A 71,505-nucleotide genomic window follows, 5' to 3' on the forward strand; every position below is an offset into this window, starting at 1 on the left:
AGTCCCTAGTAAGCCTCTTGTATAACTAGCTTGTTGATTAATAGATGATCATGGTTTCGTGATCATGAACATTGGATGTTATTAATAACAAGGTTATGTCATTATATGAATGATGTAATGGACACACCCAATTAAGCGTAGCATAAGATCACGTCATTAAGTTATTTGCTATAAGCTTTCGATACATAGTTACCTAGTCCTTATGACCATGAGATCATATAAATCACTTATGCTGGAAAGGTACTTTGATTACATCAAACGCCACTGCGTAAATGGGTGGTTATAAAGGTGGGATTAAGTATCCGGAAAGTATGAGTTGAGGCATATGGATCAACAGTGGGATTTGTCCATCCCGATGACGGATAGATATACTCTGGGCCCTCTCGGTGGAATGTCGTCTAATGTCTTGCAAGCATATGAATAAGTTCATAAGAGACCACATACCACGGTACGAGTAAAGAGTACTTGTCAGGAGACGAGGTTGAACAAGGTATAGAGTGATACCGATGATCAAACCTCGGACAAGTAAAATATCGCGTGACAAAGGGAATTGGTATCGTATGTGAATGGTTCATTCGATCACTAAGTCATCGTTGAATATGTGGGAGCCATTATGGATCTCCAGATCCCGCTATTGGTTATTGGTCGGAGAGAAGTCTCAACCATGTCTACATAGTTCACGAACCGTAGGGTGACACACTTAAGGTTTGATGTCGTTTAAGTAGATATGGAATATGGAATGGAGTTCGAAGTTTTGTTCGGAGTCTCGGATGGGATCCAGGACATCACGAGGAGTTCCGGAATGGTCCGGAGAATAAGATTCATATATAGGAAGTCATTTTCTAGGTTTGAAAATGATCCGGTATTTTCTCTGGAAGGTTCTAGAAGGTTCTAGAAGAGTCCGGAAGAAATAAGATGGAAGGTGGAGTCCCTCTGGGACTCCACCCACCTTGGCCGGCCAGCCTAAGGGAGGAAGAGTCCCAAGTGGACTCCCCACCATGGTGGCCGGCCACCCCACCAAGGAAAGGGGGGAGTCCCACTCCCCCTAGGTTTGGTCACATGGAAGGTTTTTTGTTGGGGTCTTATTCGGACACTTTGACCTAAACCTTGGGGCTTCCACCTATATAAAGAGGGGAGGAGAGGGGCTGGCCGGCCACCACAACACCACCATGGCCGCACCCCTCAAGGCTGCCCTAGCCGGCGCCCCCTCTCCCAAACCCTAGCGGTTCCCTCCTACCTCTCTCTCCCACATAGCTTAGGCGAAGCTCTGTCGGAGATCTCCACCACCACCGCCACCACGCCGTTGTGCTGCCGGGATTCCGAGGAGGATCTACTACTTCCGCTGCCTGCTGGAACGGGGAGAAGGATATCATCTTCATCAACACCGAACATGTGATCGAGTACGGAGGTGCTGCCCGATTGTGGCACCGTGAACAAGATCTTCTACGCGCTTTTGCAAGCGGCAAGTGATCGTCTACCGCAGCAACAAGAGCCTACTCTTGTAGGCTTTGGAAATCTTCAAGGGTGAGTCTTGATCATCCCCTCGTTGCTCCCGTTTTCTAGATTGCATCTTGGCTTGGATTGCGTTCTCGCGGTAGGAAATTTTTTGTTTTCTATGCAACGAATCCTTACACTTTTCCCTTCTTCGGATCTGATGGAGGCGTCTTTGACGGCACAGGGATCGGATTTGGGTGTTCCCTGGCTTTTCTTCTACGCTCCGTGGATCTGGTGCGCGATTCATCATCGGGATGTCGATTGGCGTGAGCGTCCTTCTGCGCGGTAGATACACAGTGATCCGGATTGGATTCCAACCTGCGCGAGGTATCCGCCTTGCTTTGTTGCTGCATTGCTGAAGCGACAAGTTTGCGGACGTAGTTGATATCAACCTCTTCGTCCTTCTTTTTCAGGAGCTCCGCGGCTTTTAGCATGTTATCCTTTGGAGTTTCCAGCGGCTGCTGCTCTGCAGGTGTGGCGAAGTTGATCTTGCGGGGCAGGATTGCTTCTCTGACGATCCGATCAGCCTCCGCCTGTGCATAAGTCATCTTTACTTCCCACTCTTTCCTCATGCTCTTGACGTGCTCGAGTGTTTCAGTGATTTCGCGATCCTGTCTTTCGAAGCGGTCCATCAAGTTTGCAGCTTCTGCCCTCTCGTCCATTATTGCGGCGGCGGTATTGGCGAACTTCTTGGCTGTGGCCAGCATTTCCTTTCTCGTGGCCTCTAAAGCCTCCGGATCTGCGGTGTCGCCCGGAGTTATGGGTTTGTTGAGGACAGCAGATTTTGCCACTAAATCCATGCGAGCTTGCGCGACTATCTCTTCAGGGGATAGGACGTCTTCGTATGGTAGTCCCCGATCTAGCGGAGATCCTACATTGGACGGTCCCGGATCGGAGGCGGTGTTTTCATCTTCGGGTTCCTGCTGATCCAGCTGTGCCACGGTTGCGAGAACCTGCATGGGCTGGGCGGACTCAACATCGGGTTGCTCACCGTATCCGTATTCTTTTATCTTCCGACCGAACTCTTCGGTGTCCATGGAATCCCCGGACATTGGGCTTAGGTTGCCGAGGATTGATTCCTCAGGGTTTCCGGCACCCTCTTGCCCCGGAGCGTCGCTTTCTCCGACAGCCTCCTGCTGATCCAGAGCGACAGCGTTTTCCGGCGCCTCATCCTGCGCGGGGCCAACTCCGACTTCTTGAGGGGCGGCTCCGGCGGTATGGGCTATGAAGTGCACGAAGTGACACCTTTGCTTCTCTAACACCTGGGAGACCCAGGCGGATCTGCATTGGTCTTCCACCTTTATCTCCTGCTCGGGGGCGGATTGGGTGGGTTTTGAATTTTTCAGATCTAAGGCGGATTCTTTCTTGGAAAGTACCTGCGACTCGGATCGGATCTTCGCGACTGCGTCCTGCTCAGCGGCGGTCGCGTCAGCGCTACTTACCAGTGGGTTTCCGTCGGAATCGATGGTTTCCCCGATGAAGATGTGTATGCCGCCAACTGGGACGATGGAGAGCTTGACGGGGTCTGTCTTAGCCGGAATCCAGCACTCATCCGGAGGGACGATCGGCAGATTTCCGGCGTAGAGGACGCGCCCCACAGCGATGGTGTCGTCGAAGCTTCCCACGGCGGAACCCTCCCGGTTCCGGCCTCCAGGCGCCGCTGGCCCCACGGTGGGCGCCAACTGTCGTTGCCTATTCGACGGTACCTCGGAGGAGGGATACTCACGAGGGGGAGAAGAAGTAGGGGCCATAGGGGGGAGTGCACTCGGGACGGTGGTACGCGATTTACCCAGCTTCGGAACACCTGCACGACGACAGGGCCTACTGCTGCTTGTATGGAATTATCTGGGCGCTTTCGCGTTGTTACAATGAGTTGTGGTTGTGCCTCTAGGGCTCCCGGGATCCGGCTTATAAAGGCGCACGGATCTAGGGTTTACATGGAGAGTCCTAGCCGGATTACAGATTGCCTAACTACGGTACAATGACTTGCCGTGTACGTCAAGGATCCGCCTCCCATACATGTCGTACTGGATCCGAGTTCCTCATGGGCCTCCATGGATCCGAGTTCATCCGAAGGTCGGTGCGGATCCGGCTAACTGATCCTGGGCCGGACTTCATCCTTCATGATCAACAGCAACTGGGCCGCCCGATGGGCCACATGCCACATCACCGTCTATGGGCCACCCGGGCTTGCCGGATCCAGGCACTGTCGATGGTACACCCATGAAGTATACCCACAACACACGGCGTGGTGAAGGCGCTTCTCCGGTGGGGTAGCGGCGCGGCTCTGGCTTCTGGCCGGCTGGCGCGGCCCTGCGACGGCGCGCCGTGGCCATGGGTGGCGGCGGCGGGCCCAGATCTGGGCCAGCGGGCCTAGGTCTGGGCCTCATCAGGGCTGCCTCGGGTGGGCGGCCTCGATGCGTCTGGTCGGCGAGCAGCAAGGGCGCTGGTTCGTCTCCCCCGATGTCCTGCGGCGGGCATCGTGGTGGGTGCCTCGGTCCGGCGTCCTCGACTCCTCGGGATGTGAGGCGGCGGCGGGCGGCGTCTGCGGCGTGGAGTGATAACCCACAAGTATAGGGGATCGCAGCAGTCTTCGCGGGTAGTAAAACCCAATTTATTGATTCGACACAAGGGGAGACAAAGAATACTTGAAAGCCTTAACAACGGAGTTGTCAATTCAGTTGCACCTGGAAACAGACTTGCTCGCAAGAGTTTATCAGTAGTAACAGTTTTATAGCAGTAGCAGTAGTGAAATAACAGCAGCAGAGTAACAGAGACAGCAGTAGTGATTATAGTAAACAGCAGGGTAAAAATATTGTAGGCACGGGGATGGATAACGGGCGTTGCATGGATGAGAGAAACTCATGTAACAATCAAGCAGGGCATTTGCAGATAATAATAAAACGGTGTCTAAGTACAAAGCAATCAATAGGCATGTGTTCCAATTATAGTCGTACGTGCTCGCAATGAGAAACTTGCACAACATCTTTTGTCCTACCAGCCGGTGGCAGCCGGGCCTCAAGGGAATCTACTGGATATTAAGGTACTCCTTTTAATAGAGTACCGGAGCAAAGCATTAACACTCCATGAACACATGTGATCCTCACATCACTACCATCCCCTCCGGTTGTCCCGATTTGCAGGAATAAAGGTTTCATCCAATCACAAAATTTATTATAGTGTTCTTCTTCCTTTGATTTTAATTTCTTAGCAGGAAAAGGCATTTGCTTTTGCACCCAAGGTTCCCTTTCATTACCATGTTTCTTAGCAATAAAATCTTCTTTAGTATACTTCTTATTTTTAGCATACTTTTCAGGTTCTTCTTCAACCTCTTCTTTATCAGAAGCATCATTCTTATCATTATCTTTATCATGTTCATTACCACTTTCAGTTTCAGCATCAGAAATAGAAATACTATTAGGATCATTAACAGGCTCAGAGGATTCCACAACAGTTTTATGTTTCTTTTTCTTTTTCTTAGATGGAGCACTAGTTTCAGTTCGTTGAGAATCTTGTTCAATTCTTTTGGGATGCCCTTCAGGATATAGAGGATCCTGGGTAGAGACACCACCTCTAGTTGTTACTTCATAAGCATGTTTCTCTTTAGAATTATTTTTTAATAAGTCATTTTGCACTTTAGTAAGTTGATCAATTTGAGTTTGAACCATTTGAAAATGTTTAACAAGCATCTTAACATCATTGGAGGTTCTCTCTACAATACCATGCAATTCACCAATAGCTCGAGAATTTTCCATTAAGTGATTCTCTACTCTCATATTAAAATTTTCTTGCTTAACAATATAATTATCAAACTCATCTAAGCATTGCGCAGGAGGTTTTGAATACGGAATATCTTCCCTAGTAAAGCGCTGAAGGGAGTTTACCTCAATCATGGACGAAGGGGGAATTATCTCACATATATCTTCTATGGGGGTAGATTCTTCACATCTTCAGATTTAATACCTTTCTCCTTGAGAGACTTCTTGGCTTCCCTCATATCTTCATCATTCAATTTAATTAAACCCCTCTTCTTCAATATTGGCGTTGGAATTGGTTCAGGCGTAGTCCAATCATCATGATTCCGGCCTATTTTAGCCAATAATTCTTCAGCTTCGTCTGGAGTTCTTTTCCTGAAAACACAACCAGCACAACTATGCAAATATGCCCTAGACTCAATGGTTAGTCCACTATAAAATATATCAAGTAGATCATTCTTTTCTAAATCATGTCCAGGTCGAGCTCTGATAAGAGAACAAAATCTTGCCCAAGCCTCAGGCAATTTCTCTTCATCTCCCTGGTCGAATCTATAAATTTTCTGTAAAGCGACATGTTGAGCACTAGCAGGAAAGTATTTTCGAAAGAAAACATCACGCAAATCAGTTGGACTTTTAATAGAACCAGGAGGCAAATTATTATACCAAGTTTTAGCATCATCCTTTAATGAGAAAGGAAAAAATTTAGCGACAAAATAAGTACGCATCTTGACATCATCAGAAAACAAGCTACTCATAGAAGAAAGTTCAATCATGTGTTCTACAGCACTTTCTTTTTCAGTACCACAAAAGGGTGCTTTCTCTACAATAGCTATATGAGATAGATCAAGAGAAAAATCATAATCTTTATCCTTAATGCATATAGGAGATGTGGCAAATTTAGGATCAGGAGATAACTTATGTCTAACAGTATATTGTGTGAGAAACTTTTTAATTTTACTTGCATCAGCAGTAGCATTGCATCTATTAATAAGATCATCATTAAGCTCCACATAATCTTCATCAGGATCATCACTAGAATAATCAAGTTCAAGTGAATTAACAGGTGTAGTAGCATCAGGAGTTTCAGAATTTTCAATTTGTCTAGACCTAGCAATTGTAGCATCTAGAAAGGATCCCAATGAACCACTATCATCAAGCACAGCAGAAACATTATCAATATTATGAGAGTTTTTAGATTCAGCAGAAGTACCAGCAAGTGAAGCATGTGGCGGTGAAACAAGTTTATCAATCACAGATGGTGAATCAAGAGCAGCAGAGGTACTCAGAGTTGTACCTTTTCTTGTAGTGGATGGTAATATGGCGACTTTAGGATCGCGAGTTTTACCCATGATGGAGAATTTGCAGCGAACAATATCAATCCAAGTGAACTTCCAAATAAAGCTATGCTCCCCGGCAACGGCGCCAGAAAACAGTCTTGATAACCCACAAGTATAGGGGATCGCAGCAGTCTTCGCGGGTAGTAAAACCCAATTTATTGATTCGACACAAGGGAGACAAAGAATACTTGAAAGTCTTAACAACGGAGTTGTCAATTCAGTTGCACCTGGAAACAGACTTGCTCGCAAGAGTTTATCAGTAGTAACAATTTTATAGCAGTAGCAGTAGTGAAATAACAGCAGCAGAGTAACAGAGACAGCAGTAGTGATTATAGTAAACAGCAGGGTTAAAATACTGTAGGCACGGGGACGGATAACGGGCGTTGCATGGATGAGAGAAACTCATGTAACAATCAAGCAGGGCATTTGCAGATAATAATAAAACGGTGTCTAAGTACAAAGCAATCAATAGGCATGTGTTCCAATTATAGTCGTACGTGCTCGCAATGAGAAACTTGCACAACATCTTTTGTCCTACCAGCCGGTGGCAGCCGGGCCTCAAGGGAATCTACTGGATATTAAGGTACTCCTTTTAATAGAGTACCGGAGCAAAGCATTAACACTCCGTGAACACATGTGATCCTCACATCACTACCATCCCCTCCGGTTGTCCCGATTTCTGTCACTTCGGGGCCATTGGTTCCGGACAGCGACATGTGTATACAACTTGCAGGTAAGACCATAAACAATGAATATCATGATGAAATAATAACATGTTCAGATCTGAGATCATGGCACTCGGGCCCTAGTGACAAGCATTAAGCATAACAAGTTGCAACAATATCATCAAAGTACCAATTACGGACACTAGGCACTATGCCCTAACAATCTTATACTATTACATGACCAATCTCATCCAATCCCTACCATCCCCTTCAGCCTACAGCGGGGGAATTACTCACACATGGATGGGGGAAACATGGCTGGTCGATGGAGAGGCGTCGGTGGTGATGATGGCGATGATCTCCTCCAATTCCCCGTCCCGGCGGAGTGCCAGAACGGAGACTTCTGGCTCCCGAGACGGAGTTTCGCGATGTGGCGGCGTTCTGGAGGGTTTCTGGCGACTTCGACTTCCTCCCGTGCGTTTTTAGGTCGAAGGCAATAAGTAGTCCAAAAGAGGGCGTCGGAGGCCGGCCGAGGGGGCCACACGCTAGGGCCGCGCGCCCCCCTCCTGGGCCGCGCCGCCCTAGGGTGTGGGGCCCTCGGGCCTCCACCTGACTTGCCCTTCTGGCTCCGTAAGTATTCTGGGAAAATAGGGCCTTCTGTATAAATTCCGAGGATTTTCCTGAAAGTTGGATTTCTGCACAAAAACGAGACACCAGAACAGTTCTGCTGAAAACAGCGTTAGTCCGTGTTAGTTGCATCCAAAATACACAAATTAGAGGCAAAACAATAGCAAAAGTGTTCGGGAAAGTAGATACGTTTTTGGACGTATCAACTCCCCCAAGCTTAGCTTATTGCTTGTCCTCAAGCAATTCAGTTAACAACTGAGCGATAAAAGAACTTTCACGAACACATTTGTTCATATGATGTAAATATTCTCATGCTATGGCTAACACTTAGGCAGTTCTTAATAAGATACATGCAAATAAGATCATCTAATAGCTATGTCAATCATGGAAAGGTACCAACAATTAATAATAAGCATCATGAATCATGTATATAAGCAGGATTGCAATGTTCATAAAAGAGTATGATAGAGTGGTATCTCGCTTGCCCATATTTGATCAGCAAAACATAAATGCTCAGGCACCTCTGAAGTTCATAGAAAGACTAGAAATAGTGATTGTCAAAGATAAAAGCATCAAAGTTATACCACAATTAATCATATTTTGGGACAAGCATATTATACTAAGAATGACAGTTGTGCTCTCAAGAAAGTGCTCAAAGAAAGGATGGAGACTCAATGTAAAAGTAAAAGATTGACCCTTCGCAGAGGGAAGCAGGGATTAACATGTGCTAGAGCTTTTCATTTGTAAAACAGGAGTAAAATTATTTTGAGAGGTGTTTGTTGTTGTCAACGAATGATAATGGGTACTCTAGCTACCTCGTCAACCAGACTTTCAAGAGCGGCTCCCATGAAGGACGTTATCTCTACCAGCAAGGTAGATCATCCCTCTTCTCTTTTGTTTACACACGTATTTTAGTTTTATTATGGGTGACACTCCCCCCAACCTTTGCTTACACAAGCCATGGCTAACCGAATCCTCGGGTGCCTTCCATCAATCACATACCATGGAGGAGTGTCTATTTGCAATTTAAGTTGCTTACTGATAAATCAGGGCAAAACATGTGAAGAGAGTTATTAATGAAAGTTGATTAATTGGGGCTGGGAACCCCCTTGCCAGCTCTTTTTGCAAAATTATTGGATAAGCGGATGTGCCACTAGTCCATATGAAAGTCCGTTAAGAGTAAATGACAAGATTGAAAGATAAACACCACATATTTCCTCATGAGCTATAAAACATTAACACAAATTGAGGAGCATTTTGAAGGTTTAAAGGTAGCACATGAAAATTTACTTGGAATGGTTTGAATTGCCATGCATAGGTATTTATGGTGGACACTTTGGAACAACTTGGTTTTCATGTGTTTGGAGGCACGAGCAGCGTTCCCGCTCAGTACAAGTGAAGGCTAGCAATAGACTAGGGAGCGACAAATCAAGAGAGCAGTAACTGTCATAATCATGCTTGCGGCAAAATAGATTAACTAAGGCATAAAAGTGATACAAGAACTCTGAGGCAATGTAAATCATTGAGGCCTAATTGACTCTTGTTCAGTCATATGCATGCGTGAGCATGTGCCAAGTTAATTCAAACAAATTATTCAGAGGAGGATACCACAATATCATACCTATTTATGAATAAAACAATGCAAGCAAACATTCATGACATGCTACTCATATTAATAGATTGGAGCTAAACATGAGAGATCATGAACTACTAGACTTTCTTAAATGACATATACCTCACATGAACCAACAAAGCATGCTCACATGGATGAGTATATGTACAAAAATGAAAACAAATAGAGTTCATACCAGCCTCTCACCACAATCAGATTGTCGTAGATCGTCATTATTGCTTTTTCACTTGTGTAGCTTGAATAATATGGAATGAAAACCACGCTCCAGCCACCGAAGACCATTGAACTCATAAAGAACTTTACAAAACCAAAGAAGAACAGCAAATATTTTTGGTGTTTTCGAATTTGGAAGCAAGAACAAAAGGAAACAAGCAAACAAAGCAAAATCTTTTTGGGTTTTCTTATAGCAAACTAGCAATAGCAAATAAAGTAAGGTAAAATCAAGAAACTAAAATAAACAAGTGGTGAAGAGAAACAACAGAAATATTTTTGGTCTTTTGGTGTTTTAGGAAAGAAACAAAGTGCGAATAAGAAAATGAAAACTAAAAGAAACACAGAAAAGCAGGATGGCAGAAATCTGCCAAAACTTGACAGCAGTACAGAAATCGATTTTTACAAAAATCTTCCGTTGCTCAGCTCGAAAAGTGTTCAACTAATGAAAGTTAAATAACAACCTGGGGCACATGCACAAAAATTGGCAGCTCAAAATAACGTTCTGTCTGTGCGCACGAATTTTTCTAGTAACAGTCCAGAATCTGTTTTCAGGCAGCACTTCCCCAAATATCATCTTCCTCTCATTAGAAAACCACTCAAAGAAACTAAACAAGTATATACAAGTATCCAGCAACCATAATATGCAAAGAATGAGTGATGCCGGTATACCTCCCCCCAAGCTTAGGCTTTTGGCCTAAGTGGAGATCAATCCCATGGTGCCCATGAACATTTTTGGGTGTTAAAATTATTATTACAGGGCGGAAAAAGATTTTCAAACCTCTAAACAACTAAAGCATCTTGCAAAATAAGTAGTGCTACAGCAAGTAAAACAAGTGGTTGAAGAAAGAGATGTTGTTTAGTTCCTCTATGCATATAAAATGAATTTGTTAACAAGGTTGATCAAGTCTTGCCACCAAATAAATTTTACATAGCATAGGAAGAAATAAACCCCAAATCAATCATGTTACCTTGTATTGTATTGATATGGATCCAATCACAAGAGTTTGATATTCTTCTTTAGGCTCATATATAGGACAATCAATAGTTCCCACTTTGATAGTTCTCACATTAGAAATTGTATTAACTCCACATACTTTCTCAATCCTCTTGGGAAAATAAACGGTATGCTCCTTGTCATCAACATTGAAAGTAACTTTTCCTTTATTGCAATCAATAACAGCCCCTGCGGTGTTAAGAAAAGGTCTCCCAAGAATAATATACATATTATCATCTTCAGGCATTTCCAACACAACAAAATCAGTTAATATCAAGCAGTTATTAGTAACTTGAACAGGAACATCCTCACATATACCAACAGGGATAGCAGTAGATTTATCAGCCATTTGCAAAGATATATCAGTAGGTATCAACTTATCTAAGTAAAGTCTCTTATAAAGAGAAAAAGGCATAACACTAACACCGGCTCCCAAGTCACATAGAGCAGTTTTAACATAATTATTCTTAATAGAACAAGGAATAGTCAGTATACCTGGGTCGCCCAACTTCTTTGGAACCTTACCATTAAAAGAGTAATTAGCAAGCATAGTGGAAATCTCCTCATTAGGAGTTTTCCTTTTGTTAGACACAATATCTTTCATATACTTTGAATAAGGAGGCAATTTAATAGCATCAGTCAAAGGTATTTGCAGGAATAAAGGTTTTATCCAATCACAAAATTTATTATAGTGTTCTTCTTCCTTTGATTTTAATTTCTTAGCAGGAAAAGGCATTTGCTTTTGCACCCAAGGTTCCCTTTCATTACCATGTTTCTTAGCAATAAAATCTTCTTTAGTATACTTCTTATTTTTAGCATACTTTTTAGGTTCTTCTTCAACCTCTTCTTTATCAGAAGCATCATTCTTATCATTATCTTTATCATGTTCATTACCACTTTCAGTTTCAGCATCAGAAATAGAAATACTATTAGGATCATTAACAGGCTCAGAGGATTCCACAACAGTTTTATGTTTCTTTTTCTTTTTCTTAGATGGAGCACTAGTTTCAGTTCGTTGAGAATCTTGTTCAATTCTTTTGGGATGCCCTTCAGGATATAGAGGATCCTGGGTAGAGACACCACCTCTAGTTGTTACTTCATAAGCATGTTTCTCTTTAGAATTATTTTTTAATAAGTCATTTTGCACTTTAGTAAGTTGATCAATTTGAGTTTGAACCATTTGAAAATGTTTAACAAGCATCTTAACATCATTGGAGGTTCTCTCTACAATACCATGCAATTCACCAATAGCTCGAGAATTTTCCATTAAGTGATTCTCTACTCTCATATTAAAATTTTCTTGCTTAACAATATAATTATCAAACTCATCTAAGCATTGCGCAGGAGGTTTTGAATACGGAATATCTTCCCTAGTAAAGCGCTGAAGGGAGTTTACCTCAATCATGGACGAAGGGGGAATTATCTCACATATATCTTCTATGGGGGGTAGATTCTTCACATCTTCAGATTTAATACCTTTCTCCTTGAGAGACTTCTTGGCTTCCCTCATATCTTCATCATTCAATTTAATTAAACCCCTCTTCTTCAATATTGGCGTTGGAATTGGTTCAGGCGTAGTCCAATCATCATGATTCCGACCAATTTTAGCCAATAATTCTTCAGCTTCGTCTGGAGTTCTTTTCCTGAAAACACAACCAGCACAACTATGCAAATATGCCCTAGACTCAATGGTTAGTCCACTATAAAATATATCAAGTAGATCATTCTTTTCTAAATCATGTCCAGGTCGAGCTCTGATAAGAGAACAAAATCTTGCCCAAGCCTCAGGCAATTTCTCTTCATCTCCCTGGTCGAATCTATAAATTTTCTGTAAAGCGACATGTTGAGCACTAGCAGGAAAGTATTTTCGAAAGAAAACATCACGCAAATCAGTTGGACTTTTAATAGAACCAGGAGGCAAATTATTATACCAAGTTTTAGCATCATCCTTTAATGAGAAAGGAAAAATTTTAGCGACAAAATAAGTACGCATCTTGACATCATCAGAAAACAAGCTACTCATAGAAGAAAGTTCAATCATGTGTTCTACAACACTTTCTTTTTCAGTACCACAAAAGGGTGCTTTCTCTACAATAGCTATATGAGATAGATCAAGAGAAAAATCATAATCTTTATCCTTAATGCATATAGGAGATGTGGCAAATTTAGGATCAGGAGATAACTTATGTCTAACAGTATATTGTGTGAGAAACTTTTTAATTTTACTTGCATCAGCAGTAGCATTGCATCTATTAATAAGATCATCATTAAGCTCCACATAATCTTCATCAGGATCATCACTAGAATAATCAAGTTCAAGTGAATTAACAGGTGTAGTAGCATCAGGAGTTTCAGCATTTTCAATTTGTCTAGACCTAGCAATTGTAGCATCTAGAAAGGATCCCAATGAACCACTATCATCAAGCACAGCAGAAACATTATCAATATTATGAGAGTTTTCAGATTCAGCAGAAGTACCAGCAAGTGAAGCATGTGGCGGTGAAACAAGTTTATCAATCACAGATGGTGAATCTAGAGCAGCAGAGGTACTCAGAGTTGTACCTTTTCTTGTAGTGGATGGTAATATGGCGACTTTAGGATCGCGAGTTTTACCCATGATGGAGAATTTGCAGCGAACAATATCAATCCAAGTGAACTTCCAAATAAAGCTATGCTCCCCGCAACGGCGCCTTAAAAACAGTCTTGATAACCCACAAGTATAGGGGATCGCAGCAGTCTTCGCGGGTAGTAAAACCCAATTTATTGATTCGACACAAGGGGAGACAAAGAATACTTGAAAGTCTTAACAACGGAGTTGTCAATTCAGTTGCACCTGGAAACAGACTTGCTCGCAAGAGTTTATCAGTAGTAACAGTTTTATAGCAGTAGCAGTAGTGAAATAACAGCAGCAGAGTAACAGAGACAGCAGTAGTGATTATAGTAAAAAGCAGGGTTAAAATACTGTAGGCACGGGGATGGATAACGGGCGTTGCATGGATGAGAGAAACTCATGTAACAATCAAGCAGGGCATTTGCAGATAATAATAAAACGGTGTCTAAGTACAAAGCAATCAATAGGCATGTGTTCCAATTATAGTCGTACGTGCTCGCAATGAGAAACTTGCACAACATCTTTTGTCCTACCAGCCGGTGGCAGCCGGGCCTCAAGGGAATCTACTGGATATTAAGGTACTCCTTTTAATAGAGTACCGGAGCAAAGCATTAACACTCCGTGAACACATGTGATCCTCACATCACTACCATCCCCTCCGGTTGTCCCGATTGTCACTTCGGGGCCATTGGTTCCGGGACAATGACATGTGTATACAACTTGCAGGTAAGACCATAAACAATGAATATCATGATGAAATAATAACATGTTCAGATCTGAGATCATGGCACTCGGGCCCTAGTGACAAGCATTAAGCATAACAAGTTGCAACAATATCATCAAAGTACCAATTACGGACACTAGGCACTATGCCCTAACAATCTTATACTATTACATGACCAATCTCATCCAATCCCTACCATCCCCTTCAGCCTACAGCGGGGGAATTACTCACACATGGATGGGGGAAACATGGCTGGTCGATGGAGAGGCGTCGGTGGTGATGATGGCGATGATCTCCTCCAATTCCCCGTCCCGGCGGAGTGCCAGAACGGAGACTTCTGGCTCCCGAGACGGAGTTTCGCGATGTGGCGGCGTTCTGGAGGGTTTCTGGCGACTTCGACTTCCTCCCGTGCGTTTTTAGGTCGAAGGCAATAAGTAGTCCAAAAGAGGGCGTCGGAGGCTGGCCGAGGGGGCCACACGCTAGGGCCGCGCGCCCCCCTCCTAGGCCGCGCCGCCCTAGGGTGTGGGGCCCTCGGGCCTCCACCTGACTTGCCCTTCTGGCTCCGTAAGTATTCTGGGAAAATAGGGCCTTCTGTATAAATTCCGAGGATTTTCCTGAAAGTTGGATTTCTGCACAAAAACGAGACACCAGAACAGTTCTGCTGAAAACAGCGTTAGTCCGTGTTAGTTGCATCCAAAATACACAAATTAGAGGCAAAACAATAGCAAAAGTGTTCGGGAAAGTAGATACGTTTTGGACGTATCATGGAGCTACGGTTCACGTCGGTTCTTAGGTAGTATCTGCTGTCTTGGGCTCCTGCTCACCTTTCCCCCACCTCCCGGACGAAAGTCCAAAATCTTGTTGATTGGGCAGCGGCAGCGCAACAATGCCGTGACCTTCTTGGAGACGCTGCCTGGGGAGGTTTCGGTAGGTTGGCGGAGCTGAAGGTTGCAGCTTTGGGCAATGTCGGTCCTTGAGCAGCTGCGGTGATCTCTAGCCCGTATGCGTGCGTCGACGGCAGTCTGCCCCGTCCTCTGCAGGTGCTCCCGGCGGATTTCTCGTCGTTGGTGGATGTCCAAGTGCTCGGCAGTGCGGCCGGTATGGTGTGATCCTTGTCAAGGTAGTCTTCTCCAGGGTGGCGTCGGGTCCGGAGCCCAACACCTCTGCGGCTCTCGGGTGAGCCTCTCTCATGTCCGATGGTTCGACGCCTTCGAACCAGGCGAGTGGGCAGGGGCCCTCTTCGGCATGAGAACAGGTTGGTGCTTCTGGTGCTCGAAGTCCTGGCTGTTCTCCTCGGAATCAAGACTACAATTCTGCTCCGGGCAGTGCCTCGCCGTGCCGTCCGGTTGCCTTGGTGTCGAACAGCGGCGGTCTGCACTCCTGCAAGCTTGTCCCCGCTCGTAGTGCAGTGTTGTAATTCGTTCTGTATGTACTCGTGTATCTTTCCTGCCGTGGTGTGCGTGTGTGGTGTGGTGTCCTGTTGTAACTCCTGGCCGGTTGATGGCTTTGTTAATTCAAAGCTGGGCTTTCGAGCCTTATGTTTAAAAAAGAAACATACGTAACAACAGATACGAAAGAACATCACACTTCTCAGCTCACTGCACACCCTAGCTGAGATAATGTCTCATTGAGAGAAAAGGTCACACCCATGCTGAAACACTGTTTCACTTAAGGTTCAGAACTATAATATCATATCAGAACACAAAGCCACATAAATCTTCTTCCACTATTAGCCAATGTGGAATATAGAAAGTTCTTCTCTAGTGAGCAGAGCACTAGAGGTTCTCATGCATCAGAATACCATAGATTTTAGATTCCGACAAACGAGATTTAAGTTTGAGAATAGGTTTAGGGTTTCGTGGTGTGTCTCCACCACGTGATCAGCTTTATTTATATAGACATCAACAGGTTACAATACATGTATAAATACACCTATACAGACCATATTTAACACTCCCCCTCAATCTGAACTTTTACATACAAGATTCAGATTAGATCTAAAACGGTCTAACATCTGTTGAGTAGCTGGTTTAGTAAATACATCAGCTAGCTGATCACTTGAAGATATAAACTTGACCTGAAGAGCCCCAGCTGCAACACGCTCGCGCACAAAGTGAAAGTCGATCTCTATGTGCTTCGTTCGAGCATGGAAAACTGGGTTAGCGGTCAGATATGTTGCCCCTAAGTTATCACACCATAGTATGGGTGTGCGCTGCTGAGTTACTCCGAGTTCTTTAAGCAAAGACTCAAGCCAACTCGCTTCAGCAGCTCCATTTGCCAACGCCTTGTATTCAGCCTCGGTGCTAGATCTTGAGACTGTAGGCTGTTTCTTCGAACTCCAGGATATCAAGTTCGGTCCTACAAAGATGGCAAAGCCACCCGTAGATCGTCTGTCATCAACACACCCGGCCCAATCTGCATCAGTAAATATGCTAATACCAGTGGAGCGGGACTTCCGGAAGCACAAGCCAGTATCAAGTGTACCCTTCACATATCGTAAGATGCGTTTAACCGCCTCCCAATGAACCTCAGTCGGCTGAGACAGGTACTGACATACCTTATTAACAGCAAAGGAGATATCTGGCCTTGTGAGAGTCAAATACTGAAGCCCGCCAACAACACTGCGATACCGAAATGCATCATCAGTATGTAGCAGTGTACCACCATGACGGGAAAGCTTCTCTGAAGGAACAAGAGGCGTGGAAGTGGGCTTGCAATTCTCCATGTTGACACGATGTAGAAGGTCCAGTGCATACTTGCGTTGTGTCACAGTCATGCCCCCAGAATTGAAGGACGCTTCTAGGCCAAGAAAGTAATCCAAGGGGCCCAGATCCTTGATGGGAAAGCTGTCCGAGAGAGACTGGACCAGACGATCAACAACTCCAGGTGTAGAGCCGGCAATGACAATATCGTCAACGTAAACCAGCATATAAATCTGAACACCATCCCGGGAGAAGATAAATAAGGACGTATCAGCCTTCGAGGATGTGAATCCGAGCTGAAACAATCAAGCACTGAGACGAGCATACCATGCACGGGGAGACTGTTTCAAGCCATAGATGGAACGCTGCAGCTTGCACACATGTTGAGGGTACTGAGCATCTTCAAACCCAGGCGGCTACTGCATATAGACCTCCTCGGTCAGGAATCCATGGAGGAAAGCATTGCTCACATCAATTTGACGGAGAGTCCAGCCGCGGGACACAGCGAGGGAGAGAACCAGGCGCACCGTAGCAGACTTCACAACTGGACTGAAAGTATCGCCATAATCAATGCCATGCTGTTGTGAGAACCCGCGAGCGACTAGGCGAGCTTTATGCTTGTCAATAGAACCATCAGGGCGGTGCTTGGTCTTGAAGATCCACTTGCAGCTAACCAGATTGACACCAGAGGGCCTGGGCACAAGACGCCATGTATTATTCTGGCGAAGGGCGACAAATTCATCGGTCATGGCAGCATGCCAGGTAGGCTCCCAGAGAGCATCGCGATACGAGACGGGAGCGGCGAAGAAGGCACGCCGACGAGGATCATACCGCACGGTCCCATCAGTGAATTGCTTCGCACGGCGAGAGTCGGTGCGAAGACGTGTCGTCATGGGATGGCCGGTGACAGGGGCAGCATCTGACGTAGCAGCATCGGACGAAGGCCCCGCCGATGGTGACGCAGCCGGAGCGGAGCCAGTGGAGGGCGACGCGGCCGGGACGAAGCCGGCGGAGGGCGACGCGGGCTGGGCCGAACAAGGCCCAGCAGGGGCAGGCGACGAAGGCGCGGAAGGCGCGTCCGACGGAGCTGCATGGGAGACCTCGGGAGTCTCCCCATGCCCATGCATGTCGATCGGGTGAGCGGGCGACGGTGACGAGGCTGGCACGAGGACCTGCACAGGAAACACAGCATCTGGAACAGCATGGTCAGTAGACAAATAGGACAGGTCATAATTTCTCACATGAGCACTCATAGCCGGTTCGGTGGAAGGAAAAGTGATGATGGACTCGGCTAGGGTGGAGGGATCAATGGTGACACCTGGTGTCGCATAAGGGAACACAGACTCGTCAAATACGACGTCACGAGAAATGTAAATGCGCCCGGTGGACCTATCCAGGCACTTGTACCCCTTATGCATAGGACTATATCCCAGAAAGACACACATTTTGGAATGGAAGGAGAGCTTGTGAGAATTGTATTTGCGAAGACTAGGCCAACAAGCACATCCAAAGATGCGTAAGAAGGAATAGTCGGGGTTTATTTTGAGGAGACGCTGCACAGGAGTGTCGTTGTTAAGCACAGAGGTAGGCATTCGATTGATAAGATAACACGCCATTAAGAAGGCTTCATCCCAGTACCGTAGAGGGACGGAGGCGTGAGCGAGCAGGGCAAGGCCCGTCTCGACGAGGTGGCGGTGCTTACGTTCCACAACACCATTTTGTTGGGACGTGTGAGGGCAGGACACACGGTGGGAGATGCCCGTGCGCTGAAAATACCGGTGGAGCTTGTGATACTCGCCCCCCCAGTCGGACTGAACTGCCTTGATTTTGGTGCTCAAAAGGCGTTCGACGTGTGCCTGGAAGGTGTAGAAGACCTGCTCAACATCAGACTTGTGTTTGAGAAGATAAATCCAGCAAAAACGAGAGTAGTCATCAATAAATAACTAACATAGTACTTAAAACCTCCGGAGGAGGCAATAGCAGGACCCCAAACATCAGAGTGGATCAATTCAAGAGGCATAGTGGAAACACGATGAGATGCAGTATAAGATAATTGGTGACTCTTTGCATGCTAGCAAGCATCACAAACCAACACAATATTGTCTGACGACGAACAAGATAAATTATTATTCCTAACAAGAGTTTGCACTATTTTATTTGTAGGATGACCTAAACGCTGATGCCATTGCGCGGATGTGGTCTTGGTACTGGAGAGGGCATGACGAAACAATGATGACGAGTCTCGACTAAACGGAACTGGGTAGAGACCGCCCTTGCTTCTACCGAGAAGAAGAAGTTTCATCGTGGCCTTGTCCTTGACACAGAAAAAATCACGGTGAAATTCCACAAAGACATAATTATCGGAAACGAGACGATATACAGAAAGGAGATCTTTGTGGATATTTGGAACATGCAGGATATTTTTCAAGCGGAGGGAGGAACCGGCTAAAGTTGAATGACCAATGTGAGAAATTGACAAACAAACACCATTGGCTACTTGCACGTGATCCTTCCCGCCGTATCGTTCGGCCATGTGGAGGCGCTCGAGATGACTGGTCAGGTGATCCGTCGCCCCCGTGTCCATGTGCCAGTGGGAGTCATTGGAGCTGGTGGACGCCGAGTTGCCGGAGCGCTGGCGTGGGGGCACAAACTCAGGGTTGAAGCGGTTGCGGCAGTCGCTCGCCTCATGCCCCCAGTAGTTGCACAGCTGGCACTGTGGCCGCTGCTTCTTGCGGCTGTTTCGGCCGTTGCCGCCGCCGTTGTACTGACGGCGATCGCCGCCACCGTCGTTGGAGCGGTTGTTGGTGCCGCTCCCACCGTAGTTGCCGCCGCCCCCGTAGTTGTTGTTGCCGCCGTTGTTCTGGCGACGATCACCACCAGCGCCTTGGCCGGTGCCGGGGCGCCCAGAGTTGTTGTCATAGGGGCGGTGCTGCGACGGCTGGCCGGCGGTGGGGAAGGAGCCAGGCCGGGATACTGCATTTGCAGAGGAAGACCAGTCATCGGTCTGGGTCTGACCCGCACACAGGGACTCAAAACTGAGCACGTGCGAGTAGAAATCCGTGAGGGAGTCAGCGCGGTTGTCGCGGATCATGGAGGCCGCAAGGGGGTTGAATTCGGAGCCCAACCCTGTGATCATGTAGTCAATGATCTCATCGTCCTTGAGTGGTGATCCGGCGGCGGCCATGGTGTCTGCCAGAACCTTGACCTTGTTCATGTACTCGCCGGCGGTCATGTCGTTCTTCGCAGAGATTGGATCTGCCGACGGATGTGCCGAATATTGGCACGATTCTGGGCACCGAACATGGCGTGGACTGCTTCCCACACCGCGGCGGCCGTAGTCCTGCTGATCATCTGGCAGGCGATGTCGTCGTCCATGGACGAGAGGAGTAGCCCTAGGACCCGCTGGTCCTGTGTCCACCATGTGGCGTAGGCGGGGTTTGCCACGGTGACTGCAGCATCACCAGTGCCTTCGACGATGGTCTTCGCCGGCGCATGAAGTCCCGCCCCGGAGAGATTTGGGAGCGAGAGAGTGCGCCACAGCATGAAGTTGCTCCGATTGAGACGCACCGCCGGTGGTGGAACGGAAGTGGTGACGGTGGCGGTGGTGGTGGCACTGGGCGGTGCGAGGAGAGGGCCGAGAGCCTTGGAGGTTTGAGCGGAGGAACTCATGGCGGCGGCGGCGGCGGCGGCGGGAGCGAGAGGGCCGAGATCGGCTCGGCTCTGATACCAAGTTTGAGAATAGGTTTAGGGTTTCGTGGTGTGTCTCCACCACGTGATCAGCTTTATTTATATAGACATCAACAGGTTACAATACATGTATAAATACACCTATACAGACCGTATTTAACAATTTATGGGCACAAGAGCTAGAGATTGAAATAATCCCAACGTAGTGGAAGTAGACTTGACAAACTTGTTAGAAACCCGTTGCCGGATCTAAACCATCTTCCAACTTCCTCTCATTCTTTACTTTTTTAGTTTTCTTCCATTTTGCTGGCAAATCTTTAAGACATGCAAAACTGTAAAATAACCGCTATTTTATGGGTTTGTGTGAAAAAGTGTCCATTTTACATACCTTAAAACTAGGTCGGCGTGTATTTTTTAAGGCGGGCCTTAAAACGAGCCTCCTATCTCTCATATCTAAAGTTCAACAGACAAATTTTCTGGCATCCAATAAACAACCTTGGATGGAGGGAAATTTCAAGATGCAGCTCTGCCGGATCGGTCCAACTCCAGTCACGTTCCTAAGTGCCGCCTGATACCGACCAAACTCCGGTAGATTTTTGGGTTCCCTCATCCTGCCTCGCTCAATCCCCCTATGTCTCAAGCCTCCTCAATCCCGTCATATTCGCTCGACCGAGTTGCCACTGCTCCACCGCGCCAAGCACTAGGAGTCCGTTGGCCTAGCCCCGTTCCGCCCAACGGCGATATCCTCACCTACATGCTCGACTTCACCGTAGACACACCAAAGCCATCCGAGACCAGGAGGCCCTCGTGCCATACATCCTTGCCCCGACCAGTTCACAACTTCTCTGCGTCCGCTGCTCGAACCACCTACTGGCCATCATGGTCGCATGCTGGAGATAGGCGAATGGCTGTGGTGGTGAGGGTACGGGCGGGGCAGAAGATGCACCTCAACACGGGGATGGGAAGAAACAAGATATGGAAAAACAAAGATGGTGGGCTCCTCATGTAAACAAGTGTTCCAGGTTACGGGTTACCGTATCTATTGGGGGCGGGGGGAGGGGGGGCACCGTGCATACCGTAAAAACGGTTCAAAGTTCACCGTATACGTATTATGGTACCGAAATGTACGGGATCAACTAGAGATACTCTAACAGTGGCTCTATGTGAAGCTTAACATCCCCTTTCCCTCACATGCAAAGTTTATCATGAGTCATAACCTTAATGGGTGGTGATCTTCTACGCATGTGTATGTTATCTAAAAGCTTCATACAGTCATCTCCTCGGACCCGCATGAGAGGATATGCCAACATGTCAACATAATGTTCGTAATCCATTTTCTAAATAGAAGACTTGCATATATGCGTAAGTCCTTGTCAGTATCTTTATTCGAAGAACTCGCAGGAAATCTGCGCTTCTATATATTAAGATAATGTCCTTGTCTGTATCATTTTATGGTACTTAGTGTCTAGCCCGTGCAATTGCTTGCACTGGTAATCGGGCTAGTTTTGCATTGCGTAGAAATCTTGTATAGATCTTCACTTGAGAGATTGGAGCGGCCGCGATAGCAACTTCCACTAATGATAAAACAGCAGCGGATGGTACACTCGTTCTTCTAATCATTCATTTCGATCTTGTGTGATTCATGTGCTTCATTGTGTTGGACGGCTAGCTGGGCCCATAACTAATTTACAAAGAGTACCAATATCCAGCTGCGTGTCTATCGTTTGAGAAGAACGCACACTAACAGATTGTCAAACTACTTTTATGTACATCTAAAAAAACTACTTTTATGTACATGTAAAAAAACTACTTTTATGTAGAAATAAATATTTACTAGTTCGTAAGATAGACCAGTGAGAGTGAATTGACTAAGAGAAAGGCTGAAGAACAAGTACGCAGAAATTGCAACAGCAGTAACTTTTTTTCTTCACAAAAAAAAAAAAACAGAGCTGCTGGGCTCTAGCTTTTTCAAAACCTGTACTAATAATGTGATAGTGAAAATTAATCAATTCGGTTCTATGGTGTAGTGGTTAGCACTCCAGACTTTGAATCTGGCGACCTGGGTTCGAATCCCGGTAGGACCTTATTAATTTTTGTTGCACTGCGCCACGATTTTATTTTCTTAATCCACTGTGCCACAGTATGAATCTTGTGTTGCTAACTGCTAGTAAAACGCATAGTTCAACGTGAAAACTCAATTGTAGGAAAAAAAAAGAGTAGTGCAATTCTACATTGACATGCAAAAAACCTCCCCGCATAGCAAAAATATAAACAAAATTTGTCGCAGCTATCAAAGAGGCATCCGCTAGGTACCTCTAGATCTGGAATAGTTTAAGGCGTGACTCGTGAGTTAAACTTTGATGTATCTTTGTACTAAATTCGAGATCACCTTAATATGATATGATGATAATAAGATCAATAAAAGCTTTTGTTCTTGTACAGAAGATTAGAGACATGTCTGTATGGCCCTGACATGGCCGATCTTTATTTCAATTTTCAAAGATATATGACAGTGTTTCCTTGGTTGTGAATCTAGTCTGGAGTTTGTCTAAAGTCTGAACACTGGGCTATGGACCTGTCCGAATTCATTAATCAGGTATTTGTGCACGTAACTGAATAAACTCTGTTTCTAATAGAAGCACGATGTCTGGAGAAGAAAAAAATTTGTTCGGAGAACTCAAATTCAGTGCATCTCAAATATATATTGTGTAATACTATGATTGCCAGAAAGTCTAAGATGCACATGTGCGCATATACTACTTGCAAGTGTTTCTCGAAAAATCATGGTAGACAATTTGACATGTGTTTAGTTTTTACTATACTTTAGAGTAGTCACACTTTTTTATCCGTATGGTCCACCTGCCCCACCTGCCATTGAGTGAATTTCTTGCCAACTTTTGTCGCACTTTGTAGCTTTTAAATTCTCAGCTTTGGCTAGCACTTGCCAAACTTACCCTTCGCAATGTTTAGCGGGGAACCAAACATCCCCTAAAATGTTAAGTGAAGATTAAACAATGCTAATTCAGATATATCACGTAAGCTTTGACAAGAAAATGTTGTATCGCTAGTGAGTGGTATCATTTTGGCTGATGGTTCTTTCACCTTTACTTCTTTGTCTCCTGTAGCTAGATGGTCTATTGTCTATTGTTTGTATGGTTATGTCCGAACTCTAAAGCATCGCTCTCGCCTCTCAACCCTAGCCGCTGCCTAGGTTCCTCCGTGCGCAACCACCATGGCCCCCCTTGTCCCCTCCTTCCGACGACCACGTCGATGGTTAGAGGAGTGGAGACATGTCCTTTTCTTTGCTTTCTTTTTGTATATCATGTATTTCTTTAGTTTGTGTCCCCCTAGCGACATCGGTGAGGTGGAGTTGGTGATGGTGCGCTGGAATATGGTCTCTCCGGCATCTCCCCACCTCGTGGACATCCGATTTGGTGTCAACGAAGGGCCTATGAGGGTTAGCTTGCCAGATCGGTTGGTTATCTTCGTATCTTAGCACTTGGTGTGTCTATCAAGGGAATATGTTGGATGGTTTCTGGAGTGGCAACTTCAACCCTCTGATTTGGTGGTGAAGGATGGAAATCCAGTGATGTGTGGGTGAGTCTTCAACCGATGTTAGATTGACAACTACTAGATCTCGTTGTCCGCGGCGAGTGGGTATTGTGGTCTTCAAAGCCTTGTATGGTGATGACGTTTTTGCAGGTGTCCCTATCCCTCACGGTGCAATTTCCAATCTCCGGAACACAAAGAACAAGGAAAGGAAGAAGGCGGGCTAATATATCTTTCTATGTACTTTATTTGTTACTAGCCATTTATACGAGATTCTCATAAGAGAGAATAACATTATAATTTCTCGGGAAGAAAAATAGAGGAAGAGTTCGGCTAGTTCCTCACGAGAAACAACCGCACCAAAGCGGTTCTAGGTCTCTCTCTCTCTTGTGTGCGTGCGTGTGTGTGTGTTGTAGTCCAAGGTTTTCAGGGTTCCTCTGTCGGCGTCATGGTGGGGCAGATGATGATGGTGCTTTTAGGAATAACTAGTACAAATGCCCGTGCTTTGCCACGGGTGCGGTGCATAAATATATCAGCTGCCATTTTATTTTACAAATGTAATCAGTTTTCACCTTATTTTATTACAAATGTAATCAGTTTTCACCTCACACCTCTTTATCCCAACTTTGTAACATCATGACATATTCCTTCTCTACCCAAAATCAAGTTTTAAGAATGCTTTAGTGCTTGCGTGGATAATTTTAGCAAATGAATCAACATGTGTAGTTCATTTTCTGTTATTTATACTCTATTGCTTGCCAGTTGTTAAATGATATATCATCTTTATTGAAAAATGATGAATAACACAGAAATTGGTACATGGATCAATAAATTGATGCAAAAAAATGAAGTCACCAATTCATAATTATAAATATGATAAGGCACATTTATCAAGAGAAATGATACACATTTTTCCTTATAACTTGCTTAGCCTCCTGGAAGGGGCCCGATGTCTTTAGGTGAGCTTAAAAACTAACTCATAAGGGCCCGATGTCTTTAGGTGAGCTTAAAAACTAACTCATAAAACGAAAAAGAGAAGAACCGCGCTGCAGTGCGACCGCCGTAATGTAGTCTTGCAGCGTGAATGCATCCAAGCCACGACATCTTTCTCGTACTCTACCCATCTCTTCTACAGCCCATGGCCTTGCATTTTACTCCTCCACCGAAGCCACCTCACCGCCCATTTATCTCTCTTGAGTTTTCCACTTGCGTCGATCGATCTTCGTAGCTCCGCTGTCATCTCCCGCGACATCAGGTCCGGATCCCACTGCACAACGATAATGTGTCCCTCAAAGGTCATCAAGGTGTCATCGTCAAGACAAAAACCTATGGAAAGCAGGGAATTTGAAGTGTGTATCCTAGTAAGTGGAATCATATCATGCAGTTGCTATTATCAAGGGGCACATTTGACGATTTGAAAAAGATTCCCAGGTAAGCGTTGCATAGTTTACAAATTTAACAATATAATATGTAGATATATTGCATAGTTCTTGTTCTAGTGATTTTCCTGAATAACAGGGCCGCACAATTTGTTGAACAATAAAAATGCATGAATTAATATATGCCTTTACGTCCTATGGAGGTTGCATGATGATCAGTGTGAATAAGAAGAATGCCAAAATTAATCTACCCTTGTTCATCCATATTGATGATACAGAAATAAAGCATTTATGCATGATGAAAGATGATTAATGAACTAACAGTTAAAAGGTTCCCATATTATGTAGTATGTACATATAACATTTTTTCTTTGAAAGTGTTGAAAATTTCAAACTGAAGGTTCATCTTCAAGACAATATAAACGACTACAGTCGGGTAGCTATTAAAAATATTAACTAATATTAACAATCAGTAGGAAAGAATGTATGAATGGAACGGAAACTGGATATACTCCATGGTAAGTGTGAATGGCAATATCAACACGAGTAAATCTCAGGTTATCCCACTGAAGCACAGCATTTCCTTCATCATGCATGAAACCTCCTTTTAGCTTGATACCGTAGCTTTGCTAGTCCATGCTCATGAGAACATTGAAGGATGATTGTGACATGGGACAGGGTATGAAGTCTTCAAAATGCAAAACCTACCATTAGGCATTTCACCATCCATCAGAAGCAATGAGGCATGTGGAATAGTTGAGATGAGTTGTCTGCAGTACTCTTCCATATCATCTTCAGACATCACAAAAGAGGCTTGCTACAGTGGGTGTCTTCTTAGGTGTTCATAGAATTCTGCATCAGTAATGTATTATCTTCATGTGAATAGCAATCAATCCAACCGATTACTAATGATCACATGCATAACTTTCTCTAAACAGCAGGGAACAAAAATATTGGCATTAAGTAACCTATATAAGGAGAACATGACGAAATAGATCTAACTGTATGAGATTGATTGGATTAGAAGACGAGAGGCAGTACCTAACCTAATGACAGGATGAGTTCTCAAGAGCAGGATGTGAAGCAGCATGGTCAATGTTCAATTGGATACCTGACCGGCAAGAAATGACATCAGGTGAATTACAGAATCAAGCTAGAACTAATTGCCCTCTTTCTGACTACCGGTTACAGAGAGGTTTATTACTAACTAAGATTGTGAACTTGAGAAGTGTCTGCATTTTTATAACAATTCGGAGAGACAAACGAACAATGATGATCTTTCGTTCTTTGTACTTCAACCGAACTGGAAACAATAACAAACCAAAAAGGGAAGCAGCATGAGAACAAGCAAAGCAAGGAACATCAATGAACAAAAGAAGAGCCCACCTGCACGATACCTGGACTGAGATCTAGTGCCCTGACTCTCACAGGTCACGCTGTGCCCCGAGCCTCTCAATCCACCGTTCATTCTCATCCAATGGCCAGCAGAGAAAACAGCCCAAGACAGCAGCTAGTCAACCTTCCTCCCACACACGGGCAGAATCGAGCGAGCGGGAGCAAGGGGAATCACGGCCAAGCGGAGCTCTGCCGCTGCCACTCTGGCCGCCTCCCCGCGCAGGCACTCCGACGGGAGCCTCCGCGCAAACGCGACGGGCGTCTTTGACTGTTTCCTCCGCGTGGCCGCGGCGGGCAAGCACTGCCGGCACTCTGACCGTCTACTCCACGGCGGCCGCGACGGGCCTCTCCGCTCCGTTCCAGCGGCTCTCTCCGCTCCGCTCCAGCGGCCACCACATCCACCTCCTCCTCGTCTATTCACAGCCAGCCATAAGGTGTATCATTTCCTATCTCACATAGCTAGCCAGATCTGTGTACATGAGTTTGATATAAAAAAAATTGGAGTGTAAAGGCAACTAAATCATGCTCTGCATAAGCACAACAAAGGATTTGTTGCACCCATAAAACTACAATGCATAAACTTGCAATATTGGAAGATACAACTATAGAATAATTCCGTCGAACAAAAAGAAAGATCTTCCAACTTGCACTATGGTTCAAACCACATGGGAAAAATACAGAAGTTAACTCAAACTGGTAGTAGGGAAAGAAAATTAACACCATTAAGTTCAAACCTTGAAATACCCATAAAGTAAGATTTGGGCCCAATCTTCCACTTACAATGCTAAGCCGTGTCTTTTAGAAAGTAAAATACTGGATCATTAGCACGGACAGTTACTACTACTAAATTTTGAACTACACAATAACAATGTTTGATCATGATTACTATAGATGTGCAACTGCAAAGTTTCTAATAACTCAATACCAGGGAGATGTGTTAGTTTCTTCGCTGAATTCTGTAGTTGTCATGGAGCATTGCAACAGCCTGCAAGCCTACATGGTCCATCAATGAAGTGATGTCAACTCAAGATGAAAATATAGTAGATGGCATTAGCCATAACTAAATTAGTCATATAAGAGTGTTATTGCTTCCTGGACTGAGATCCAGTGCCCTGACGCTCACAGGTCACGCTGTGCCCCGAGCCTCTCAATCCACCGTTCATTCTCATCCAATGGCCAGCAGAGAAAACAGCCCAAGACAGCAGCTAGTCAACCTTCCTCCCACACACGGGCAGAATCGAGCGAGCGGGAGCAAGGGGAATCACGGCCAAGTGGAGCTCTGCCGCTGCCACTCCGGCCACCTCCCCGCGCAGGCACTCCGACGGGAGCCTCCACGCAAACGCGATGGGCGTCTTCGACTGTTTCCTCCGCATGGCCGCGACGGGCAAGCACCGCCGGCACTCTGACCGTCTACTCCATGGCGGCCGCGACGGGCATCTCCGCTCCGTTCCGGCGGCTCTCTCCGCTACGCTCCGGCGGCCACCACATCCGCCTCCTCCTCGTCTATTCACAGCCAGCCATAAGGTGTATCATTTCCTATCCCACATAGCTAGCCAGATCTGTGTACATGAGTTTGATATAAAAAAAAGTGGTGTAAAGGCAACTAAATCATGCTCTGCATAAGCACAACAAAGGAATTGTTGCACCCATAAAACTACATTGCATAAACTTGCAATATTGGAAGATACAACTATAGAATAATTCCGTCGAACAAAAAGAAAGATCTTCCAACTTGCACTATGGTTCAAACCACATGGGAAAAATACAGAAGTTAACTCAAACTGGTAGTAGGGAAAGAAAATTAACACCATTAAGTTCAAACCTTGAAATACCCGTAGAGTAAGATTTGGGCCCAATCTTCCACTTACAATGCTAAGCCGTGTCTGTCAGAAAGTAAAATACTGGATCTAGCACAGACAGTTACTACTACTAAATTTTGAACTACACAATAACAATGTTTGGTCATGATTACTATAGATGTGCAACTGCAAAGTTTCTAATAACTCAATACCAGGGAGATGTGTTAGTTTCTTCGCTGAATTCTGTAGTTGTCATGGAGCATTGCAACAGCCTGCAAGCCTACATGGTCCATCAATGAAGTGATGTCAACTCAAGATGAAAATATAGTAGATGGCATTAACCATAACTAAATTAGTCATATAACAGTGTTATTGATAAAGCATACATATAACAGTGGACATTTGCAATGAAGCATTGTGATATACCTTGCATTCATCTGTTCCCGCAAATGTGACATATACCACGGTAGATTAGTTTTAACCCTCTAAAGCAACTGAAATGATGAAGCATTGCTGTATACATCGCCTTTACCTATTCTCGCAACTGTGGCATATAATCAAGGTATAATCATTCCATCTGCTTAAAAAACCATGCCTTCTTAAAACTCTAAATTAAATCATGATTGGTTTCTAGTTGGATATCTGCATTTGCTTAAACGTGAGTCGGTAGCAGTCATAAATAGTAGGTGATACCCAAATGAAAAGTAACAATAATGATTCATATGCACTGATAAGTAACAATATTCGAAAATTCAGACCAGCTCCTTAACCTCCCTACCTAGCTCCGACTTGTGTCAACGCAGTTGTCCCTCGAATCATTGCGTCTCTCATTCTTCCATGTTTCATCAGTCCATGTCATGATCAAAAACTCTCTTAGACATTTTGACAAGCACGTCCAAGCACAAAACAAGAAATGAAACTGGATTATCTTTGTTTTGTTCAGTAACTTTTTCATACAGTTTCATGGCCTGAGCGGAGCTGGAGGAAGTCCTGGAAGTACCTGAGCCTGATCTTCATCTTGGAAAGCGGGTAGGTACCGGCAGCGTGGACGGCATCGATCTGATCGATGCACAGCTCGATACGCTCCTTGATCTGTCTGGATGGATCCTGCACACAGGTACACATGGAGGCGAGCCGCACAAGCAAGGGGTGGGCGATCCGAGCAGAGTTAGACAACAAGAGGAGAGTCTAGTGGCATGGCAGGAGTCGTTGCTGACACCTGACGGAGAGAAAAGTCAGTACGACGCTTCACTGGAGGCAGCCTATCCGGACCCAGGTGCCCACGCTGAGATCGAGTGGTACTTCACTGTGGCTTCTTGAGCCTGGGATGAGGTCGATGGTGAGGCGAGTTCGCATGGCCAAGCGAGGAGGACCCCGGCTACCTCCGAGTCCCGCGCGTGGAGGAGGATCAGATCAAGAGGGTGCTTCATTAGCCGCTTGAGGAGAATGCCTAGATGAGTCAGGTGTGCCCTCGACGGGCTGCGCAGCCTGCGCTTCGATGATGATGGCGACGTTGGACGGCCGTGCGAGGGGATGATGATGGCGAGCTCGGACGGTCGGCCATGGAACACGCCAGCGACCTCCGGGTCCTGCGCCATGTTGGGGCTTCCCTGGTCGCGCGTGGAGGAAGAAGGAGATCGGCAGGGCGGCTAGGGTTTTTTTTTTTTGAGATGAGGGCGGCTAGGGTTGATAGCGAAGGATCGCCAGGGGGAGAGATGAGCGAGGGGGTGCGACGAATCATTCTGATGGGCCTGGCTGAAGCGGCCCAAGCTGAAGCGGAACGTGAGTAGGACGGGACGACGAAAAATCTAGACGTATTGCGAGCTGGGCAGAATAGGGAACACATTCATCCTTTTTAAGTATGTAGATAATGGTCTCCCAACCCATGCCCCTTCTCGCCGGATGTGTTGCTGACGTCGATGAGAGGCTTGTGTGTAGAATTGCAGAATAGTTGTTGTATTGATGATGACAATTTGTGATTACATTGAACCCCTTGGGTTGTTTATATAGTAGAGAAGATTTGGAGAATATAAATAGATCGAGATTACGATCTTAAACTATGAAATATAGCTTACCGCGATATAATAATCTAACACCCCTCGCAGTCAGATCGATAGTGACACATCTAACTGGAGAAGAAGCCGAAGAAGTGGTGTAGCCCTTGATGTCGATGTCGATGAATCCGTTGTTGTCGTGGTCGATAGTGTCGTAGTCGCCTTGGAGAACGTAGTTGAGGTAGATGGTGTTTTTGTCGACGTCGTCGTTGAGCCTGGGAAGACGCTCGGATGGAGGAAGACGTTGTTGTGGTAAAAGTAGTAGGCGACACGCCGCTGAGCTTGCCGAACTCGGGAGCGCGTCGGGGATGAAGGCATGCGGCGGTGTTGCCAGTACCGGCCATGCGAAGACAGGGACCACCATAAGTCATGCGCGCCAGGGTTGGATGGAGTAGTAGAGAAGGCCTCCGTGAACGGTCGGTGCGTAATGAACCATAAATATATCAACATAAAATTGGTACGCATATAAAAAGAGGAAACAAATGTATAGCTGCACACTATTATCACTGCAACTACACGCACACACATCATTCGACGTCGCCGGAGAATAAGAGCAACATCAGTTGGTCCACAATTTGGCGTTAAAGAAGCCCCTAGCCATGAGACATTTACGAGCCGCGTTAAAGAAGTCCCGACGGACATCATGTCGATCGATCTCCCGGGGGCGGCACAAGCGGTGGGTGGCTAAACCCTAGATTGAAGCCCCTAACCACTCTGATACCATGTAGAATTGTGGAATATTTGTTATATTGATGATACTAATTGGTGATTGCATTGAGCCTCTTGGGTTGATTATATAGTAGAGAAGACTTGGAGAATGCGTGCCTCTACTCCCCCTTCCCTCCGATCGTCGTCCTAGCATCGCAAGGGGGGGGTCTCGGTTCTTGTTTTTGTGTGTGTGTTGTAGTACTAGGTTTTCGGGGTTCCTCTGCCGGCGTCATGGTGGAGCAGATGATGATGGTGCTTTTAGGAATAATGGTCTCCCAGCCCATGCCCCTGCTCGCCGGATGTGTTGCTGACGTCGATGAGAGGCTTGTGTGTAGAATTGCAGAATAGTTGTTGTATTGATGATGACAATTTGTGATTACATTGAGCCCCTTAGGTTGTTTATATAGTACAGAAGATTTGGAGACTAAGTAACCTAATATAGATAGATCTACATTACAATATTAAACTACCAAATATAACCTAACACGTATTATACTCTAACATTGTGGAGTCCAAGCTGTTGGAGTAGCTTCGATTTGGCGTTGCGTTGTGGCACGATGGCAGGGATGTGATGCTTTTGGAATACAGAGTTCTTGACTGATGTGTATTTGTGGAAGACGGTGGGGGTCCGGCCGCTTAAAGGGCGGGGTGTTGTTGGACCTAGATCCATCGTTGAAGAGGGTTGGAGGGCTCATCCGGCTGATGTTGTTTATCGGGCTAGGTCCAGTCTTACGAGGCTTGTGGATACTGCGGCTCGTAAACATCTCATGGCTAGGGAAAATCCATAGTTGAACCGGCGGGCATGTGCACCCGCCGGAAAGCTGGCTCCCATTGGTCCAGGTGTGCGGTGGGCCCCACACAGCAATTGAGGATTTTTTGGAGACAAAGGGATACGGGTACAATACATAGGAGTGGTCCACACTAATGAGAGAGAGGAGCACGGTGACCTCCGGCGCGTCTCCGGTGAGCAACTGCCCCACTCCCCGATTTTTTTCCGCGCCGCGCCCAGCTCATGCGCACCGCGGGGCCTCGCCCCAATCATGCTACTGCTGCTCGTCGCGGCGCCCTCCGCCGCCAACCTCCACCACGCGGAGGCGAGCACCATGGCGAGGCAAGCTTGAGGCGGGGCCGGTGTCGGGGACATGGGCAGCGTCGAGGTGGCGTCGGGGACGGGCCGACGTCGAGGTGGCGTCCGGGCGAGCTCGGGATGGAGCCAGCGTCGGGGACAGGGGCGGCGTCGAGGTGGCGTCGGGGACGGGGCGACGTCGAGCTGGCGTACGGCGAGCTCCGGCGAGCTCGGATGCGGCCGGCGTCGGGGACAGTGGCGGCGTCGAGGTCCGAGCGAGCTCGGGACGGGGCCGGCGTCGAGGTGGCATCGGGGACGGGCGATGTCGAGGACGGGCGGCGTCGAGGTCCGGCGAGCTCGGGACGGGGCCGGCGTCTGGGGACAGGGCGACGTCGAGGTGGTGTCGGGGACGGGCGGCGTCGAGGTCCGGGCGAGCGGGCGCTTGCCGTCGAGCTACGGCATGCGGACGAGGAGTAGTTGGCCGTGGCGCTCTGCTCGCGTACGAACTGCTCCCGACCTGCTCGCGCATGCGGACGACGAGCAGGAGGTCTGCCGCGGCCGCGCCGACCTGCTGGCGCACGCTGCGCGCCACCGCGACGCTCCTTGTCGCCGCGGACGAGGGCATGGGCAACCCTCCGTCTCCAACGCCGCCGCCTTCCGAGCTGGACGAGGCGTGAATCGATTTGTGGGGATGGGGATTGATGGGGCGGGGAGAGGATAGAGAGGCCCCACACAGGTATGCACGGTCGTTTTGTACCTGTATATGGAAAACACCCATACAGCAGTGGACCCCACGCAAAAATCTGGACCAATCAGAACCTGACTTCACCCAGGATCACATACCGCCCGGTTCTGAAAGTTCACTCTCGGCTAGGGGCTTCTTGCTCGCTAAATTATGGACCAAGATGCCGCTCTTATTCTCCGGCGACGGCGAATGATGTGTGTGTAGTTGCAAGGACAATAGTTTGCAGCAGTACATTTGTTTCCTCCTTTTTTATGCTCACCAATTCTATATTGCTATGTTTATGAATATAACTATTGTACTCCCTAAGTTCTTTAATATGAGATGTTTTAGTTTTCTATTGATTTATCTATTTTGGTGTGTATCTAGTCTACTTTAAATTTGTAGATTCACTCATCATGGCGGCGTGTATCTAGTTCATTTTAAAATATCTAAAACCTCGTCTTATAATTATGAACAGAGGATATGTCTAATATACCCTTGGGCGTCTCTTATAAAAGCTTTATCTGTATGGTTGATTGCCCTACTTTTTTTTTCAACAAAAAAGGAAAAAAAAAAACATAATCCTTTTGTGTTGGCACGGCTGTAGGCTTCGCAGTACAAATAAACATAGGAAAAATTTGCCACAGAACACCGTTATTTTTTAGCGTTTGCTGAAACACACCGCTCGATTGGGTCTTTGCTAGGTACCATTACAATTATGTGGCACCTTTGCTAGAACACACCATCTGGCTAAAAAGGGAAAGCTTTGCACTTTGTCTTCAAAACCAGTCATCACAAGAAAAGGTGCAAAACTTTCCGTTTTGAGGCTGGTGGTGTGTTCTGGCAAATGTGTCACAAAATTGTAATGGTATCTGGCAAAGACATAATTGAGTGGTGTGTTTGAGCAAATGGCAGAAAATAACTGTCTCTTGTAGCAAATTTTCCCGATAAAACATACTGGTGGTCGGTCGTCAAGACTGAACCTTTCGGCCATTCACTGTCACAGGGCGCCGCCTCTCGCTCTCCGGCGTCCGGCGACCATGAGCGTCGGCAGCGGCAGCCTGAGCGGGCCGGACTCCCGCGTGGAGACCATCTCCCGCCTCGCCCAGTGGCGCATCGACACCTTCGGCCCCTGCTCCTACCGCCGCTCCGACCCTTTCAAGCTCGGCATCTGGAACTGGTACGCCCATGCTCCTCACCACTCCCACTAATTCCCCACCCTCTACGGCCCCAATCCCAAGATGTGAAATTTGATCGGAAGTTCGCGTGATTTGACGAGACTGGCCGCCGGCTCATGTCATGTGATGAATCCCCTGCCCAAACCAGGTACCTGTCGGTGGAGAAGAGCAGGTCGGTGTACGTGCGGCTCTTCCCGGAGCCCGGCCGGCTGGCCAAGGAGCAGCCGCCGCACGCCCGCTTCCTGCTCCGCGTCTCCTGGGCCGGCCCGCCGCGTCGCTCCACCGTCTCCCCAGGTTTGGCCTGACTGCTCTGCTATGCTATGCATATCCATCCATTTGGTAAAGATTGAAGCCTTGGTGGCTGCACTTGCTACTAGCTGTTTGTGTGGTTGCATAACGAATAAGAAAGACCACCAATCATTAGGCTATGATATACAGTAAGTAAATTATAAGCGCTTGCGCTGAGTTCATGCACAAACTAGACCATATGATCTGGTAATTTTGGTTCCAAGTGTGGACTATCATGCTATGTTGTAACCTTTGTTTAGTCATTCCATTCCTATATTTTTCTTTGAAGTGATGTCATCCAATTACTTTGGCGATATAAGACATCGGAGTGGCTAGTATCTGGTCCTGAATTTTTCTACAGCGGAAATATAATTATGTATATCATTAAACGATTTCAACTTCCTCTACCCCTAAGTACCAACTGATGGAAACTGAGAAAATTCAGCTTGCAGTGGAATTAGAAATTTTGGTGGGTTTATGAGTTTCATTCATTTCTTCTAATTTCCTAGGGGAGGTGATCTTTTTTCTGCTGTACTTTTACATCGACAATAAAATGTATGTCATTACATGATTTCAAGCGTCTCTACTCGCAATTAGCAACCGATGGATATGATCCAACTCCCTATTTGAGGGTACTCAGAGTATTAGTCATTTCCATTTCCTTCTCCACTTGCTTTGGAGTTTGGGCACACCATTGCCCTTCTTTTCCGGAGGCTGGAAGGTTTTTGGGTCCACATCGACTGCTACCAAATATCGAGAGTCGCATATTAAGAAGTTTGCTAAAATGAAAAATACTTGTGCATAAGTTAACAAGAAAATTAAAATTGGTGATGGTTCATAGAAATACCCTTCCCCAGACCCCACAATGTGTGGGAGCTTTCAGCACTGGGTACGCCCCTTTTTAATGGTTCATACTTTCACTGTCCAACAAGCCACTGTCCTGACTTTATTCGCCTATAATAGGGGATAGATGGTTCAAGTGGATGTCATCACTTCTTTCTCCCACTATCGGGGATACATTGTCCTCTAGAGCAGATGTGGAACCCTTAGTAAGATCCATGACTGTACTAATAATAGTTGGTATGTCATCTGTATCGTAAGATTGAATCAGTATGTCAATCTCACTATCCAGAACGTCGCGACAGTGGGATAGGCATATATTTGCTTAATCTTATGATATAGTTGACCAACTAGCTCTGATTAATGTAGTGATGGATCTTGGTAAGGTCTCCACATCTGCTCCAAAAGACCATGTATCCCCTATTGTGGGAGAAGAAAGTGATAATGTCATTTGTTGGACTCCAAATTTTGTCTAGTGGACCATCTATTCCCTATCGTAGAGGAAGGAAGTCATGACGATGACTTTCTGGACACTGAATGTATGCAACCCTACCCAAATTAATATTTGAGAAGTCATGTACCGTGTATTTTCATTTTAGCAGTTTTTCTATTATGATACGATGACTGTTATTATGCCCTTGTATCTTTGAACAGTCCACGAGAAAGAAATGGATGTATATCCAAAGAACCTCTTCCCTCTCGGAAAAAACAATAGTGTCCAATAACTGAAAACGTCCAGGGCTCTTTAAGCACACTCATATGTTGAGTTGGATCATATCCATCAGTAGTTTTTTATTAGGGGTAGAGAAGTTTGAAACTTTATAATGGCATACATGATTTGTTTTTTGTATGTTAGAAAGTACAAAGGAAAAGACCATGCCCCTGAAAACTAGAAGATGCGTCTATCAAACGAAGCGAATGAAGCAGATACAACTACTGCAGCTACTAAGCCCACTAAAATTTCTAATCCCACTAGAATGGGAAGTTATATCTTCTCAATCGCAGCCAGTTGCTAATCATACAATAAGATACATGAGAGTGAATTTGCTACCCATAGGGGTAGCTACGCATGCGGAGCTTGCCGTGCGATTTGCTTTGAGATTCCATCCTCGGTACCCCGCGCGTTGACCGTGTCTCAGTAGCTGTTTGATTAACTTTGTTTACGTGTGCGGTTAGTGGGGGTCTCGTTTTGCTGATTAATGGCCCAACCTTTTCTCGGTCGCATGACACCATGAGTGCCTGCTCTGTATAGCGGGACCCACCTAGTACTGTTGATCGTCTTCAAGCTCTACATGACATTTACTAGTACTTTCATCCGGGGAAGATAAATCACCCGATGCTCAAATTTGCAAGCAGTTTGTCGATAGGCCGCAGTAGCTTCGAGGCAAAATCTATCTCTACCAGAAAGCTTGGGAAATGGGAAACAACCACCATAGAGAAAGCCATGTCGAGCTCACCATGGCAGCTAAAAATAAGAAATGGAAGAAGACCCTAATCCATACAAGTTTGATCTGGAAACGAAAGATCCATACAAGTATAAGATAAATTAATGCACGTTTGTACAGTTTCTTCACAAATCCAATCATAATTAATACAGGGTACAAAACAGATCTGGGAAAGAATCTTTGCAGAAAATAAGTAACTTTTTTTAAGGCAACCCACGGTAATTTCTGATCCAAGAAGAAAATCGTGTGAGGTAGAGGCACAAGAAAGGAAAAAAGAAACCGATTTATGAACTTGGAAAGGAACAAGGGGCAAAATGACCATCCAAGATTCGTTGTGGAGCTCGCCTGAGCAGGCTCAGACCGCGCAACGCCTGAGCAGCCAGATTCGACGGCGCCGCTGCAGGACGCCGTGGCCTCGGCTTGCGTGCACGGGATGCGGGCCGGCGTTGTCGCCATGGTGACTCTTGAGGGACGGGGAGAGAAAGGTTGGGCTCTGCTGTCTGGACTAGAGATTCGTTTGTGCGTTGCTACAGGATCAGTTTGTTAAGCACAAGATTACCCTAATAACGTTTAGATGCATGCGTGATACAGACTGAGTCGGCATAATCTGGTTTGACCGAGAGGGGCACGTGGTGTGCAACCGAGGGGTGCGTAGGTACCCATATGTGTACCAGGTTTCATCCGTAAGATACATTATTGGTATTATTGTCTCCCACAAAAGTTCCGGACCAGATGCCACACCCCCAAAAAATTTAAATCGTTCAGGTTAATACATAAGTATAATTGGATGACATCGTTTTAAAAAAATGAATTGGATGACAAGACAACAAACAGAGGCTACTGCGAAAAATGGGAAGAAGAAAAGTGAAAAAGTTGTTGTGAAAAATAATAGTGTTGAAGAGCAAGGGAAAAAGAAACTCTGAACTAATGAAATCAAAATGTAATCTCCTGAATATCCAGGATTAATTTTCCTTGTTTGGGCCATTGCGGCTGTTTACTCTCAGACGGCCCATTGCCACTGGGATAACTGTGATGGAGAGAAGTACCATTTTTGCTAATTGGGCTCAGTTACACAAATGAAGGTTTAAATATGATAGCATAACCCCTGGCGGTACCCATAGGCCATATCCAGGAGCAAGCACTGCAGTGCTTATTCGCTTAGCCATATGCCCATCACATAACATGCCTATCCCCGTAGAGCAATCCACAAATCCATCATGTGTGTGTATTGGGCAGACAGCACACTAGCTATGGGATGAAGAATCTGGCTATGGAGGTGAGAGAGAGGTTCTCCTAGAAGATGATATTGCTCCTTCTCCTTGACCAATCGAGTGTATGGAACTATGGACCGTGTGGAGTCTATTCCTTTTCACCCGCTGTACTACTGGGCACTGAGAGGCGAGAGGTACGCTTTTCAACCCATTTACAAATAGTAAGTGATGCTTTTGGACATAGATACAATCTTTGAGGTGTCATTTCGACCACTAGTTTGTCGTATTGTCAGGGCAATGGGACTAGGCGTCATCTGTGGAAGCGTTTCCATGGCCATCAGACTGGGCACCGCCGTGCTAATTCTTCAGGTCTGCTGCCGCGTTGTAGCGATGGAGCTCGTGCATCCGTATGAATCAACCTTAATTTTTCATGGCCATGGTAATTAGTACATCATGGGTTCATGGTGGCTGTTAGTTTCACCTTGGCGGTTGGCTTTTCCATGCCGAATGGACTGGGCGGCGCTAGCACCAGCATCCTTGTGGCCACTAAGTTATACGTCACCAATGCCCGTGCAATGGAATCCATTGGAGTAGTTACCACCACCTTGGTGGTTGGCTCCACCTTGGAGATTGACTTCATTATTGCACCTGAACAGGGCGCCACCAGCGTCATTGTCCTCATTAACACCGCAACCAGGCTGCGCGTCGCCAGCATCATTGTCATTGTAGCAACCGGATTGGGTGGCGCACCGATTTTTTCATGTGTTCATATATAAGGTGGCAACTGGCGGTTATCGTGTGGCATATGAGTATTTTAAGGCCTGTAGTGTCATGAAGGGATTTGGGCCTTGGTGTGGGTGTGAGGCCTGTGAGGCCAACTAGGCCTCGTGGTTTGGTCACATTTGGGAAACGGGAAAATCCTGAGAAAAGCCAAACACACGACACACACTTGATTGACTGACGGTTCTCTCATTTGTTTTGTGGCGCAGCACACCATTGCGTCCTGTCGTTCCTCTGAACTCTTGCTGATGTGAATAAGCAGTAAGCCATTATAGCGAATGTGTTTTGCAATTGTAAGGGAATTGAAATGGCTGAAATATTGAGCAGCTGCAAACAGTGGCAGAGCTTCGTTGGGGCTGACCTGGGCCGCCCAACAATTCTGTAAAAACTGCATTACATTATGCTGGCCCGCCCGACAATTCTTCTCAAGCTCCGCCCTGCAAAGATGATAATTTGTGCATTTAGATTGTCTACTTTATGCAATATAATCTGAACGCTCATGACATAGTATTTACTTGGAGAAAATTTCGATTGTTCATAGTTTGTATCTCTAGGGCTTTCTATGCATGTCTACCTGTCTTGTTCCCTAGTCATATTGCTACTGTAATGGCTACACTGACTTTTTCTGTATTATTGTACTTTTACGCAGCGCAAACTTAATTCGTTGTATCCCTTGTGATAGTTTTCGAGCAGCTTCTCCGAACCAGCGATGATTTTGTGTGGCAAGTGGAGGTGATGTCCCATGGGCGTTTTACAATTGATGTTGAGTTCTTGGACCTGAGGATAGGCACGAACAATGCAAGTATCATCTTTCCTTTATTCCGTTTATCAGCTCCATATGGTTCCTGCTTAACATTTTATAGGATTTTATCTGCAGTAATTTACCAACTTCCATCAGTAGCCTGTTGCTTCTTCCTAATATAATTCAGTAGTTGTGTGCTTATTAATGTGATCTAGTTAATGTGCTGACAGGCTACTGAATCATCTTCGTCGGTCTGGCCAAATGAAGGCGTGGTGCAGAAGGTCGCTAGCAAGAGCACCCTGGGATGCCTCTCCCGCATGCTGACAGAGTCCATCCACGCCGACGTCACCATAAACACGACAGACGGCGTCCTGAAGGCGCACAAGTCGGTGCTGGCGGCGTGCTCCCCCGTGTTCGAGAGCATGTTCGTGCATGACCTCAAGGAGAAGGAGTCGTCGACGATCGACATCAGCGACATGTGCATGGACTCCTGCTCTGCCCTGTTGGGCTTCGTGTATGGCACGATCCGGCAGGAGCAGTTCTGGAAGCACCGGCTGTCGCTGCTGGCGGCAGCGAACAAGTACGGCATCGGCGACCTCAAGGCATGCTGCGAGGAGAGCCTGCTTGAGGACATCAGCTCGGGCAACGTGCTGGAGCGGCTCCACGTGGCGTGGCTGTACCAGCTGGAGAAGCTGAAGAAGGGGTGTCTGACGTATCTGTTCGTGTTCGGGAAGATCTACGACGTGCGGGACGAGATCAATGGGTTCTTCCACCATGCGGACCGTGAGCTGACCCTGGAGATGTTCCAGGAGGTGCTCAGTGTGTGGAAGCCCATTTGAGGGGCCTGAGGTTGAGGCTTCTGTTTTGGTGGTTATGCTTTGCTGCCCCCAACTGAAGCTGTTTAGCTGCCTCTGTAAGTAATGTAATGTATAATGCTGCTGTACAAGAAGCTGTTGACCAGCCTGTTGTGGTCTGCGCTGGTTTTGTAAATAGGTGTAAAAGTTTGCGAGGAACTTCAGCAACAGTACTACTTTGCTTGTCCAGCATGAAGTCCTGAATCCTGAAAATATGTCTTTGTATTGTAGATGTGATTGTGGAGTCGATTTGGCATGCCGTGACTCGGCTGTTCAGGAATTGGTCTAGGCACATGCATTTATGGGGTTTGCTGTCTGATAGGCTAGAGATAGTTGACTTGGCAAGGTGAGCAATAGGCTTGGTTATGCTTTGCTGCCCCCAACTAGACTGGACAACCTCAATTGTAGCATGCTGACAAATTTTTTGTTCTGGAACAAAGGAGTCGGTCGTTCTAGTTCTAGATATACTAGATGGCCTGTCGCATCCGGCGTAAAGGCAAAAACGAGACAGTATTATAAATATAAGTTTTATTCATGGTGTTATGTATGATTGAAATTTATTGGTCTTAAACCGTATGTTCATGATAGGTTGTATTGTTTTGTCTGAAATTTAATTTGGCTCCTGGGTGCATATGCTTCCCTTTTTCATCTAATACTAATATTGTCGTAAGTATGGATTTCGTATGTACATTCCACGGAAATTTAGTCAAGGTCCAATAACACCGTCCTCAACAACATTGCAGAAGAGAACCAACTTGTAACTGGATGGACCCGAGGTGCTCAGCATGTGGAAGCCCATCTGAGGTTCTGAGTTGGAGGCTTCTGTTTGGTGGTTATGCTTTGCTGCCCCAGCTAAAGCTTCTTTCTATGTAATGTAATGAAATGTAGGTACTTTGCTTGCTCATGCAGCATGAAGTCTTGAATCCTGAAATATATTGGAAATGTTCCAGGATCGTGGAAGCCCATATTAGGTTCTCAGGCCCTGTTTGTTTGGGCTAGAGCTTGTGCTTCTAGTGCTTTTGGGTCCTTATAAGCACAAGTCCAAATAAACACCTAACTTTTGGGTCCAAGCTTGTAGAAGCGCTTATCCATTTTGTACTACAAGCCCAAAAGCACCTTTGGAGGAACTTCCCACAGCTTCCCGCAGCTGGTAATCCTCCCGCTAACTCATGCCACTCCGTATCTTCATATTTACGGCTAGAATGCCACCCGGTATATATACAAACCCTTTCACAAAATTTCCCCCAAATCTCACCCGTTTTCCCCATTCCCCGACCTGTCCCGAGATGCAGACCAGGGAGAGGCGGCTAGGGTTCTTCCAGGCCGCCGGCCTCTCCGGCGCGACGCCGGCCGGTGCTCGCCGCGCGTCCGCCTCCGTCCACGTTCGCCTCCGCCGGCCTCAGCGCTTCCGCCCCCGCCGCACTTCTCCTCCGTCCCCGCCGCACTTCGGCCGCTCGCCGCGCATCCCCGCCGCACTTCGGCCGCTCGCCGCGCATCCGCCTCCTCCACATCTTTGCCCGCCCTCAACTCCCGGAGGCCCGCTGCTGCACTTCTCCTCCCGGTCGCCGCTCGCCCCAACTCGATTTAGGGGCTAAATCTTTGTTGTTATGTGTGTATATGTGTAGATAATTAATTATTGTGATATATTACTGTGATTTAGGACTGAATCTTGATTCAATTGACATAGTGTACATACGATACAATGTTGAAACTCGTTATAATATGGAACCAAATATTATCTGTATCTCTGTCTGGTTTAATTGATTATAATCATTTATTAACCTTTCACAAAATTATTTTTACCTAAAAAGTGGTAAACCTATAATTTGAGCTAGCACACAAATCATAGTCAGCTTATTAGATCAAATTAGTACTTATATATCATCTTCAGCATACAGGGGTATTTCAGACAATCACCAGCAGCTACATGTCCACCAGCTGACCTAAAAGCAGGTTGCCAAACAACAATTTTACATTTCACCAGCTGTCCAGCTCCAGCCACTTCTCAGATCCTACCAGCTCCAGCTGCTTCTCGTTCAGCTGCAGCCCAAACAAACAGGCACTCAGTTGGAGGCTTCTGTTTTGTGGTTATGCTTTGCTGTCCCATCTGAAGCTCATTTCTATGCAATGAAATGTAATTTACAAGAACCTGGTCTGGGTTTGGTTGTGTAAATAGGGTGTAACAGTTTAAGGAACTTGAGTAACAGTACTTTGCTTGCTCAGCATGAAGTCCTGAAGTATATCTTTGTATTTTAGATATGATTGTGGAGCCGATAGTGACTTGGCTGTTCAGGAACTGGTCTACGCCATAGTATAAAAAACAGTCGGTTCAGGTTTTTTCCGGTTGATGATTTGATCGAAAAAACCCTGAACCAAAGGTTCCACGTTTTTTTTTTCGAGGTAGAAGGTTTCACGTTTTTTAAGAGGCAACAGTCCAAACAGCAAAAACCAAGAAAAAAAGATGTCACAAGGGAAATCAACCTCACGACCTCCACCTAGATGGAAATAACACCAGATCGCCACGAACGCCACTTGGACTCACCATGTTTCGTGATTATATATATTGAAATATACCCCATATCTACCTGTTATGGTCATTTTGTTCCGAACTTTGCTTAAATATTGTTGAATGTAGATGGGCTGTAGTCCAGTTAGGCAGCCCATGTAGTTTACAATTCCGAAAATCTCAAGGCCCATCACGTTGGCAGCTTGGGACAGCCTTGGGGGATAAAGTTTAGTCCTACATTGCTAGTTGGGAGAGAGTTGGAGTGGTATATAAGGGCTGCTGTTCTAGTCATTCCAAGTGAGTGAGAATAGAAAGAGCCCTCGCGCACTCCTCCTCCTCCGCCCGCCACGCCTCGGCACGTCACGTCCCGTCGCGCACGTCGCGTTTCGTGACTCGAGTTCGTGTTCGAGACACACTCAAGGAAGCCTAAATTTTTGCTTAGTGCACCAACTAAGTTGGGTACGTGTCGGCCTGCATGTGCATGCTCGCCGCGTGTCCCTGGCTTCCTACGCGTGACAACGCGGTCGGGTCGGCTCTCCTCCCAGGCTATACAAGGAGACAGATCAGATCTAGAGAAGATAGCTCTCAGAACTCTCTAGTTTGTCTCTATCACGAAGTTCCTTTTGCAGCGCCACTCTCTAGTCTTCCCCATTCCGGCGACTGCTTGCACAGCCGTCCGGGAGAGCATGCCTCCGAAACCCCGTCCGTTGAGATCATGCACCGGGAGACGGGCGATAAGGTTTTTGGGGAGCGTCTCGGCGTGACTGCTCGCTGTTGTTCGTCTTCTTCATCGCCGATTCGATTGCTTCATCGACGACTTCGACTACACCATGGGCGACATCAACAATACCCATGGTGGTGGTGCTGCTGGTGCGACCTTCCCGGTCGCGATGTACGTGTTTTTCCTCTCCTACCTTGCACTGCTACTTGTTCCATGTTCAGATCTGATGCATGTGCTTAGTCTGATGTGTGTGGTTAAGTATGCTTGTGCATCTGTCATGTTGTTTTCGGTAATTAATCTCACGCAGAAATTGCCTAATAATCCAACAATCCAAAAACCTTATATGCTTAGGCAATTTTCACCGTCTGGTTTTGCTGCTGCGCTCAAACCGAGCCCGTTTACGGGTTCTCGTTTCAAGAGATGGCAGAATAAGACCCTCTTGTGGCTCACTTCTATGGGCGTGCACCGAGTTGCGGAAGGTACTCCCAGAGGTCCGCTTACTCCTGAAGAGGATAAAGCGTTCGGGGATGCCACCGTAATCTTTGTGGGTGCCGTCCTAAGTGTGCTTGGAGACAAGTTGGTTGATGCTTATCTGCACATCCGAAATGGGAAGAAACTGTGGGATGCACTGGACGCTAAGTTTGGTGTTTCCGATGCCGGAGGTGAACTGTATGCTATGGAGAAGTTCAATGACTACAGAATGGTTGAGAACCAATCTGTAGTAGAACAGGCTCATGAGATACAGATCATGGCAAAGGAACTTGAGCTCCTCAAGTGTGTGCTACCAGACAAGTTTGTCGCGGGATGCATTGTCGCTAAGCTTCCCCCTTCATGGAGGAATGATGACCCACAAGTATAGGGGATCGCAACAGTCTTCGAGGGAAGTAAAACCCAATTTATTGATTCGACACAAGGGGAGACAAAGAACACTTGAAAGCCTTAACAGCGGAGTTGTCAATTCAGCTGCACCTGGAAACAGACTTGCTCGCAAGGGTTTATCAAGATAATACGGTTTTATAGCAAGAGTGATAGTGAAATAACAGCAGCAGAGTAACAAAGACAGCAGTAGTGATTTTAGTAAACAGCAGGATTAAAATACTGTAGGCACGGGGACGGATGAACGGGCGTTGCATGGATGAGAGAAACTCATGTAACAATCATAGCAGGGCATTTGCAGATAATAATAAAACGGTGTCCAAGTACAAAGCAGTCAATAGGCATGTGTTCCATATATAGTCGTGCGTGCTCGCAATGAGAAACTTGCACAACATCTTTTGTCCTACCAGCCGGTGGCAGCCGGGCCTCAAGGAAAACTACTGGATATTAAGGTACTCCTTTTAATAGAGTACCGGAGCAAAGCATTAACACTCCGTGAACACATGTGATCCTCACATCGCTACCATTCCCTCCGGTTGTCCCGATTTCTGTCACTTCGGGGCCATCGATTCCGGACAGCGACATGTGTATACAACTTGCAGGTAAGACCATAAACAATGAATATCATGATGAAACAATAACATGTTCATATCTGAGATCATGGCACTCGGGCCCTAGTGACAAGCATTAAGCATAACAAGTTGCAACAATATCATCAAAGTACCAATTACGGACACTAGGCACTATGCCCTAACAATCTTATGCTATTACATGACCAATCTCATCCAATCCCTACCATCCCCTTCGGCCTACAGCGGGGGAATTACTCACACATGGATGGGGGAAACATGGCTGGTTGATGTAGAGGCGTTGGCGGTGATGATGGCGATGATCTCCTCCAATTCCCCGTCCCGGCGGAGTGCCAGAACGGAGACTTCTGGCTCCCGCGACGGAGTTTCGCGATGTGGCGGCGTTTTGGAGGGTTTCTGGCGACTTCGACTTCTCTTCGTGCGTTTTTAGGTCGAGGCCGATAAATAGTCCGAAGGAGGGCGTCGGAGGCTGGCCGAGGGGGCCACACCACATGGCCGCGCGGGCCCCCCCTGGGCCGCGCCGCCCTATGGTGTGGGGCCCTCGGGCCTCCACCTGAGTTGTCCTTCTGGCTCCGTCAGTATTCTTGGAAAATAGGGCCTTCTGCATAAATTCCGAGGATTTTCCCGAAAGTTGGATTTCTGCACAAAAACGAGACACTGCAACAGTTCTGCGAAAACAGCGTTAGTCCGTGTTAGTTGCATCCAAAATACACAAATTAGAGGCAAAACAATAGCAAAAGTGTTCGGGAAAGTAGATACGTTTTGGACGTATCAACTCCCCCCAAGCTTAGCTTATTGCTTGTCCTCAAGCAATTCAGTTAACAACTGAGCGATAAAAGAACTTTCACGAACATATTTGCTCATATGATGTATATATTCTCATGCTATGGCTAATACTTAAGTAGTTCATAGTGAGATACATGCAAATAAGATCATATAACAGCTATGTCAATCATGAAGAGGTACCAACAATTAATAATAAGCATCATGAATCATGTATGTAAGCAGGATTGCAATGTTCATAAGAGAGTACGATAAAGTAGTATCTCGCTTGCCTGTATTTGATTGGCAAAACATAAATGCCCGGGCACCTCTAGAGTTCATAGAAAGACTAGAAGTAGTGATTGTCAAAGATAAAAGCATCAAAGTTATACCACAATCAATCATATTTTGAGACAAGCATATTATACTAAGAATGACAGTTGTGCTCTCAAGATAGTGCTCAAAGAAATAATGGAGACACAACATAAAAGTAAAAGATTGACCCTTCGCAGAGGGAAGCAGGGATTAACATGCGCTAGAGCTTTTCATTTTTGAAATCAGGAGTAAAATTATTTCGAGAGGTGTTTGTTGTTGTCAACGAATGGTAATGGGTACACTAACTACCTCGCCAACCGGACTCCCAAGAGCGGCTCCCATGAATTATTGCATATTTATATGGCACTCCTTCCAACCTTTCTTACACAAACCATGGCTAACCGAATCCTCGGGTGCCTGCCAACAATCTCATACCATGAAGGAGTGCCTTTTTATTTTAGTTTTATTATGATGATGACACTCCCCCCAACCTTTGCTTACACAAGCCATGGCTAACCGAATCCTTCGGGTGCCGTCCAACAATCACAAACCATGGAGGAGTGTCTATTTAAGTTAATTAATTCGGGACTGGGAATCCCATTGCCAGCTCTTTTTGCAAAATTATTGGATAAGCGGATGTGCCACTAGTCCATATGAGAGTCCGTCAGAAGTAAATGACAAGGTTGAAAGCTAAACACCACATACTTCCTCATGAGCTATGAAACATAAACACAAATTGAGAAGCATTTTGAAGGTTTTAAAGGTAGCGCATGAGAATTTACTTGGAATGGTTTGAAATGCCATGCATAGGTATTTATGGTGGACACTCTGGGATAACTTGGTTTTCATGTGTTTGGAAGCACGAGCAGTGTTCCTGCTCAGTACAAGTGAAGGCTAGCAATAGACTAGGGAGCGACAAATCAAGAGAGCAGTAACTGTCATAATCATGCTTGCGGCAAAATAATTTAATGGAGGCATAAAAGTGATACAAGAACTCTAAAGCAATATAAATCATCGAGGCTTAATTGACTTTGGTTCAGTCATATGCATGCATGAGCATGTGCCAAGTCGATATAAATGAATTATTCAGAGGAGGATACCACAATGCCATACTTACTTATGAATAAAACAATGCAAGCAAACATCCATGACATGCTACTCATATTAATAAATTGGAGCTAAACATGAGAGATCATGAACTACTAGACTTTCTCAAATAACATATACCTCACATGAACCAACTAAGCATGCTCACATGGATGAGTATATGTACAAAAATGAAAACAAATAGAGTTCATACCAGCCTCTCACCACAATCCAATTGTCGTAGATCGTCATTATTGCCTTTTCACTTGTGCAACTTGGATAATATGAAATGAAAACCACGCTCCAGCCACCGAAGACCATTGAACTCATAAAGAACTTTACAAACCAAAGAAGAACAGCAAATATTTTTGGTGTTTTCGAATTTGAGAACAAGAACAAGAGGAAACAAACAAACAAAGCAAAATCTTTTTGGGTTTTCTTATAGCAAACTAGCAATAGCAAATAAAGCGAAACAAATGCAAGAAACCAAAGCAAACAAATTATGAAGAGAAACAACAGAAATATTTTTGGTCTTTTTGTGTTTTGGAAAAGAAACAAAGCGAGAACAAGAAATAGCAAACTAAAAGAAACACAGAAAAGCGAGATGGCAGAAATCTGCCAAAACCTGACAGCAGTACAGAAATCGATTTTTACAAAAATCTTACGTTGCTCAGCTCGAAAAATGTTCAACTAATGAAAGTTAGATAACAACCTGGGGAACCTGCACAAAAATTGGCAGCTCAAAATAACGTTCTGGCTGTGCGCACGAATTTTTCTAGTAACAGTCCAGAATCTGTTTTCAGGCAGCACTTTCCCAAATATCATCTTCCTCTCATTAGAAAACCACTCAAACGAACAAAACAAATATGTACAAGTATCCAGCAACCATAATATGCAAAGAATGAGTGATGCCGGTATACCTCCCCCCAAGCTTAGGCTTTTGGCCTAAGTGGAGTTCAACCCCAACGAGGGTCGCTGTTTCTCGCCGGTGGATAATTCATGGAGTAGTCATAGTAAAGTTCCTGTGCAGAAGAAAAGCGTGGAGGCTCCACATGTCCAACATGTTGATGCGAGGAACTTGCTGCATCGGATGATGATTCGAGGTGCTCCTTGACCTCCGTGTCGTCTCTTGCATGTTGGCCTCCTCTCTCTATGTGTGCATCCAGTGCACCTTCTGTGACCGACCAATCTTCCCTGAAATCAAGGTTAGACAGAACAGGCGCAGGCAATCTTACTAGTTTCTCAGTTTTCTTAGTTATTCTCCAGACTTTCTTATAAAATGTCATCTTGTAAAACAGGTTACCCAAGTTGGAGGAATTAGAAACAAATTCATGTTTAATCATAGAGGCTATGTCAAGTTTTTCTATGGAGAATGGAATATCAAAATGATGAGGTTCTACATTATGAAAAGCTAGTAAACAAGAGGCGATGAGACCTCCACAAATTCCACCTTTCTCACGGTTAGTAGCAAGTCTATAAGCTATCAATGCCCCCAAATTATAAGTCCTACTACCTTGAAGTGCCGCAGCTAGAAAAGCTAAATCCGGGATAGAAAGTTTACCACCGATCTTTCTAGCAAGAACGCATTTAGTAATGAAATAGGCAAAGTAGCGGATAGCCGGGAGCTGAATGCTAGTGATTTTACCACTATCCTCTGAGAAACTCCTTCCATAGCAAATCATCTTGAAGAGGCTTAAGAGTTCTTGCGGCGATCCCCTTATCTTCTCGCATGATCCCCATTGCGGTACTCTAATTGCTGCACAAAAATCACTGAATGGCAAGTTGACAGCTTTATTGTAAATTTTATACTGAACCGTGGGGTTAGATCGCGACCAATTGAACTTAAAGTCCTGCACAAAAGACATAGTTAATTTTGCATATTGTCTTGGCTCTCCTTCAACAAAATCACTCAGCCCTGCACGAGAGATTAGAGTTTGAACATCTTGTAAAATCCCCGCACTTCTCATAAAGTCCACGCATGGGTAGTAAGAGGGGTATACTCCCTCTTCACGATTTACTCTCATAACTTGTTGGACCTCCAATTCTTGTTGGTTCAATTGATATCTATTCCACTCCATTTTCTGAAATTTTCAACAAACAATATAAAAATTTGATTTGGTGACATATAATCAAGGGGAACTACTATAGGAACTTGCTAGAGTACCAATCATGCATCAAAACTAGTTTATACAACTTAGAACAAGCATGCAAGCTCACTAAACATGTTACCTACAGCAGCAAAATATTCAAGATATACTCAACCAAACAAAATTCTACTTGGATAGGCGGAGGAGTCACATACCGAAGAGCAAATGTGCCAAATTTCAGACAGAAATCTGGGCTGAGCAAAGAGATCGAGAAATCTGGAGCTCTTGAGCAAAAACACGAGTGAGAGAAAGCTGGTTCGAGTTTTTTCGGGAGAGAGAAGATGCTGTGAGAAAGAGATGAGATAGTGGGGCAAGGAGGGGCCCACACCACAGGGTGGCGCGCCCCCCTCCTTGGCCGCGCCGGCCTGTGGTGTGGCACCCTGTGGTGCCCCACAGGTCATCCTCTGGTGCTCCCAGGTGCCTCGTCGAAAAATAGGACCAACGGTATAATTTTTGTGAATTTTTGAAAACTTTAAAAAATGCACATTTCTGGGTATTAAGTTTATTATTACTGGCCAGGAAAATTTTTGGAATCTCCAATTAACTAAGGAACTTTGCAAATTAAAAGTGCTACAGCAACTAGAGCAAGTGGAGGAAGAAAGAGATGTTGTTTACCTCCTCTATGCATATAAAAAGTATTTGTTAACAAGGTTGATCAAGTCTTGCCACCAAATAAATTTTACATAGCATAAGAAGAAATAAACCTCAAATCAATCATGTTACCTTGAATTGTATTGATATGGATCCAATCATGAGAGTTTGATATTCTTCTTTAGGCTCATATATAGGACAATCAATAGTTCCCACTTTGATAGTTCTCACATTAAAAATAGTATTGACTCCACATACTTTATCAATCTTCTTGGGGAAATAGACGGTATGCTCCTTATCATCAACATTAAAAGTAACCTTCCCTTTATTGCAGTCAATAACAGCCCCTGCGGTGTTAAGAAAATGTCTCCCAAGAATAATAGACATATTGTCATCTTCAGGCATTTCCAACACAACAAAATCAGTTAATATCAAGCAGTTAGTAGTAACTTGAACAGGAACATTCTCACATATACCAACAGGAATAGCAGTAGATTTATCAGCCATTTGCAAAGATATATCAGTAGGTATCAACTTGTCTAAGTAAAGTCTCTTATAAAGAGAAAAAGGCATAACACTAACACCGGCTCCCAAGTCACATAGAGCAGTTTTAACATAATTATTCTTAATAGAACAAGGAATAGTAGGTATACCTGGGTCGCCCAACTTCTTTGGAACTTTGCCATTGAAAGAGTAATTAGCAAGCATAGTGGAAATTTCCTCATTGGGGATTTTCCTTTTGTTAGTAACAATATCTTTCATATACTTTGAATAAGGAGGCAATTTAATAGCATCAGTCAAAGGGATTTGCAAGAATAAAGGTTTCATCCAATCACAAAATTTATTATAGTGTTCTTCTTCCTTTGATTTCAGTTTCTTAGCAGGAAAAGGCATTTGCTTTTGAACCCAAGGTTCTCTTTCATTACCATGTTTCTCAGCAATAAAATCTTCTTTAGTGTACTTTTTATTTTTAGCATGCTTTTCATGTTCATCTTCTACCTCTTCTTTATCAGAAGCATCATTCTTACCATTATCTTTATCATGTTCATTACCACTTTCAGTTTCAGCATCAAAAATAGAAATACTATTAGGATCATTAGCAGGTTCAGAGGATTCTACAACATTTTTATGTTTCTTCTTCTTTTTCTTCTTAGAAGGAGCACTAGGTTCAATGCATTGAGAATCTTGTTCAATTCTTTTGGGATGCCCTTCAGGATATAGAGGATCCTGGGTACAAACACCACCTCTAGTTGTTACTTCATAAGCATGTTTCTCTTTAGAATTATTCCCTAACAAGTCATTTTGAACTTTAGTGAGTTGATCAATTTGAGTTTGAACCATATGAAAATGTTTAACAAGCATTTTAACATCATTGGAGGTTCTCTCTACAATATCATGCAATTCACTAATAGCTCGAGAATTTTCCATTAAATGATTCTCTACTCTCATATTAAAATTTTCTTGCTTAACAATATAATTATCAAACTCATCCAAGCATTGTGCAGGAGGTTTCGAATACGGAATATCTTCCCTAGTAAAGCGTTGAAGGGAGTTTACCTCAATCATGGATGAAGGGGGAATTATCTCACATATATCTTCTATGGGAGGAAGATTCTTCACATCTTCGGATTTAATACCTTTCTCCTTGAGAGACTTCTTGGCTTCCCTCATATCTTCATCATTTAATTTAATCAAACCCCTCTTCTTTAATATTGGCGTTGGAGTTGGTTCAGGCGTAGTCCAATCATCATGATTCCGGCCTATTTTAGCCAATAATTCTTCAAATACGTCGTCTGGAGTTCTTTTCTGAAAACACAACCAAAGCACAACTATCCAGGTATGCCCTAGACTCAATGGTTAGTCCACTATAAAATATATCAAGTAAATCATGCTTTTCCAAATCATGATCAGGCCGAGCTCTAATAAGAGAGCAAAATCTCGCCCAAGCCTCAGGCAATTTCTCTCCATCCTCCTGGTTAAAATTATAAATTCTCTGCAAAGCAATATGTTGAGCACTAGCAGGAAAGTATTTACAGAAGAAAATATCAAGCAATTCTTTTGGACTTTTAATAGAATTAGGTGGCAAACTATTATACCAAGTTTTAGCGTCATCCTTTAATGAGAATGGAAAGATTTTAGCAACAAAGTAAGTACGCATCTTGACATCATCAGAAAACAAGCTACTTAGAGTAGATAACTCAATCATGTGTTCAACAGCACTTTCTTTTTCAGTACCACAAAAGGGTGTTTTCTCAACAATAGCTATATGAGATAGATCAAGAGAAAAATCATAATCTTTATCCTTAATGTTTATAGGAGATGAGGCAAACTTAGGATCAGGAGACAGTTTATATCTAACAGCATGTTCTGCAAGCAACTTTTTAATTTTTCTTGCATCAGTAGTAGCATTGCATTTTTCAATAAAATCATCATTAAGCTCCACATAATCTTCATCAGGATCATCACTAAAATAATCAAGTTCAGGTGAATTAACAGGTGTAGTAGCATTAGGAGTTTCAGTATTTTCAATTTGTCTAGACCTAGCAATCGTAGCATCTAGAAAGGATCCCAATGAACCACTATCATCAAGCACAGCAGAAATATTATCAATATTATGAGAGTTTTCAGATTCAGCATAAGTACCCGCATGTGAAGCATGTGGCGGTGAAACAAGTTTATCAATCACAGATGGTGAATCAAGAGCAGCAGAGGTACTCAGAGTTGTACCTTTTCTTGTAGTGGATGGTAATATGGCGACCTTAGTATCGCGAGGTTTACCCATGATGGAGAATTTGCAGCGAACAATATCAATCCAAGTGAACTTCCAAATAAAGCTATGTTCCCCGGCAACGGCGCCAGAAAATAGTCTTGATGACCCACAAGTATAGGGGATCGCAACAGTCTTCGAGGGAAGTAAAACCCAATTTATTGATTCGACACAAGGGGAGACAAAGAACACTTGAAAGCCTTAACAGCGGAGTTGTCAATTCAGCTGCACCTGGAAACAGACTTGCTCGCAAGGGTTTATCGAGTAACAGCTTTATAGCAAAGCGATAGTGAAATAACAAAGCACGAGAGTAACAAAGACAGTAGTGATTTTAGTAAACGAGGATTAAAATACTGTAGGCACGGGGACGGATGAACGGGTGTTGCATGGATGAGAGAAACTCATGTAACAATCATAGCAGGGCATTTGCAGATAATAATAAAACGGTGTCCAAGTACAAAGCAATCAATAGGCATGTGTTCCATATATAGTCGTGCGTGCTCGCAATGAGAAACTTGCACAACATCTTTTGTCCTACCAGCCGGTGGCAGCCGGGCCTCAAGGGAAACTACTGGATATTAAGGTACTCCTTTTAATAGAGTACCGGAGCAAAGCATTAACACTCCGTGAACACATGTGATCCTCACATCGCTACCATTCCCTCCGGTTGTCCCGATTTCTGTCACTTCGGGGCCATCGGTTCCGGACAGCGACATGTGTATACAACTTGCAGGTAAGACCATAAACAATGAATATCATGATGAAACAATAACATGTTCAGATCTGAGATCATGGCACTCGGGCCCTAGTGACAAGCATTAAGCATAACAAGTTGCAACAATATCATCAAAGTACCAATTACGGACACTAGGCACTATGCCCTAACAATCTTATGCTATTACATGACCAATCTCATCCAATCCCTACCATCCCCTTCGGCCTACATCGGGGGAATTACTCACACATGGATGGGGGAAACATGGCTGGTTGATGTAGAGGCGTTGGCGGTGATGATGGCGATGATCTCCTCCAATTCCCCGTCCCGGCGGAGTGCCAGAACGGAGACTTCTAGCTCCCGCGACGGAGTTTCGCGATGTGGCGGTGTTCTGGAGGGTTTCTGGCGACTTCGACTTCTCTCCGTGCGTTTTTAGGTCGAGGCCGATAAATAGTCCGAAGGAGGGCGTCGGAGGCTGGCCGAGGGGGCCACACCACATGGCCGCGCGGGCCCCCCCTGGGCCGCGCCGCCCTATGGTGTGGGGCCCTCGGGCCTCCACCTGAGTTGTCCTTCTGGCTCCGTCAGTATTCTTGGAAAATAGGGCCTTCTGCATAAATTCCGAGGATTTTCCCGAAAGTTGGATTTCTGCACAAAAACGAGACACCAGAACAGTTCTGCTGAAAACAGCGTTAGTCCGTGTTAGTTGCATCCAAAATACACAAATTAGAGGCAAAACAATAGCAAAAGTGTTCGGGAAAGTAGATACGTTTTGGACGTATCAAGGAACTTTGCCACTTCTCTGAAACATCAGAGGCATGAGTTCTATGTTGAGAATATCATGGGCTCTCTAGATGTTGAGGAGAAGGCGAGGGCAAAAGACAAACACACTGGAGGAACCGAAGGACGTTCTGCTGCCAATATGGTGCAGAAAAATGCCCACAAGTCCAAGGGAAAGAACAAGGGAGTCTCCCAGACAACCAACTTCAAGAAGAAGGAGAAAACGGAGAAGAAAGATCCTTGCTGGGTGTGGCGAGACAGGCCATTGGGCTAATCATTGTCCACAACGCAAAGAAATGTTAGGCTGGACAGAACTCAAATTCTGTCAGCATGGTCATTGGCAACACAGAGGAAGGAACTACAGGGTATGGTAATATATTACCTACTGTTCTTTCGGTGTTTCAGCCCACGGAATGGTGGGTTGATACAGGTGCTAATGTTCATGTGTGTGCTGACATCTCCATGTTTACCTCTTATCAGGCCCGAGGTTCCTCGGTAATGATGGGGAATGGGTTACATGCTACTGTTCGTGGTGTTGGCACGGTAGATCTGAAGTTTACTTCGGAAAAGATCGTGCAACTGAAGAACGTGCTGCATGTCCATTCTATCAAGAAGAATCTCGTTAGTGGCTCCCGTCTTATGAAAGATGGGTTTAAGTTGGTGTTTGAGTCCAATAAAGTTGTACTGTCTAAGTATGAAACTTTTGTTGAAAAGGGCTATGAATGTGAGGGAATGTTTCGCTTCTCTCTGGAAGACTTATGTGATAATGTTGTGAACCATGTAAGCACTAGTGTTAATGAAACTAATGTTTGGCATTTACGACTTTGTCATGTTAATTTCGGTTGTATGATGCGGCTTGCTGATATGAGTTTAATTCCGAAATTCACCTTAGTCAAAGGCTCTAAGTGTCATGATTGTATGCAAGCAAAGCAACCCCGCAAGCCTCATAAGCCTGCGAAGGAAAGAAACTTGGCACCACTAGAGCTCATACATTCAGATCTATGTGAGATGAATGGTGAGTTGACAAGAGGTGGAAAGAAATATTTCATGACTTTGATTGATGATTCCACTAGGTACTGTTATGTATATCTCCTGAAAACCAAAGATGAGGCTCTTGATTTCTTTAAAATCTATAAGGCTGAAGTTGAGAACCAACTTGAAAGAAAGATAAAAAGGGTTCGGTCCGATCGTGGTGGAGAGTACTTTTTTAATGCGTTCAATTTATTCTATGCGGAACATGGTATAATCCATAAGAGGACGCCTCCCAATTCCCCACAATCCAATGCGATTGCGGAAAGGAAAAAACCGTACTCTAACAGATTTGGTTAACGCCATGTTAGATGTTTCGGGTTTATCCAAGGAATGATGGGGGAGGCTATATTGACTTCGTGTCATGTCCTAAACCGTGTTCCAACCAAGAATAAAGAGATTACCCCTTATGAGGAATGGGAAAAGAAAAGGCCATCACTCTCCTACTTACGAACTTGGGGTTGTTTGGCTAAAGTGAATTTTCCAATCACCAAGAAGCGAAAGCTTGGACCAAAAACCGTGGACTGTGTCTTTCTTGGCTATGCTTCCCATAGCATTGCTTATAGATTTCTTGTGGTGAAATCTGGAGTGGATGACATGAATGATGGCACCATCTTTGAATCAAGAGATTCTACATTCTTTGAGGATATATTTCCTATGAGAGATATGCATGGCATGTCTAGTTGGGAATCTGATCCAACACATGAAACTCCTATGGAGTCTGATGAGGAATCTGATGATGAGAGTTCAGATTCTGATGAAGATGACAATGAAGCTCCCACAAGGAGTAAGAGACAAAGGACTGCAAAGTCTTTTGGTAATGATTTCATTGTGTATCTTGTGGATGATACTCCCACTAGCATTTCAGAAGCTCTCACACTGAAAGAAAGCGGTTCAAAGCGAGATGGATTCCATCTTGGCTAATAGAACGTGGGAGTTAACTGAGCGTCCTTATGGGTGCAAACCCGTAGGATGTAAATGGGTATTTAAGAAGAAGCTTCGAGCTGATGGTACTATTGAGAAGTACAAAGCTCGGCTGTATCCAAAGGCTATACCCAAAAGAAAGGCAAAGATTTCTTTGATACCTACTCACTCGTGGCGAGATTGACCACCATTCGAGTACTACTGTCATTGGCTGCCTCACACGGTCTTCTCGTTCATCAAATGGACGTTAAGACGGCTTTCCTAAATGGAGAGTTGGACGAGGAAATTTACATGGAACAGCCTGATGGTTTCGTACTATAAGGTCAAGAAAGAAAGGTGTGTAAATTAAAGAAATCTTTGTATGGTCTCAAACAAGCTCCCAAACAATGGCATGAGAAGTTTCAAAGAACTTTGACATCTGTGGGCTTTGTTGTCAATGAAGCTGACAAATGTGTGTACTACCGCCATGGTGGGGGTGAGGGAGTTGTCCTATGCTTGTATGTGGATGACATACTAATTTTTGGGACAAGTCTCAAAGTGATTGAGGAGGTAAAAATCTTCTTATCTCAGTGTTTCGAGATGAAAGATCTTGGAGAAGCTGATGTTATATTGAACATCAAGTTATTGAGAGATGGGAATAATGGGATTACACTTGTGCAATCTCATTATGTTGAGAAGGTGTTGAGAAGATTTGGTTATGCTGATTGCAAATCTTCTCTCACACCTTATGATCCTAGTGTCTTGCTTCGAAAGAATGAAAAGGCAACTAAAGATCAATTGAGATACTCTCAAATCATTGGTTCACTCATGTATTTAGCTTGCGCTACGAGGCCTGATATCTCGTTTGCTGTATGCAAACTTAGCCGGTTTGTGGCCAACCCGGGAGATGATCATTGGCGTGCTCTTGAGAGAGTGATGCGCTATCTAAAGGGAACCATGAGTTATGGAATTCATTATATCAGTTATCCAAGAGTACTTGAAGGGTATGGTGATTCCAATTGGATTTCAGATGCTAAGATAAAGGCCACAAGTGGATATGTTTTCACTCTTGGTGGTGGCGCTGTTTCCTGGAAGTCTTGCAAGCAGACCATCTTAACGAGGTCAACTATGGAAGCAGAACTCACAGCATTAGATACAGCTACTGTCGAAGCGGAATGGCTTCGTGAGCTCTTGATGGACTTGCCTATGGTTGAAAAACCAATACCGGCCATCCTCATGAACTGTGATAATCAAACTGTGATTATCAAAGTGAAAAGTTCTAAGGATAGTATGAAAAGTTCCAAACATATCAAGAGGAGATTGAAGTCTGTCAGAAAAATGAAGAACTCCGGAGTGATAGCATTGGATTATATCCAAAGTGCTAAAAATCTGGCAGATCCTTTCACAAAAGGACTATCAAGAAACATGAGAGACCTTGCATCCAGGGAGATGGGTTTGAGACCCACTTGAGTTGCCGAGGGGGTAACCCAACCTATGTGATCGGTAATTCCGTGAACTAGGACCTGGGAAAACAAACCGGAGTAACTGACTTGAGAGAAAATTTAATACTCCCACTCTGCTGCAGATGCAATTCTCTCATAGCTACTGTAAGGCAGGTTGACAATGTCTTAATGTGTTCTGAGCGGCTCTTGATGAGCGAAGACGCTGTCCTACAGGGCGATCTTTGAAGAACACACATATACGAGTGACACTACTGGTCATAGTGTGGGAGATTTGGGTGAATATCTAGTAAGCTCATGAAGGGCCGAGGAGTATGACTTATAAGCTCCACCCGAGGGGAAAGCTATGGTAGCCTAGTACTGTGCCGGCATTGAGCGAAACTTGCTGCACAAAGACTGACAATTCAAGGCATAGTCCATAGTTCAGTTGTAGTCAAGCGTAGCACCTTGCCTAGGTGGAAGTTCAACTTAACAGTCTCCACTGAAGTGCAGGTATATTAAACAGTGAATGAAACTAATGTGTCATCTGATGTGCATATGGGATCTGGTGGGGGATTGTTGAATGTAGATGGGCTGCAGCCCAGTTAGGCAGCCCATGTAGTCTACAATTCCTGAAATCTCAAGGCCCATCACGTTGGCAGCTTGGGATAGCCTTGGGGGACAAAGTTTAGTCCCACATTGCTAGTTGGGAGAGAGTTGGAGTGGTATATAGGGGCTGATGTTCTAGTCATTCCAAGTGAGTGAGAATAGAAAGAGCCCTCGCGCACTCCTCCTCCTCCGCCCGCCCCGCCTCGGCTCGGTACGTCACGCACGTCACGTTTCGTGACTCGAGTTCGTGTTCGAGTTCGAGACACACTCAATGAAGGCTAAATTTTTGCTTCGTGCACCAACTGAGTTGGGTACGTGTCGGCCTCCATGTGCATGCTCGCCGCGTGTCCCTGGCTTCCTACGCGTGGCAACGCGGTCGGGTCGGCTCTCCTCACAGGCTATACAAGGAGACAGATCAGATCTAGAGAAGATAGCTCTCAGAACTCTCTAGTCCGTCTCTCTCACGAAGTTCCTTTTGCTGCGCTACTCTCTAGTCTTCCCCATTCCGGCGACTGCGTGCACAGCCGTCCGGGAGAGTAGCCTCCAAACCCCGTCCGTTGAGATCCTGCACCGGGAGACGGGCGATAAGGTTTTTGGGGAGCATCTCGGCGCGACTGCTCGCTGCTGTTCGTCTTCTTCATCGCCGATTTGACTGCTTCATCAACGACTTCGATTACACCATGGGCGACATCAACAATACTCATGGTGGTGGTGCTGCTGGTGCAACCTTACCGGTCGCGATGTATGTGCTTTTCCTCTCCTACCTTGCACTGCTACTTGTTCCATGTTCAGATCTGATGCATGTGCTTAGTCTGATGTGTGTGGTTAAGTATGTTTGTGCATCTTATGTTGTTTTCGGTAATTAATCTCACACAGAAATTGCCTAATAATCCAACAAATATAATTGTTATATTGTGATCCAAATTCCAAGAAGAGGCTAACTTCTGACGAGCGGAGCGAGGTCCGTCGCCGGTAGGCTTAGGCCGAGCGAAGCGAGTCTGAAGTTAGCCCACACCGAGGCCCAGCAGGTGCACCTGGGGGGTGCGGGGCGCGAAGCCCCCCGCTGTACGGATCGTTGCCACCGTCTATATATATTCCCTGTAAGCCGCCGCTAGGGTTTTGTCGCATCATTGTACACCCACGGCGTTTGTAAACACCACCGAAATAGTGAAGTTTTGCTGGCTGGCGCCCGTGGTTTTTCCCTTGTGTGTTGCAAGGGTTTTCCACGTTAAAATCTCGTGTCCCCTGCAGTGTTTTATTTTTCGTTCTTCATTTATTATGCATCTCGATTATAACAAGTGGTATCAGAGACCGTGTTCTTTGGATCTAGGGTTTACGAGATGTCGTCACTGAAGTTCGATCTACCGCAGCTGGACTACACCACGAGATTTGCTTTGTGGAAAGTGAAGATGAGGGCGATTCTCGCCCAATCTTCAGATCTGGATGAAGCGATCGATGCTTTCGGCGAGAAAGCGAAGGATATTGGACTGATGCAGAGAAGCGGAAAGACCGTAAGGCTTTATCGTTGATTCAACTCCATCTGTCCAATAATATTCTGCAGGAAGTGCTGCAGGAGAAAACCACCGCCGAGTTATGGGTCAAACTAGAGGAGATCTGTTTGTCCAAGGATCTCACGGGAAGACTGCACGTGAAGATGAAGTTGTTCTCGCACAAGTTGCAAGAGGGAGGTTCGGTAATGAATTACCTATCTTCCTGGAAAGAGATTGTTTCTGATTTGCAGTCTATAGAAGTTAAGTATGAGGATGAGGATTTAGGTCTTCTTCTCTTATGCTCGCTGCCTAATTCTTTCAGTAATTTTCGTGATACCATATTATTGAGCCGCGACAAACTAACTCTCACGGAAGTTTATGATGCTCTCCAACAAAAGGAGAAAATGAAATCTATGGTGCAGGCTGAAAGTTCGTCCTCCAAGGCGGAGGCATTAGAGGTCCGTGGCAGGCCTGAGCAGCGAGATAACTACTACCACAACAACATAGATAAGAGCAAGGGCGACAGAGGTCGCTCAAAGTCCAAAGTGAAGGAGATATGCCCTAGAGGCAATAATAAAGTGGTTATTATTTATATCTTTATGTTTATGATAAATGTTTATATATCATGCTAGAATTGTATTAACCGAAACATTAGTACATATGTGATATGTAGACAAACAAGAAGTCCCTAGTATGCCTCTTAAACTAGCTTGTTGATTAATGGATGATTAGTTTCATAATCATGAACATTGGATGTTATTAATAACAAGGTTATGTCATTGTGTGAATGATATAATGGACACACCCAATTAAGCGTAGCATAAGATCTCGTCATTAAGTTATTTGCTATAAGCTTTCGATACATAGTTACCTAGTCCTTATGACCATGAGATCATGTAAATCACTTATACCGGAAAGGTACTTTGATTACACCAAACACCACTGCGTAAATGGGTGGCTATAAAGGTGGGATTAAGTATCCGGAAAGTATGAGTTGAGGCATATGGATCAACAGTGGGATTTGTCCATCCCGATGACGGATAGATATACTCTGGGCCCTCTCGGTGGAATGTCGTCTAATGTCTTGCAAGCATATGAATGAGTTCATAAGAGACCACATACCACGGTACGAGTAAAGAGTACTTGTCAGGAGACGAGGTTGAACAAGGTATAGAGTGATACCGAAGATCAAACCTCGGACAAGTAAAATATCGCGAGACAAAGGGAATTGGTAATATATGTGTATGGTTCATTCGATCACTAAAGTCATCGTTGAATATGTGGGAGCCATTATGGATCTCCAGATCCCGCTATTGGTTATTGGTCGGAGTGAGTACTCAACCATGTCCGCATAGTTCTCGAACCGTAGGGTGACACACTTAAAGTTGGATGTTGAAATGGTAGTTCTTGAATTATGGAATGGAGTTCGAATATTTGTTCGGAGTCCCGGATGAGATCCCGGACATCACGAGGAGTTCCGGAATGGTCCGGAGAATAAGATTCATATATAGGATGTCATTTTATGTGAAATAAAATGTCGCGGAAGGTTCTATGGAAGGTTCTAGAAGGTTCTAGAAAAGTCCGGAAGAAACCACCAAGGAAGGTGGAGTCCACAAGGGACTCCACCTCCATGGCCGGCCAGCCCTAGTGGGGGTGGAGTCCCAAGTGGACTCCACCATAGGGGGCCGGCCACCCCCCACATGGGAGGTGGGAATCCCACCTTTGGGTGGGAGTCCTAGTTGGGCTAGGTTTGCCCCCTCCTATGGAAGGTTTTGGTTTCGGGTCTTATTCGAAGACTTGGACACCAACACTTGGGATCCACCTATATAATGAGGGGCCAAGGGAGGGGGCCGGCCACCCCAAAGACCATAGCTTGGCCGCCCCCCTTGAGTGGCCGGCCACCCCCTCCCAAACCCTAGCTTTGCTCCTCCACTTCATATTTCCCGCGTAGCTTAGCGAAGCTCCGCCGGACTTCTACACCGCCACCGACACCACGCCGTCGTGCTGTCGGATTCAAGAGGAGCTACTACTTCCGCTGCCCGCTGGAACGGGGAGGTGGACGTCGTCTTCATCAACAACCGAACGTGTGACCGAGTACGGAGGTGCTGCCCGTTCGTGGCGCCGGAACCGATCGTGATCAAGATCTTCTACGCGCTTTTGCAAGCGGCAAGTGATCGTCTACCGCAGCAACAAGAGCCTCATCTTGTAGGCTTTGGAATCTCTTCAAGGGTGAGACTCGATACCCCCTCGTTGCTACCGTCTTCTAGATTGCATCTTGGCTTGGATTGCGTGTTCGCCGTAGGAAATTTTTTGTTTTCTATGCAACGTTATCCTACACAAAGGACGTGACAAGTTCTGCAGGTATTGTAAGAAATCTAACCACAATATTGATGATTGTTGGAAGCTGCAGAACAAGGAGAAAAGGAACGGAACTTACCAACCGAAATATAATGATGGTAATGGTAAGGCTGCCGTTGTCACCGGTAAGGGTGAGGCTGCTGTTGTTGCTGGTAATGATGGTAGTGATAGTTCTGATGGAGATTGCTTAGCTGTCTTGGCTGCATGTGTTTCACGTGATGATGAATGGATTCTTGATACTGCATGTTCGTTTCATATTTGCTGTAACAAAGATTGGTTCAGTTCTTATGAGTCTGTGCAGAGTGGAGATTTTGTGCGTGTGGGGGAACGACAACCAGTGCAGCATTGTTGGCATTGGTTCTGTTCAGATCAAGACCCATGATGGGATGACACGCACGTTGACAGGAGTGAAACACATACCCTCCATGGCGAGGAATTTGATCTCTTTGAGTACCCTTGATTGTGATGGGTACAAGTACAAAGGTGGGAACAAACTTTTGAAGGTATCATCAGGTTCTCTCATTATTATGATTGGTGATATGAATTCTGCGAAATTATATGTCCTTAGAGGTAGTACTTTGCCTGGTATTGCTGCTGCTGTTAGTTCTGATGAATCTAGTAAGACTAACCTTTGGCATAAGCGTCTTGGACATATGAGTGAGCTTGGCATGGCAGAATTGGCAAAGAGAGAGCTAATTGATGGCTGCGATTTAGGTAAGCTTGAGTTCTGTGAGCACTGCATCTTTGGTAAGTATAAAAGAGTAAAATTTAATGCTTCCGTTCATACCACCAAATGCATTTTAGATTATGTACACGCTGATGTTTGGGGTCCATCCCGTAGAACTTCTAATGGTGGTGCTAATTACATGCTTACTATTATTGATGATTACTCAAGGAAAGTGTGGCCATATTTCCTGAAACATAAATCTGATGTTTTTAATGCTTTTAAGAAGTGGAAAGTTATGGTAGAAACCCAAACTGAAAAGAAGGTTAAGATACTCCGTACTGACAATGGTATGGAATTTTGTTCAAATGAATTTGATGAGTTTTGCAGCAATGATGGGATGGTAAGACATCATACCATTCCGTACACCCCTCAACAGAATGGCGTGGCTGAACGCATGAACATGACCATTATTTCGAGGGCTCGCTGCATGTTGTCTAATGCAAAGATGCATAGAAGTTTTTGGGCTGAAGCAGCCTCCACCGCATGTTATCTCATCAACAGGTCACCTTCTGTTCCACTTGATAAGAAAACTCCAATTGAGGTATGGTCTGGTTCGCCCTTGATTATTCAGATTTGAGAGTTTTTGGTTGCACTGCTTACGCTCATGTTGATAATGGAAAGTTGGAGCCAAGGGCTGTTAAGTGCATCTTCCTTGGTTATGGTTCAGGAGTTAAGGCATATAGATTATGGAATCCTGAAACTAAGAAAATTGTGTTGAGCAGGAATGTCGTTTTTAATGAGGCGGTTATGTTTAATGATAGTCCGTCTACTGATATTTCTGATGCTATTGATTCTCCTGATGTTTCTGATGATGAGCAGCACAGAATTGGCGTGCAGGTGGAGCACACAAAGGAGAATGAAAATGTGGTTCCTGAAACCAACAATGATGATAATGATGTTCCACCTTCACCACCTATTGTTCAGCGACAAGGACGGTCTATTGCTGCTGACCGCCCTAAGAGAAATATTGCACCTCCTACCCGATTAATTCAAGAATGTGATATTGTTGATTATGCTTTGAGTTGTGTTGAACAGGTGGAGCATGATATTGAACCAGCTACATATACTGAAGCCATTGCTTCGGTTGATAAGGAGAAGTGGGTAGGTGCGATGCAAGAAGAGATGCAATCGTTTGAGAAGAATGGCACATGGGATGTTGTGCACTTGCCTAAACAAAAGAAGGCTGTCCGCTGCAAGTGGATTTTTAAAAGAAAGGAAGGTTTGTCTCCTAATGAGCCTCCAATGTTTAAGGCAAGGTTAGTAGCAAAAGGTTTCAGTCAAATTTCAGGTGTTGATTATAATGATGTATTCTCCTCGGTTGTGAAGCATAGTTCTATTCGTTCTTTCTTTGGTATTGTTGCTATGCATGATCTTGAGCTTGAGCAGCTAGATGTAAAGACTGCTTTTCTGCATGGTGAGTTGGAGGAGGAGATATATATGGACCAACCTGAAGGTTATGTTGTGCCTGGTAAGGATGATCTTGTTTGCAAATTAAAGAGGTCCCTTTATGGTCTGAAACAGTCGCCACGACAGTGGTATAAAAGGTTTGATTCATTTATGCTTACACATGGTTTTGAGAGATCTCAGTATGATAGTTGTGTGTATATCAAGTTTGTTAATGGATCACCTATTTATTTGCTGCTATATGTTGATGATATGTTGATTGCTGCCAAGAGCATGAAAGAGATCACTATTTTAAAGAATCAATTAAGTAGTGAGTTTGAGATGAAGGATTTTGGTCCTACTAAGAAAATACTAGGCATGAAAATTAAAAGGGACAGAAAGTCTAGTTTGTTGTTTCTTAGTCAGAAAAAGTACATTGAGAAAGTTCTTCATCGTTTTAATATGCATGATGCAAAGTCAGTTACTACTCCTATTGCTTCTTATTTCAAGTTGTCAGCTTTACAATGTCCTAGCTCTGAAGATGATATTGAGTACATGTCTCGAGTTCCCTATTCTAGTGCTGTTGGTTCCTTGATGTATGCCATGGTTTGTTCACGTCCTGATCTTTCATATGCTATGAGTTTGGTCAGTCGATACATGGCTAATCCTGGTAAAGAACATTGGAAAGATGTTCAGTGGATTTTCAGGTACCTTCGCGGCACATCAAAAGCTTGCTTGAGGTTTGGCAGAATTGGTGAGGGGCTCACCGGATATGTGGATTCAGATTATGCTGGCGATTTGGATAAGAGAAGGTCCCTCACAGGTTATGTGTTTACTATTGGTGGATGTGCTATTAGCTGGAAGGCTACTTTGCAGGATGATGTTGCACAATCTACTACTGAGGCTGAGTACATGGCTATTGCTGAGGCAGGTAAAGAGGCTGTTTGGCTGAAAGGTTTATATGCTGAGCTTTGTGGAGATAATTCTTGCATTAAGTTGTTCAGTGACAGTCAAAGTGCTATTTATCTTGCTAAAGATTAGATGTTCCATGAGAGGACAAAGCACATTGATATTAAGTACCACGCAATCAGAGATGGGGTTGCAGAAGGTAAAGTTAAGGTATGCAAGATTAGTACTCATGATAATCCTGCTGATATGATGACTAAACCTGTCCCTGTGTCCAAGTTTGAGCTTTGCTCAAGCTTGGTTGGTATAACTGTTTAGCCCAAGTAGCTATTGGCGCCAGCAAGTGTTTTCTTTGTTGATTCAGGTGATTGTTGAAGTTCATGCTACAAGGAATTTGTCTCAAGGTGGAGTTTGTTATATTGTGATCCAAATTCCAAGAAGAGGCTAACTTCTGACGAGCGGAGCGAGTCTGAAGTTAGCCCACACCGAGGCCCAGCAGGTGCACCTGGGGGGGTGCGGGGGGCGAAGCCCCCCGCGGTACGGATCGTTGCCATCGTCTATATATATTCCCTGTAAGCCGCCGCTAGGGTTTTGTCGCATCATTGTACACCCACGGCGTTTGTAAACACCACCGAAATAGTGAAGTTTTGCTGGCTGGCGCCCGTGGTTTTTCCCTTGTGTGTTGCAAGGGTTTTCCACGTTAAAATCTCGTGTCCCCTGCAGTGTTTTATTTTTCGTTCTTCGTTTATTGTGCATCTCGATTATAACAATAATTAAAAATAATGGTTTTCCATCGCCATCGAACCGGATAAGCCGGTGGTCCGATCAGAGAACCGGTTCACTCACCGGTCCAATTTTTTAAACTATGGTCTAGGCACATGTGATTATGTGGTTTGCTGCCTGATAGGCTAGAGATAGTTGACTTGGCACGTTGGGCAATAGTCTGGGTTTCCCCGCCCCCATTTAGACCGGACAAAACTTGACTTTGTGCTAGCATGCTGGTGAAAATTCAGTGTGCATACGAAGTTCAGAGGAACACCAAGTCTGTAACAACCACCGCCGGCCTGGTCTCGCAAGAAGAGTCGGTCGTTCTAAGTTCTAGATGTAGATATTCGCAAAAAAAGAAGTTGTAGATGTAGATGGGGAGACAGATGGACGGGAAGCAGGAACATGTGAGAACAGAGGAACGGTTTTTCCCCTTGAAAACTGAACCTTCCTCGGAGAGATCGTGGGAAGGTTGCCATGTCAAACCGTGAGATCTGGAAGGCGCGTCATGGAGATAACCGACGACGTGCACTTCTGCTCCGGTGCTCCTCCCCTAGAAAAAATCTGGAAGCGTCAAACACAACAACGGTGGAGATCTTTTCATACAGGTTCGTAAGCAGAGCAAAATCATAATTTTAGTGTAGGTCCACCGTCCGTACAGCTTAGTACATGCCCGTATGGCCCGTGTTTTGTTATACCGCATTTTTGTACGTATCTACGGTTTCAAAACAAGGCATGCACACGACGTGCGGCGGTACTTAGGCGGATGGGATCGTTAACTGGTCATGCGACCTTTTTTTCTTCTTCTTACGCAACGTACACATACCGTATCAATATAAACGGGTATACATGGGCTGGATATGTGTTTTGGCAGACCGAACATAGAAAAAAAAATCTAATTATAACCCTTCAACTAACTCTAGGGGGGAGCACCGGAGTAACCCTCGACGACGTGTTGATTAGTACGACGACGACTATCAATCTCCCTCAAGACGATACTCCTCTCCAGCACGGCTTGCAAACGCAGCATCCATGGCCACGTTCCGCGATCGCCTTCCGTAACCAAATCTTTTTGAATCCTCGGCGCATTAGTTAATCGGATTAGACGAGTATTATTAAGCAGGCAGTAGTAAGTAACCAACCACCCCTTGTTGGGACTTGGAGTGCTCAACTAGTCGTGTCGTCCGAGGCGAGTTGGTAACTGCTGCCACCGCGACGAGGGACGACGCCGGCGCCATGGCCACCGCGCTCCGCCTGCTCGCCTTCGCGCTGCTCCTCCTCGTCGCCGCGGCGGCCGCCGCCGCGCAGGAAGGCGCCGAGTGCGCCTCCTCCGCCAACTGCGGCCCGAGGATGCACTGCGCCGCCTGCGGCGACGGCGGCGCCGGCATCTGCGCGCGCGCCTCCCCCGTCGACCCCCTCACGCACGTACGTAAGCCGCCGCTCGCTCACTCCCAATGGTGTTCTGTCTGATTCGGTGCAGCGGATTGCTGCTGCTTATCAAGATTGATTTTTTTTTTTTGAACTGACGCTCTCCTCCGTCTCCGCCGCAGGGCACCGGCCTCCCGTTCAACAACTACTCCTGGCTCACCACGCACAACTCCTTCGCCATCACCGGCGCCGTCTCCCTCGCCGGCACCAACGCCATCTCCCCCAACCAGGAGGACACCGTCACCGCGCAGCTCAAGGTTTGTTTCTTTCTTTGTCTCTTACACCAACCCGCCGCCGCCGCCCTAGCTAGTTGCCAACGCTTTCAGTTTCTCCGCCGCCGCCTGACTACCGGCGAACCCCCGCCGATCCCACGCCAGCCTGTGCCTCTGCGGATTTACTCCATTTCCATGTGCTGCTGCGGTGGTGCCTGCCGCCACCTAACCTTATCTCACCGCTATTTCCTATCTCATCATCTTATCATTTCCTCGTTAATGGCTAAAATCCGCCCTACCAAGGAAATTACTACTACATTTACCAACGCTGATTACGCCAAAATCCATACCTACGCCAAAATGCCCTCACATTACCAACGCTGATTGAACTAAAACTGTCACCAACTTCTAAATCAACCAACTTAATTGTAGTTTATTTTACAGCAAACGAGGCTTGTAGCTTTGTACGCAGGCTTTAATCATGAATCTCGTTAAGTCTATTCAACCATTTCTGATTTCCCCGATACTGAAATGTGCCTTCATAGCTAAGCTACCACCTGCCCCTTTGATCAGACAAAGTAGGGCCTCTTTAGTCCAAAAGCCAGAGCTCGCACAATGTTCTGCTGTCCTACCTGCCCTACCTTTCTTCCTTTGGAGGAATATATCAGCCAAATCCACAAAAGCTGTCTGCTCAACACATATACAAATGCCTTTTGTATTACACTTGACCCATGCTCTACTACTCCACTGTTTCCTGTCCTCTTTCCCATTGCTTTTGTTTGAATTTCAATCCAGGTATCTGCATCTTTTTTTTTTTTCGCCGCTCTGACCCTTTGCCTAAAGGCCTCTACATAGTAGAGGATGGATGTCCAAGACAAACCCACATTAACAATTTCAAGTATACATGTATAGAAAGAATTTTTTTTTTAGTTTTTACGGTAACTTATTCAAACTGAGTATTGAAAAGAATGCATGTGGATACTAGTTATAATAGTCTGTTGTCCTTTGCGTATCATTATATGTAGTGCTGCTCCATCGCACTATGGATTATGCTATCTATGAAATTGCGAACAACTTAGCCATTTGCCAGATTTTTTTAATACATAACCACAAGTGCCAACTACCTTAGTATTTCGATATAGCTAATGGCACCATCTGAAATCTGAACATGTGACATACCAACCTTTGTTTGGTCTACTTGCCTGCTCACAGAGATTCTTGTCAGTATTGGAATGGACCTTGGAACTCAAATTCAGTAAATTCATGGTGGCTTGGCTAGGTTTATTGGGTTATATCACTAACAAAGATGCTCAAAAGATAATTTTCACAACTACATTCCCTGTAGTTTCTGTATTTTCAACAACAAGATAGTGCTTTTCATAAAGCACGATTATCTTCAGTGGAAGATAAATTGAAACACCTTCACAGCATAATACCTGAACTGACATGATTGCAACAACCCCTGTTAGGCAATCATCAGTTCCTAGAATCATCTTGTTTTTCAATACATTGAACACTGCCCTGGCTTCATGAGCCAGCTCAATAGGCAAAAGACAATAAATGAATGTACCATGTACAAGTCGCATCAACCATCAAGCCATTCCATGGAGAAACGGGAAACACCAGTGTCACTGGTGGCATTATCTTCTGTTCTGTATTTGGTCTGAAGGAAAGGAGTGGATCACATTTAACTAATTTATCTTGCCATCCTGCCATTTCATTTTCCCAGTCAGCGTTCTGAAAGTAGAAATTTCATGTAAAAAGTTTTTACAGTACAGTGTTGATGATGGTGAGACTTGGAGTAGGTCTTGTTTTTGGTAGTTATTTCTAGCCACACGTCACACGTAGGCTAGCATTATGTTGAATTAATGAAACAAGCCAATGTTCCTTGCAGTATTCTGCTTGCCCTATATCTAGTAGAAACTTCTGAGCTGATTTTGTAACAGGAAAAACAAAAGCTGAAGAAACAAAAGAAGAAGCCAACCCAAAACAATTTAGTAGGCTTCTATTATGTTTTCTTTTGTTATGCAGACATGTTTTAATTTCCTACTGCAAAATGCAATTTGTTTTAAACTATAGGTTTTATTGGGGTGATTCCGGATTATACAAATATACTGTCTATTTTCAGTTGTTTCTATACACCACCATGATACAACTTTTGGTGGTTCAATCATACCCTGAATCGTGGACTGTCAGTTGCTATTTGAAAATATTGACCATGGGAATCTCTACCTAATTATGTGCAGAATGGTGTTAGGGGCCTGATGCTTGACACTTACGATTTCAACAATGATGTCTGGCTATGCCACTCATTTGGTGGGAACTGCTACAATTTTACAGCATATGTAAGATTATCTCATCATCAGTTGAACGCTTTCCTCTCATAAAGAGCATCTTGTTATTGTATATCTGATCTTGAGTTGGTTCTGTTCAGCAACCTGCCATCAATGTCTTCAAAGAAATCCAGACGTTCCTTGCAGCGAACCCTTCGGAAGTAATTACAGTTTTTCTGGAAGACTACACTGTTGCAGGTTCCCTGCCAAAAGTATTCAATGCTTCGGGCCTCATGAAGTATTGGTTCCCGGTGGCAAAGATGCCAAAGAGCGGCGGCAACTGGCCTTTGCTCAAGGACATGATTAGCAAGAATGAGCGTCTGATAGTCTTCACATCAAAGAAAGCCAAAGAAGCAAGCGACCAGATTGCGTTCGAGTGGAGCTATGTTGTAGAAAGCCAATGTAAGATTCTAACAACAAAATTCAGAATGTGAAGCTTTCATTTGCCTTTTATGGCTTCCTTTGTTGATATAGTTTTGCTTTGTCTGTGCAGATGGCACTGAGGGTATGGTAGAGGGTACATGCCCAAATCGCGCAGAGTCTCCTGCCATGAATTCCAAGAGCCAGTCGCTTGTTCTGATGAACTTCTTCACAACAGACCCGAGTCAAACTGGGGTTTGCGGGAACAATTCAGCACCACTTGTTAGCATGTTAAAAAGCTGCCACGATCTTTCAGGCAATCGGTGGCCCAACTACATCGCTGTTGATTTCTACATGGTAAGCCAGCATGCAAACTGTTTCGCTGGTTCACTTAGATGAACTTTATTAAAAAGTCAATCAGTTTGGTTTCTTATTATTTGAAATTGTGCAGAGGAGCGACGGTGGGGGAGCTCCCTTGGCTACTGACGTGGCTAATGGCCATCTAGTATGTGGTTGTGACAACATTGCTTACTGCAAGGTAAGGACGCATTTGTATTTTTATTTGCGTAGGTTGCTGAATTATCAGAAATTAGTCATAGTAATACGAAAGCTGTGAAGAACAAGAACTCAGAGCTTGTACCACTTTTCATGCTATATCCAAGATAGGTAAACAAATTTGCAGCTAATGAAGGAGTGAACATTGCTCTATAAACAACTGGTGATAGGGAATTAGGAACCATCAGTCTTACAGTGCTGTTATATTATCTCCTACTTAAGCAGAGCTCCGATCTGTTGCATTTCTCACAACTTCTTTTTGGATGATTTTTTTGCAGCTTTCATTAAGATAATGTTGTTGTGTGTCTTTCAACTGCATGCTGATGTTGTGACCTCTGAGTTGTAGGAAAATTCAACATTCGGAACCTGTGTGGTACCTCCATCCCCACCGCCATCGCCACGCAAGGCGCCAGCCAAGGGTGGAAGCACAGGTGGTGATTCCAGTGCGGCAATTGCTCGGTTTCCGCACTTCCAGTGGAGCTGCTTCTTCGGACTGACATCCCTGGCTCTGCTCTTTCTTTCGTAAGGGCTTCAGTTAGTGGGGTGTGCCTTTGTGCTGCTGCTCCTGTCCTGAGGATTTTTTTTCTTCACTTTTGTGCTTGCACGAGTTTCATTAGTTGGTACTCCTATCTTTGATCACCAGATTCCCTGCGCTGTAAATCATCCCTTAGCTTACCATGATGTGACGGATCGATGAGTTG

The 71,505-nt window shown here is 45.1% G+C and overlaps 3 protein-coding genes, 1 long non-coding RNA gene and 2 other non-coding genes across 22 annotated transcripts in view; 3 read left to right on the forward strand and 3 right to left on the reverse strand.

Annotated features, from left to right (window-relative positions):
* Positions 1 to 19,782: 19,782 nt before the first annotated feature.
* LOC127318212 (small nucleolar RNA Z247) lies at positions 19,783 to 19,921 on the reverse strand. Its single transcript, XR_007861766.1, has one exon. It is a non-coding gene; the product is annotated as a small nucleolar RNA Z247 (small nucleolar RNA).
* Positions 19,922 to 19,983: 62 nt separating this feature from the next.
* On the reverse strand, positions 19,984 to 20,424 carry LOC127315389 (uncharacterized). Its single transcript, XM_051345882.1, has one exon. It carries the CDS (start codon positions 20,422 to 20,424, stop codon positions 19,984 to 19,986), a length of 441 nt encoding a protein of 146 aa, XP_051201842.1.
* Positions 20,425 to 22,454: 2,030 nt separating this feature from the next.
* On the forward strand, positions 22,455 to 22,526 carry TRNAQ-UUG (transfer RNA glutamine (anticodon UUG)). Its single transcript has one exon. It is a non-coding gene; the product is annotated as a tRNA-Gln (tRNA).
* Positions 22,527 to 24,827: 2,301 nt separating this feature from the next.
* On the reverse strand, positions 24,828 to 30,285 carry LOC127313568 (uncharacterized). 17 transcript variants are annotated; one of them, XR_011748645.1, is made up of 5 exons: positions 29,565 to 30,285; positions 28,991 to 29,396; positions 28,777 to 28,844; positions 26,079 to 28,648; positions 24,828 to 25,258 (listed from the first exon to the last, which is right to left on the reverse strand). It is a non-coding gene; the product is annotated as an uncharacterized lncRNA (long non-coding RNA). The 17 variants fall into 17 exon arrangements; XR_007859105.2 differs by having other exon boundaries at positions 26,079 to 26,222; positions 26,417 to 26,481; positions 26,768 to 29,396; positions 29,565 to 30,284; XR_007859101.2 differs by having other exon boundaries at positions 26,079 to 26,222; positions 26,412 to 26,481; positions 26,768 to 29,396; positions 29,565 to 30,284.
* Positions 30,286 to 34,079: 3,794 nt separating this feature from the next.
* Positions 34,080 to 40,730, forward strand: LOC127313572 (BTB/POZ domain-containing protein At1g21780). Its single transcript, XM_051344057.2, has 4 exons — positions 34,080 to 34,296; positions 34,443 to 34,588; positions 39,541 to 39,656; positions 39,831 to 40,730. The coding sequence occupies exons 1-4, from the start codon at positions 34,157 to 34,159 to the stop codon at positions 40,437 to 40,439; spliced, it is 1,011 nt and encodes a 336-aa protein (XP_051200017.1). The 5' UTR covers positions 34,080 to 34,156; the 3' UTR covers positions 40,440 to 40,730.
* Positions 40,731 to 66,914: 26,184 nt separating this feature from the next.
* The window catches only part of LOC127313571 (PI-PLC X domain-containing protein At5g67130), a 4,651-nt gene continuing 60 nt past the window's right edge, over positions 66,915 to 71,505 (forward strand). Inside the window, exons 1-7 of the mRNA XM_051344055.2 lie at positions 66,915 to 67,341; positions 67,467 to 67,601; positions 69,803 to 69,901; positions 69,991 to 70,291; positions 70,383 to 70,606; positions 70,701 to 70,787; positions 71,151 to 71,505. The exon at positions 71,151 to 71,505 is cut by the window's right edge and continues 60 nt beyond it. Of these exons, the coding sequence (XP_051200015.1) occupies positions 67,153 to 67,341; positions 67,467 to 67,601; positions 69,803 to 69,901; positions 69,991 to 70,291; positions 70,383 to 70,606; positions 70,701 to 70,787; positions 71,151 to 71,330 (1,215 nt within the window). The 5' untranslated portion in view covers positions 66,915 to 67,152 and the 3' untranslated portion in view covers positions 71,331 to 71,505. The remainder of the gene's footprint in view (positions 67,342 to 67,466; positions 67,602 to 69,802; positions 69,902 to 69,990; positions 70,292 to 70,382; positions 70,607 to 70,700; positions 70,788 to 71,150) is intronic.

This window comes from Lolium perenne, chromosome 7, assembly GCF_019359855.2.
Source record: "Lolium perenne isolate Kyuss_39 chromosome 7, Kyuss_2.0, whole genome shotgun sequence".
Lineage (NCBI taxonomy): Eukaryota > Viridiplantae > Streptophyta > Magnoliopsida > Poales > Poaceae > Lolium > Lolium perenne.

Coding starts and splice junctions, on each gene's coding strand:
- LOC127315389 (XM_051345882.1), bottom strand. CDS start 20,424: ATGAGTTCCTCCGCTCAAACCTCCAAGGCTCTCGGCCCTCTCCTCGCA.
- LOC127313572 (XM_051344057.2), top strand. CDS start 34,157: ATGAGCGTCGGCAGCGGCAGCCTGAGCGGGCCGGACTCCCGCGTGGAG. Junction 34,297..34,442: donor AAGCTCGGCATCTGGAACTG/GTACGCCCATGC, acceptor TGCCCAAACCAG/GTACCTGTCGGTGGAGAAGA. Junction 39,657..39,830: donor TGAGGATAGGCACGAACAAT/GCAAGTATCATC, acceptor ATGTGCTGACAG/GCTACTGAATCATCTTCGTC.